The 72089-nt window shown below is 46.1% G+C and overlaps 1 protein-coding gene across 1 annotated transcript; it reads right to left on the reverse strand.

The window, feature by feature from the left end:
• Positions 1-9586: 9586 nt before the first annotated feature.
• On the reverse strand, positions 9587-40548 carry NDUFA4L2 (NDUFA4 mitochondrial complex associated like 2). Its single transcript, XM_081900785.1, has 4 exons — positions 40324-40548; positions 26527-26615; positions 10103-10163; positions 9587-9883 (listed from the first exon to the last, which is right to left on the reverse strand). Exons 1-4 carry the CDS (start codon positions 40423-40425, stop codon positions 9827-9829), a joined length of 309 nt encoding a protein of 102 aa, XP_081756911.1. The 5' UTR covers positions 40426-40548; the 3' UTR covers positions 9587-9826.
• Positions 40549-72089: the final 31541 nt, after the last annotated feature.

Consider the following 72089-nt stretch of genomic DNA (forward strand, 5'->3'; position numbering starts at 1 on the left):
CATGAATCTACTAAACTAGATTTTATTTGGATGAAGGATGGTGAACACAAGCTTCTCTAAGTCTGGCAGAGGTGTCTCTGTGAACAACCCAGAAGATGAATGGGGAAGCTTGCAGCAGCCCTTCAGGTGTTATTGAACTGCAGCTCCCAACATCCCTCGCCAGCTTGGGCTGATGGGAATTGCAGTCCAACAACATCTGGAGGGCCTGTGCTAGATGGAAGGGCAGTTGCTGCTGCTTGCCTCCCTGGGGAAGTAGCAATCTCTGGCCATCTATTGTCCTTGGGGCACAGTTTGTGTGCGCATGCAAGTCCACAAATGCAGTAGTCATGACATGTGGTGAGAGGGAGAGATTCTTTTCTATTGTGTTCTGGAAAAGCATGTTTCTGGGCTGAGGCTTGCTGCATTCCTGAACTTGACTCTTTCCTGGTCCTGCGCACTGGGATCTTTGGTGGCATAAGGTCACCAGTAGGGACCATGAGTGTGTGTGTGTGTGTGTGTGTGTTTTGCTACCCAAAAGTAAACAGTTTTCAAAAGAATTAATCTCAAGCCACAGCTTCCAGCATCTGCGTCTTGCTCACTGTGTGTGTGTGTGTGTGTGTGTGTGTGTGAGAGAGAGAGAGAGAGAGAGAGAGAGAGAGAGAGAGAGAGAGAGAAACGTTTGCCCTTTTTGGTGGGGGGAGGAGGAATCTGCATATAAAATTTGGAACACAACACAAATCGCATGACTGGGAGCATCTCTCGGCAGCATTGTTCTCGTTTCCTGCCCAACCCCACTCCCCCAATTTTCTCCTCATCTTTTAGATTAATGGTCAAAGCGGCAAATAATCCCCCTGAGACAGTCTTCTCTCCCTTTCTTTCTCCTACATGCTTGGGAATTCCTCCTGCTTATTACTAAATCAACCTACTGCATTTGTTTCTAGTTTTATGGAGGGAGTCTATAATTCACCAGAAGGCTTCAAGTTATGGGGAACTGTTCTCTCTTCGCTTCCTCCAGCCAATGGCAGCTTGTCCTGATGATTAATTGCTCTCACTGGTGACAATTGGTGCCTTATTTCTCATTTGAATGGATCCTGCTTTAACTTCCATTTGTTCTTGTTCAGTTTCCCTCTGCCACTGCTTGCTTTTGATCACATAGTTTGGTTTTAAGCTTATTTTTGTGTGGTGCTTCCCAACATGCAATGCTGCACACATGTAAACACAGGAGAATGGTGGGTGTACTATGGTTGGCTGTAGTGACATTCCTGGTCGGTGAAAGCATGTTACTGTAGATAAACACATTCGCTGTCTTTCACGTGGGGAGGAGCACACTGTACCAGCAAAATTAAGCAGACATGCAGATTTCCCCTAAGATAAGAGGCCCTCAAGAATCAGGCCTAGAGGGGGTGTGGGTGTGGGTGTGTTTGAAATCCAACATCCGACAAATGTGTGTATCTTATGCAAAAGAGCAACATGCACCCATTACACTGCCAAATTCATTCTACCTAAAGAATTTCCTAATGTTCAATTCCCATGAGGACCCCAGGGCTGCAGAAGGGGCCAGTTGCAGGGCCTCCACCACCCCTGGCTATTCCTAGACTCACGGTGCTACAGTACCCAGATGGGCACAGGATGCAGAGCCCTCATCGACTCAGGTTCCTCGGCACATTTTCCAGATGTAGAGTTTCCTGGGCAGAAATTCAACAGTTTAAGCCTTTACTTACATTGAAATATTATTATGGGGAAATGTTCACTGTGATTGTGCTTTCTCTAATTTGGCATTTCGCCACACACCCATGAGAGCCATTTTGTGACTGCTGCCCCCACGACACTCTCAAACAGTGCCAGATTACCAAAAAGGCCACCAGCCTATGGGCCCCCTGCCTTTTAGGGGCTCCATGACAATGGATCACGTCAAGCTTTCTTTGTTCAATGTCATCCCACTAGAGCGAGAGCATGAGAAACCTCCAGGTACATGAGAAAGAGCATGAGAAACCTCCAGGTGTCATGAGTTCCACTGACTCCAGATCCTAGTAGAATATTAATGAGTATTAGGAGAGAATTTGCAAGAGCTTCTCTCCCCCCCCCCCATGCAATTTCGACTGACTAGGGACCTCCACAGGGTTTAATCTAGCACTGCTCTCAAAATATGCCTCTTGGTCCAAAAAGGTTGGTGGCTTCTGCAATGAAGAGATAAAGGGCAATTGCATGAAGGTGCTTAACGCTGCCACATTTTATGTCTTGAGGTGGTATATTTATGCTGCTGGCACTGTTAATCTTAAGCTCAAACATTGATTTTTCATGTAACCTGTTTCAGAGGCTTCTCAAATGCACACCTGATGCTCAAGCACTGCAAGGAGCTGAGGTTATTAGGGAGATGCCAAAATATTACAAGGGGCTCTGCTCTGACATAATACCTCATGGCTTCGAAAAGCTTGTTCTTAAATCAGGTTGCAGAGATGGTAAAGTTTTTGCAGTATTGATCCAGGAAATGTAGCCTTTAATGATGTTTATCTTAATTGGCAATATAACATTGTTTAGGAGGCAGACCCCAGCAAAAAAATGTACATATTCTGCCCCTTGAGTGAAATCGACTGCATGAAAAATGAACAGGGAGGCAAGATTTCAGATTCAAATGAAGAGGTAGAACAGCATGGACATCTACAGCAATAATGTAGAATTGTGGCTCGTAAGGTTGCTAGGTTGCAGCCTGGAGAACAGACTTCTTTTTTTAATGGTCTTGGAGAAAGAGGATTCAGCTGCAGCTTCTTGCTTCGCTGACTGAGCTCTTTGCCTTCCTTTCTCACCCATGTGCTTTGGGGAACAGCCTTCTTAAATCAGTCAGGACTAGAGAATCTTGAGACTGAGCCCCATTTTGCTGCTGTTAAAGCATCCTTTCTCAGACTTCTAAGAGGCACACTGAGGCACACCGTTCTCTTGGAATTAAAACAGAAGGTGCACTTAAACCAGGACTGGTGGGACTGGCAGCAAACTATTGCAGTGTGAAGTGCTTCTGTTTAGGTTGCCAGCCAGGCACACCATCTTTCAGGATACTCCATTCCATTTCCCTTCCTCAAACACCAGTTCCACGACCACTAATATGCTCAGTCCTCATTGGACGGTTTTTCAGGTCCCCACCTTTAGGCACTAACTTGAGAGTTTTTGTACTTCTGCAAGCTTACAAATACCTTCCTCTTATGTGTGTGGATGGGGCTACTTTCACTGCGTAAGGACCGGCATTCTGAGGAGTTCTTCCTCCAAAGAATCCCAGGGACTGTGCTTCACCCTTCACTGGCTATAATTCTCAGCACCCTTAACAAACTGTAGTTCTTACGATTATTTGGGGGAAGCCATGTGCCTTAAATGTGCAGTTTCCTCTGAGGGCAGATACTTTTGCTGCCTCTCTGCATTTAGTGCAATTAGCTCACTCCAGATGTGAAAGCACAGCAGAATGACCGAGTCCTAATAGTAACAGCTGCCTTATACAAATATAAGCCATAAGTTCATCAAGCTCAGTACTGTCTGCACTGACTGGCAGCAGCACCCCAGGATTTGAGTCAGGAGCCCCTCTCAGTCCTACCTGGGGATGCCAGGGATTGAACCTGAGACCTTCTGGATGCAAAGCAGATGCTCTGCCCCTGAGCTGTGGCCCTTTCCCTGTTAAAGGTGGTCTGTCCATTTGACCTCTGTATGTGAAGTGCGGAGGGGTTCCATCCTGTCTTTGGTCTCAGGCAGCAAAATGTCTAGGATCCTCACTGACCTTAGGGCTCTCCACACTTGCATGAAATTAGGCCAAGGGGCTTCTTGAGATGCAGGTGCTCCACAAATCCAAATTAATGGTGTAACACTGGAAAATGTTGATCATTTTTCCTACCTAGGCAGTTATCTTTCCACAAGGACCGACATTGATGCCAAAATCCAGCATTGCCTGATCTCTGCGAGTGCAGCTTTCTCCTGCATGAAGAGCAGAGTGATTGTGGACCGGGACATTTGCAGGGAAACCAAAATGCTTGTTTACAAAGCTATTATACTACCAAGCTTACTGTATGCTTGTGAAACATGGACCACTTATAAATGCCATCTCCAACTCCATGAAAGATTCCATCAACTGTTTCTTAAAACAAAAATTGCATTATCACTTGGGAAGACAGGCAAACTAATGTCAGTGTACTGGTAGAAGCAAAGATCACATTTCAAAGTAATGATTCTTCAACATCAGCTTAATTGGACTAGTCATGTTGTTCAGATACAGTACCTGATTATCGTATTCCAAAGCAACTACTTTACTCCAAACTTAAAAATGGTTAGCATAATGCTGGTGGACAACAAAAGACATTTAAAGATGCTCTCAAGGCAAATGTACTATAAACACTGGCATGTGGTAAACACTGGCCTGCGAGTGCTCCAATTAGAGAATAGCCTCTACCAAAGGTGTCATGGACTTTGAAGAAGCACAGACTCAGGACAAAAGGGAGAAATGAGCTAAGAGGAAGACACATTTGGCAACCCTTACAGTGAACAACTCTTGCCTGGAAACCTATGTCCCCACCGTGGAAGGATGTGTGGATCCAGAATTGGCCTCCACAGTCACCTATGGACACACTATTAAGACCATATTCATGGGAGATAAACTTACACCGAAGAAGAAGAAAGAAGAAGCAGCCAACTTCTGGGCTACATTGAGTCAGCATAATCTGCTCAGCATCATGGTCCTGTCACCTGAGTGGCAGATCTGAAATGGAAACCTGAAGTGCAGACTATGTGACACCCTTGTCTTCCACCACCCAGCCCTCCATTGCTATGGTTGCCTCAGCCATACCTGGAACTGTTAGGGCGGTGCAATCAAACAATTCTCTAGGGAAAAATTGTGCCCCTTTGGCGGGGTGGGGAAGGGGAAGGGGAAGGGGAGAGACAAAGCTAGGCTTGGCCAGGCCAGTGTGTGGGGATGGTTAAGTTTCCCACTCGCTCCCTTCTTTCTCTGCTTGGCCTGAAGCCTGGATGCTTTTCAGAGCGTTTCTGACGCTGCCATCGCTTAAACCAGCAACAAACTCTATTAGCTGCTACTGCAAATTGGATTTGTTCAATGCGATTGGATTTTGCCTCAGGCCTATGTGGCTTTGTTTGGGTGCGGGGAGTGGTGGAGAGTGGGGAGGAGAGGAGAGGAGGGCGGAGGGCGGCGGCAGCCACTAATAATAGTGACTGTTGCATTTGTCTCCACAGTTCAAGCAGAACAGTAATCTGCTCCTAGAGGGCTGGATGAAACAATAGATTTGGGGAGCAGGAGGAAACCACAGGTGACTGCAGAGGCATCAGACAGTGGTGCTTCCTACTCTCTTCCCAAGCATCCTTTTTAGAGCTTTCACAATGTGGAGCATGGATGAAAGCAACTGGTGTGTTTTTTTTAATAAAGAGAACCTGGTAATGCTTATCAGTTCTGCTGAGGACCAAAACAGAAATAATGCAGAAGATCTGTGGTTGCATCGCCTGACATTCTCGCTCCCTGCCCCCACTTTAAAACAGCTGGAGTGGCGGTGGAGCCCTTTCCTCTCTGCAATGTTTTCCTGGTAAAAATTGCCCTTTTCCAAAACGTTTTAGGCTCCCTCAAGCTCCTGCTCTGACTAAAAGCAGAGCCCCATTCCCCCCAACTGCTTTAAAGGAAGAGCAAACTGTGGTCACATCTGAAGCATTTTAATCCCACTTTAACATTCATGGTCCCCCCCCCCCCCCGAATCCTGGAATGTATAGTTTGTGGGATAATCAGCCTCATATAACCAATATGCTTAAGTCTAATTAATGCACAAAAGGGTTAAGACCATTGAGTAAGCTGTCCTGCCAGGCTTAGCTCACCTTGGGAGGGATTAGGTAATCAAGCGTTTGATCTCTCCCAGTCTACCTGAGGAGCTCAATGTATGAGGTCTGAGCTGCTTGCTCCAAGCTCAGCCCACATGGCCCTAACAAGCCACTATTGAGTTCCTATATCAATAATTTAGGAACTATCACCATTGTATAACTAAGCCAAGTTTTACTGCCTGTGCAACTTTATCTGAAAGCACATGGATCTGATCTTTGTAGAGTTTGTAAGTGAACCATTTTTAACATACCATAACATGGGGTAAGAGGGAAGTTTTGGAACTCATGCAGACATATTTTAAAGGTCTAACAGCCTATATTTCCATTCTTTGCTTTGTTGCGTGTTTTGTGATCTTAAATCTCTCCTGGGGTTCTCTCACCAAAGAGTACTTGTCTCAAACCTGTATCCTGGCATCCAGGAATTCTCCTTTCTATATAATATTTTTTCCCTGCACCAACAGTTTGTTAATGGTGCTGAGAGTTGTTAGGGGACCCCTCTCAGAGATGCAATTCCCTGCACCTTTAAAAAAAACCACAGTTCTGATTATTCTTTGGGGTAAGCCATGATTGTTAATGGTGGCATAACAGTACTTTAAATGTATGGTGGGTGTGGACCTGTGAGAGAACTCATCATGGCTTTCCTGTGACATGTCTGTTTTGGCTCCTTAGCTACAGGTGGCATCTGTTACGTGTCTTCAAAAAGCCCCATTAGCATCTGCAGTGCTTCCAGTAGCTGCCTGCACAGTAGCACGTCCTGTTCTCAGATCTGGTCTGTATTTGTTTGTTTTTTCTTGGAGGCAAACCAAAGAACACAGAAGGGAGGCAGGCAGCACTTTTTGCAGAGAGTTAAACAGCTGCTTCAAAAAAGAGGATTTCTCCTTTTGGTCTGTATGCTCACATCCCACTTTGGTAAGCAGGTTGTGCAGGTTCTTATATTTGTTTCAAAAATCCAGAACCCCAGTTTAACTGGAGACGTCAGTGGCCCAAAGCAAATATGTATGTGTATGTGATGTGCCTGTGTCTGTGTTTGTGGTGAACATATACCACAGAAAAGTAAAGTAGCTTTCAGATGTCCTGTTTACCAATCATTTGTCCTGTTTGCAGGGAAAGTATAGATGGCACCAGCTATTTATTGAGCCTTCATTCCAATTTCTTTGTGGGGAGGTTGTTGATGGTGTTGCCCCAAGTGACATTCCACACCTCCCAGTGCATTTTACTGACACTTTGCTTGTTGCAAAAAGTCCAGTCTTTGGGGGCAGTTGGTTTGTTGTGCAAAGACTTCCAACTCAGCCTTAATTTCATAACCTGAATTTTCTGCTATGTGACTGAATCCCATTTTAAAATAGCAACAGTCTGTAAGTGCCCTAAGGGGTGCTTCCAGATGGGTGTTTTATGATCAATGTTGCTCATGCATGCTTAGTTTGGTTTGGTTTCCCCCCACATCCACACAATGTCATTGGCATCAAGATTATCTGGAATTTCCCCCAGATAGTAAGTTCTTGCCACCTATTTGCAATATCTCAATAAAACATAGGTAATATTGAGGCCTCATCTGGAAGCACTCCAAACCTCTTTCGAAACACTTTCAACTCTCTTTAAGAATGCATTTCTTCACTCCAAGCTCAGTTGCTTCTAGAGGTCAGAATCACCTTTATTTTGCACTCATGTGATGTTTGTGCTTCTTCGTTCACACGAGTGGTTCAGAACAAGTGCCAGACTGCTTGCATTTGCCATATAAAATCCGTATTCAAATTCCTGCTCAGTTAAAGGGCTACTTGGATGGTCTTTGGCAAGTCCCTCTCAGGCTAACCCAGCTGGTACAAGACTGAAGCTGCTCTCTGGGCGTCTTTGAATGAGGGTGGTCTACAAATAAAAAAGCTTTCTTTGGCTTTCTGGATTTTGGCTGGAGAGGCAGCATCTGCCAAAAACAATACTCACCCATCACTGCACAAATTATTATCGCTCAAATGCTTAATTCTTACACATGCATACATAAGCAACCTCCAAAGGCATCTACTTACCATTCAGGTATGTAGTTCTGCATTCATGTATGTGTAATCAAGACTGCTGTTCATATGCATATGGGGCAGTATTCAGTGCACTCATTCCACTAGTGCAAGGCTTTATGCTTATGCAACTGTACATTCCGCCCTGCACCCCCCCCCCCAAATCTGCTCCAGAGGGTTGGGGAAACCCCAGTTCCATTGGACAAGTGTACATAACAGATTATTTAGCACTGCATTGGCTAATACCCATAGCATATATTTGCGTTGTGTACACTGTGTTCATATACACACAGAGAAACATGAGAGAGAAGAGAGGAAATGTTGGGGCTTAATTTGGCTGAATACAAAAACTGGGACTTATTTCTGCTTAACCCACATGTGTAGAAATGGGTTGTGGTTACTTGGTAAATGAAATGCACTCTAGAGATGCTCTACAGTTTTTGTGACTACTTTGCATATTCCAGGGCTGTATGTCTTGGCACAGAAAACAGATTTTTGGCCCTGGCGCAAATAAAATAAAAGCCTGGTTTTCATATATGCCTAGTTACATGGATGCTAGGTGTATGATAGTATGCTTAGTATACTTATATTTATATAACATTGTGTACCCAAATAACTACATGTGAAAAAAGAAGAATAAATTAACACATGCATGCATATGTTAGTGAAGACCATACTTGGAGGGTCAGTACAGCCCAGGTGGTCAGGAAGGCCCAACAGAGACTTCATTTCCTTAGGGTCTTGCGAAAGAACAATGTTAGATACCAACTGATGATTTCCTTCTATCAGTCCACAACAGAAAGTGCTCTCTCATACTGTATTATGGTGTGGTTTGCTGGTTTGACAGCCATGGACAGAAAGTCCCTACAGAGGGTGGTGAAGACAGCACACGATATCATGGGCTGTCCCCTGAGTCAGCTAGATGTCATCGCAGGAGACCGTTGCCTCAGAAGAGCGAGGAACATTCTCAGGGATGACTCACACCCTGGCCAGCACCTTTTTAATCTCCTGCTCTTGGGCAGGAGATATAGCAGCCTAATAAGCCACACTAACAGGTTAAAGAACAGTTTCTACCTGTGGGCCGTGAGGCTGCTGAATGGAAGACAGCAACATTGCATCTGTCGTTTGGGGTTGGTGGTCGTACGACAGCACACAGAGTGTAACAAGGACTGAGAGATTGTGGGGGGGGGGAGGGGGAGCTCGTTTAATCTCACTGTAAACAAGTGGTATAATGACAATAAAGTATTTCTATATGTTCTATATATGCTATGCCAATACCTATATAATTATCCTTTGATACGTAGGTAGAGCAGTCCAGATCACCACAGTAACTAACTCCACCAACTGCTGATGAATCCCATGAAAATGTCCTATAACATTTACAACTTGTGTTGCACCATTCCTAATGAGCCTTCTCCCACCAAGCCTGTTCCTCCAAACCAGGAGTTGCCTGTCTTATGGAGGGCACCTCCCCAAAGGCCTTGGTAAGCATGATCGACTCTGGGGTCTATTATTTGGTGCTGTCCTTTCTCTGTGGGAATAATACAGTTGAGCGTGGGAGACAGGAAATGCAGCAAATTAGGTTCAGCAGGGGCATTCACAGGAAGGGGCTGGGAAACACTGAACCAAGAAGCCTCTTAGGACCCAAAGGGAACACACTTTGTTCCATTCCTTCTCATTTTCTCCCTCCACCTCTTTTAATAAAAGAGCTGTTTGTTATCCAAGGCGTTTCCTAGAGAAAGAATGGGCTAATATTTTGCTTTGCTTCTGCTGAATGGGCTGTAGATATTTTATTGGCCATCTGTAGTGTGGCACCAGCGAATCAATACATAGGTAGGCAGGAAGCAGTAGCATGTGTGCAATTTTAAGGCATGTGCACAATTTAAGTGAAAGATGATTAAAGACTCAATGTGAGAGCGGAAGATGTGGCTGTGCAGAGCAGCAAGTGGTTCTTCCCTGGACATGGCAGGAGCTGGAAGATGGCCGTGGCACCTTCAGAAGTCTGGGCGATCTTTCTTCAGGGTTTTGTAGTCCGTGGAGACAGCCATGAACTATGGAAGAAGGTGTTGCTGATGATTGATGGTTTGCTCTCCTTGCCCCATTGGAATTACTATGGCGTGATGTGTCATCCCTCAATGCCCACTCCCCAGTCTTTCCAGGGTTCTGACTCTTCCCACTCCACCCGACATTTGACATGGTCCAATTGGACATTTTCTTCATTCTCTTGTTTTTTTAGCTGGGGTGATCAAAACATGTAACCTCCCACATACCTTGTACTGTTCATTAGGACTCAGTTTGTTCCACGGTTCTGGATTATTCTTCCTATCCCAACTGAAAGGGGGAAAAGGAAAGGAAAGCCACATATAATAAGTTTTACACATCTGGATAGTGCCATTGAGTATAACCCTCCCACCCGGAGGCAGGTTTGATTTCTTCATCTTTTCTCCTCAAAGTATTTTATTACGAAGGATTCATCCAGTCACATTCACATCATTTAAAGCACAGGGCTTCCCACTGCAGAATCCTGGGATCCATAAAAGGTAAAGGTAAAGGTACCCCTGCCCGTACGGGCCAGTCTTGACAGACTCTGGGGTTGTGCGCCCATCTCACTTAAGAGGCCAGGGGCCAGCGCTGTCCGGAGACACTTCCAGGTCACGTGGCCAGCGTGACATCGCTGCTCTGGCGAGCCAGAGCCGCACACGGAAACGCCGTTTACCTTCCCGCTGGTAAGCGGTCCCTATTTATCTACTTGCACCCGGAGGTGCTTTCGAACTGCTAGGTTGGCAGGCGCTGGGACCGAGCAGCGGGAGCGCACCCCGCAGCAGGGATTCGAACCGCCGACCTTTCGATCAGCAAGTCCTAGGCGCTGAGGCTTTAACCCACAGCGCCACCTGTGTCGCCCTTAACAAACGATGATTCCCCAGTGGTTCATTGTGCTTCAAATGTGTTTGTCTCTGACCACTGCTCTTCTGAGGCTTCAAAACTCTTATTGGCCCAAGCACTGGTATTCCTAAGCTACGAATAACACAAGAGGGCAGAAAACCAGGCAGGGTCCTCTCTTACTTTGATGGGTTTCTTGGCAGTGGTAGCCAATGTAGGATTGCTCTGAGGCATCATGGAAAATTAAAATGGAGCTCAGTAGACTTGGCTGCCTGATGTAGAAGGCCCAGGGCAACTGCAAACACTGATGGGTCCTGCTGTGGGACACGAGCTGAGCAGCTGCCCCAGGATGCCACATGCTGGTGTTGGTCCAGAAATTACATTACAGCCTGGCTCCAACTACCTAACACCATGGTGCTTTTCTGTGAAGGGAGTCTCTTCTCTTTTTTGAATTACTGTATTACTTGTGAGGTGTATGGAAGTGAAAGCTGGACCATAAAAAAAGCTGATCGCCGAAGAATGGATGCTTTTGAATTATGGTGCTGGAGAAGACTCTTGAGAATCCCTTGGACTGCAAGAAGATCAAACGTCTCCATTCTTAAGGAAATCAGCCCTGAGTGCTCACTGGAAGGACAGATCGTGAAGCTGAGGCTCCAATACTTTGGCCACCTCATGAGAAGAAAAGACTCCCTGGAAAAGACCCTGATGTTGGGAAAGATGGAGGGCACAAGGAGAAGGGGACAACAGAGGACGAGATGGGTGGACAGTGTTCTCGAAGCTACCAGCATGAGTTTGACCAAACTGTGGGAGGCAGTGGAAGACAGAAGTGCCTGGCGTGCTCTGGTCCATGGGGTCACGAAGAGTCGGACACGACTAAACGACTAAACAACAACAACAACATTACTTGTGAATTGGTTGGAAGGTTCCAAGTCCCATGTGTAAAAGACATGAGATCAGTGGCGGGGAGTGAAAGATCTTCCTTATGAATTCACCTCACATGTGGTGATGGTGGCAGAAGTAGCACATGAGGCCAGAAGCATTTGATCTTGTCTGCTGCTTCTGGCATTGTTGATGCTGCTCATATACTTCTAAACTTATCAACATGCTAATGCCTGACCACTGCTCTTGCTGCTCCTCATCCTGTTTCTGCTGTTTCCCAATACAGTGGTACCTCAGGTTACAAACACTTTGGGTTACAGACTCCGCTAACCCGGAAGTAGTACCTCGGGTTAAGAACTTTACGGGAGGCCCTATTAGCTAAAGTAGTACCTCAGGTTAAGAACGGTTCAGGTTAAGAACAGACGTCTGGAATGAATTAAGTTTGTAACCAGAGGTACCACTATATAAGGTGAGCAAGGAGGGTGAGGTCAATCTGCAGCCGGCATCCTTGGAGGACTGGGGCATGGCAGGTCTCTTTTAGCCACCATGAATGGGTTTGTGAATGCTCCTCTTCCAGCATGGCTGCAAGGAGGCAATTGGAAGTGTTTGCTCCAATTTTTAACTAATCACAGGATTGTCCCTGAACCTGAACAAACTATGGTTAGTCTGAAAAATGATTTATGAATTGAAACAAGCCAACATCAAGCCTATGTTTTCAATAAACCATAGTTTAGCCATAGTTTAAGGTTCACACATAATGCTAAACTGTGGTTAACTGAAAATAGAAACAAGCACTTTCATTCTCCTCTCCTGTGGTGAATGAAGGGCACACATGTTCAGAGGTGCTTCTATATACCCTATGGCATACAACTGAACCCTGACATGAAATCTGGATTCTGGAGCTAACCATGAGTCCTGATTTTCAAATTTAGCCTGATATGTAAGCTTCTCAGGACTTGTCTTTAAATGTTGTCATGTACATTAAGAAAAAAGTGTCATGTAAATTAAGAAGAATAAAATGTCTATTGTTGTTCTTGCAAAGGACTAACAAATATCATGAAAATGTGGCCCAGATACAGTTTGAAACCAGGTCCTCCAAGGCCCACACTGACATCTGCACAACCATTTTCTCTTTCCATTGAGTGATAGAGACCAAGGCTATGGTTCTAGCTCCCTGGATTGGGGGTTGGTTTTCAAACATCTGATTTGGTTGTGGCTGCTTTTATCGAGATGTGTACCCTCATATAAATAATGTGTACACACATGAGGGTCCCTCCTCTGAATACACATCTTCCTGCTGCCTTCTGTAGGGGGTGAAGCACCCCCCTTTCCCTCCCCCTCCCCACAATCACAGACTCTTCAGGGTGTTTGGGTGTTTAGCTGCTGACTCTGGTTCCTTAGCAAGTAATGCAACGTGCTAACAAGATGATGGTTGTAAGCCACAAACTGCCAGGTCTTGTTACAATCCTCTTCTGTCGACTGCACTAACCATATAATCAATGTGGAGAGAGAGATTTTTGTTTCGTTTTTTGTTCAGAATTGCCTTTTGAGGCATCAAAGTATTAGAAGTGAACAAGAAACCATTTGAAAATCTTAGTTCAACAACAAGGTGGGGGGTGGGGCGGCTTCTGCAAGGTCAGGCTAAGACATATAGCTGCCTCCCTCCCCCCCCAGCACGTAAAGCTAGCTAAAGAAGAAAATCCCACAAGTGCCTCTCCATGGCCCCAAGAAATGAGAATGAGGCCGCCATTATTCTTTTGCCCTGATAGGGGCTCAGATCAATGATTAACCATTTCCTGCTATGTCATTATGCTAGGGTAGCCACGCGAGTGACCTACGTTACAGAGAACCATCCTCTCTTTTGAAGGGTTATCAGAAGATGGTCTGCTCTTTGAAGGTGTCCTCTCTCTGAGGACTGCCCAGTCCTGGTCTAGTTTAAATAAAAGGAACTTTTAAGAAGAGAAAAAATGAGCCCCGAAGTTGCCCATCAACAATCAGGAGCTCCTGGTCAGCCGACTGAGCAGTCACACAAGTCACCTGGTGTCATCTCAACCACAGTGATAAATGCATTCCCCTTCTCTTTAAATGACATTTATTATTTCCAAATTTGTGCCCAAACATATAAAGGACCACATGCAAATCTCATGCACGTTGGTGTCTTCTATTTGTGCCCAAGAGTAATTTGACAGTGGAACAGCCTACAGTACCAAGGTAATGCATAAAGAATTGTTGGGGCAGCAGTACTGCTTTAGCAATAGCGAGCTCCATATGTTCTAGAGCTAAAACACAATTCTGCATAAATGTGAAATCTAATCTATTTTTTTGGGTGAGGGTACAGAACCATTAAGATGTAAACCGGCAATGAACCTTACTGCCTGAACCGTGGGTGTGAAGTGAGTTCGTTGCATCAGTGATTGTCTCCACAAAAGGCTTGACAATGCTGCACAGAGTGGAGCATGCAGAGGAGCGAGTGGGGCGCCCCGTGAGACTGAAAAGAAACGCACAAAGATTCAACAGAACCAAGGAGATAAGGAACTACACAACCTTTAGAAGACATCTGAAAGCAGCCCTGTATAGGGAAGTTTTTTTTAATGTTTAATGTTTGATTATGTTTCTGTGTGTGTTGGAAGCTGCCCAGAGTATCTGGGGAAACCCAGTCACATGGGTGGGGTATAAAACAACAACAACAACAACAACAACAACAACAACAACAACAACAACAATAATAGATGTCCCAATTTTCATTGGAGAAATGTTGGAGGGTAGGGTTAAATTGACCAAGGGTCTGAATCAGTAAAAGCCAGTTTAACATGTTCACATGGGCTGACTCTCTGTGAAAGGCAGGAATGGGGAACCTCCAGTTCTTGCCAAACTCCAACCTTCATCAGCCCCAGCCAGCCTGGCCAATACTCCCTGGGGGGGGGGCACAGATTTCACCGTCCCTGGTCATAAGGTGCCGCACTTATCCACTGAGCTTTCTGACATGGTTCGGAAAGTAGAATAATTTAGAGCCAGCACTGACAGATCCTGCAGATTGTGAGGCAGTAAAAAGAAGAAGAAAGTGGGGGGGGGGGCGGGGAGCAGAATAGGTGGATGCGAAGCATCATATGATGGAGTGATGGGGAGATTTTGTGGGGTTTTTTTGAAACATTAGACTGAATGAGTCAATAGAGAATACACTGTTGAGAAGAATCACACAATAACTAAAATAGAGAGAGCTAAATGAAGCCCAGGAGAAGATTTCTAGTGTAGTTGTGCGAATTTATCCCATCACAATGAAAAAGTTAATGAAAAAACATGATGCTGAGTATTTCTGAGTTATTCTTTGCCCAGTGCACAAGGATGTAACTTTGCGTCCGTTGGTAGCACCAGATCACACTTCCACTCACCTTTTGAATGGTTTCATGAACTTTGTGGGTGGCTGGGGAGTAGTCTGGGATACCTGAAAGACATCTGCCTAACCTGAGGGCAGAGGCAGCCCTAGACTATCATGGTAGATCAAGTCAACTATTCCCCAATCCCAGTATGTCACCCCTGGAACTGACCAACAACAGTGTCTTCAGACAAAAATATACAAGTCTTAGTCGTGTGCATTCATTTCAGTGGTTTTACTCTGAGAATGACTTAATTGCACTCAGTCCTATCCATATTCAGCTGCATGTGCATCAGGTCTATAAAGTGGCAGGGATCTAACTTGTCTGCATGCCCATAGAATACCTTCAGTCTATGGCGGTTAAGGGTGGAGTCAACAGATACAAAGAGGCTGAAAGGCAAGGTGGGCCACTCAGAGTGATCCTGGTCCCTCGCCATACTCTATGCTTGGATCCAAGTGTGAAAACCCTTACCTCATGGAGTAACTTGCAACTGCTTGAATGAATGTTCATATGCTACAGTCTGCTAGCAGGACGTAGTGGAATTGAATGGTAGGATGTGAAGAGGGAAATTATATTTGAAAAGCTAGACTGGTATGCTAGCATGGAGTGTGCCAACTTTGGTTTAAGTTAAAGATGGCACCCTGGGCTGGTCTCAAGGCTGACCAAGGTGGGCAGGCACCGTGCATCAACGGGGAGCTAAGACAGATTCTGGAAAACTGAGGGAGCTGGGTACAACTTGGCTAAATGAGGATTTCTTGGCTTTTGGAGGCCAGGATGGGTTACCTGACAAAATGTGGTTTTACTAGTGGTCATTGTGGTCAGGCCAGTAAAATGCTGGCAGACTGGCAAGCCTCATTTCTAGATTTTGGTTTCTCATTCATGCAGGGGGACCAGAGAATAAATATGGTAAAATAAAATATATTAAGGTGCTTAGATATTATGGTAACAGAGGCTGTTGTAAGCTGCGTAAGGTATAGACTTGAAGAATGGCATTTTAATGCATATTTACCTGTCAGGCAATGGCCACAGATCGGGTGAAGTGCCCGGGGGAAATAACCTGCATCTTTCCATTTAAATGAATATCCAGGACAACGGCTGACATGATATTGAGGCCTGACAGGAGATGGAAAGCTGACTGTCAGCTGCAGGCCCGTCCTCTTATAATGGGGCAGCGTTAACTCTTTTCAGGTCATCACTGAGCCTAACTCACCATTTAAAATATAATACAATCTTAAAGCAGAGGGAAGATTGTGGGGTGGGGTTTACTTCATTTGAAGCTATAGATGGCAAAACAAAAAAAATTCTTTCCAGTAGCAGACCAACACGGCTATCTATCTGTATATAGATGGCAAAGTAATCCCTGCTTTGGAAGGAACCTGATAGGATGGGAAGACATTTTAAAGAAAATAAACTTGGCTTCAGGAACATGGAGCTGCTGTTGTTATTGTTGTTATAGTGATGACGATGATGATGGTGATGATGATGATTAATCAGCTCCCCCTTCCTCCAAGAAGGTCAGAGGAAAATGCAAAAAGATAAGACAGGGTGTGCCTGCAGCTCACAGTGCAAAATATGCAAAACAAAAGGAAAAAGGAATGGGCAGGGAGGGAGAAAAGGAAACTTTATCTCATATTACCCTTGTCACTGCCCAATGAGGTGAGGCTGAACAGAGAAATAGTGGCTTGTCCAACACTCTGCCCAATACCCAGCACAGGCCCCCTGTATTGATTTATTTTCATTTCTTCTTACTTTGAGTAACAGCAGTCACCTCTAGGTGATCAGCTGTTGCAGGAATAGAGTTGTACACCCCTACACTCTGTTGGCTGCAACCAGGGCTCTGCCATTCTCTTTTCTGTCCTTAAAACATAGCTGGCTTTTTAAGGTTACAGAGGAGATGGGAACCATATGCAGATCACAGAACCACAGACTCACATAATTGTAGATTTGGAAGTGATCCAAAGGGCAGGGGCAGAGGAAGGGGGTGCAGTGGGGGCGGGCTGCCCCGGGTGTCACCACTAAGGGCTGTGACAAAATGCCGGGCGGCACTCACTACAGGGCCTGCAGCATGCCCGAGCCATGCGTCTCTCCAAACAGTCCACCCGCTGCCTGCCCCTCAGCTGTAGGGCAGCTGCTGAGTGGGAGGAGGCAGGCAGACTCCTCAGAGGCCCCGTGGAGCGTCATGCCCCAGCTGGTCCTGCCCCTCGGGCAGCTGGCCCTGGGCAGAGGGCATGAACACTGCCCCAGGCGCCCGATCGGCTTGCTCCACCACTGGCTAAGGGACATCTAGTCCAACCCCTTGCAAATGCAGGAATCTCTACCAAAACATTCCTGACAGATGGCCATCCAAATTCTGTTCAAAAACTTCCAATGAAGGATAGTCCACCACCTCACACTGGAGTCTGTTCCACTGCTGAACAGCTCTTACTGGCAGAAAGTTTTTCCGAATGTTTAGTCAGAATTTCCTTTCTTGTAACTTGAAGCCATTGGTTCGGGTCCTGCCCTCCACAGAAGGAGAAAACAAGCTTGTCCCATCCTCCACATGACAATCCATGATATATTTGAAGATGGCTATCATATCTCTTCTCAGTCTCCTCTCTTCCAGTTGACTCCATCAACTGTTCCTCATAAGACTTGGTTTTCAGACCCTTTATTATCCTGGGGCGGATCTACACTCATGGTTTATAACATTAAGAAAGAGTTAAGGCATGGCTTTCAAAACGTAAGGGTCACATTACATTTTGCTAAGAATGCTAAGAATGTGTTATTAAAATGTGACACCAGAGGGCATTGCAAAGCAACCAGGAACCAGGCAGTAAGAGGAACTGTTATGGAGGAAGAACGTTAAGGTAATGAACTTTTTTAAAACAACAACAACAACAACAGTATGCCCTGGGACGTTTTAGAACAATATAGCTAGTATTGTTTTAATGATGTTAAAAAGGTCAGTGTAGATCCAGCCCTGGTCACACTCCTCTGCACACATTCCGACTTGTTAATATCCTTCTTAAATTGTGGCGCCTAGATATGGACACATTATTCCAGGTTTGGTCTGACCGAAGGCAGAATTTCTGCTAGAAGATTTAGAGCTACATATAGTCAAAACATGTGGGTATTGGATTTGGGACTGTATTAGTAAGCCCCTCCATGACCCACATGGATTCAGTTGTATGCATACAGACTCCATGTAAGATGGCCAGTTATTTAACAGAACATGGTAGGTCGGGGGGGGGGGGCTGTTACCACAACCAAACTCCCTCCATGTGCTTTCACTGTACTCAATTTGAATGCCTTGCCTAGTGCTACAAAGGACTCAGCATGTTGTCTGTGTAAAACAGGGCAGTACTCCTCTCATTTTCCCTTCTGGCCTTAGATTCACTCATTATTGGACTAGAAGGGGAAATAGGGCACTGTGGGTTAAACTACAGAGCCTAGGGCTTCCCAATCAGAAGGCTGGTGGTTCGAATCCCCACGATGGGGTGAGCTCCCGTTGCTCAGTCCCTGCTCCTGCCAACCTAGCAGTTCGAAAACACGTCAAAGTGCAAGTAGATAAATAGGTACCACTCCGGCGGGAAGGTAAACGGCGTTTCTGTGCGCTACTCTGGTTCGCCAGAAGCGGCTTAGTCCTGCTGGCCACATGACCCAGAAGCTGTACGCTGGCTCCCTCGGCCAACAAAGCGAGATGAGCGCCGCAACCCCAGAGTCGGCCACGACTGGGCCTAATGGTCAGGGGTCCCTTTACCTTTACCTTTACTCAGGATTTAAGCTTAAGGGCCACAAAGTCTAAGGCTAGAAAGAGACAAGGAGAGCCCGGTCTACAGCTGCTATAGTACTGCCTTGTTTGACACAAGGCTATGCTATAAAGGCTGTGTATTTCAGTCCCTGCTGTTGGTTCTAGACAGGATGAGGGTGGGACAATCAGGAACATAATGGGTGGACAGCATTGAGGTGGGTGATGGCTACAACGTGAGCAATGATTTGCAGGCAAGTTGTGAGATCCTCGCGCACTAATATCTTGGGATATTGTGGAGTATCCCAACTTGCCTGGGTATAGCTGGAGTAGGTGACTGCAAATCATGACATACTCAGTGGGTAATTCAAATTCTGAATGTGAAAATTTACCTCAGTATTTTAGAACACAAGACACTTTGGCATTTCCTGACTGCTTTGATTTTGGCAGGTATCAAATATGAAATTTCATCAAGCTGTTAACTGTCAAACACTAATACTACCACATGACATCTGTCAAATACAGGCAAATATCCATATGTCAGCTATAATCAAATACGGTCAAATATTATTTATCACATTTTTATCCCAACCTTCCTCCAAGGAACTCATGGTGGTGTACATTATTCTCCCCACTGCCTCATCCTTGTGATAACATTATGATGAAATTCTGAGAGAATACATGGCCCATGGCCATGCAGAGAGCATCATGGCTGAGCGGGCTTTTGAACCCTCATCTCCCTGATTCTAATTTGACATTCTAACCATTACATGATGTTGGCACCAAATAAAGAAATACTATTAAAATGCTGTTGCATGCCAACTGTCAAATATAAAATGCCATTGTGAAATGGCTCTCAAAAATTGTCCGGTACTAAACACTCAGATCAAATACAACCAGGTGTTGTATGTAGATATAAAATATTCAGAAGAAGTCCAGTAAATATTTGAATATTCAGAACACTGTGACTATTTTGCATACCAATTCTCTGATGAGATATTTTCAAGCAAATTGGTTTCAGCTCCTACTACTTGTCTTCTAACTTCCAGTCAAAATCCGCCCCCCCCCACCGCCCAGCAGTCCTTACTCTGAAGCAGTCATAGCTACCTCACACGGGGTGTTAAGGAGAACAAGGACAAGATCTCCATGTGTGAAGCTGAAGAGATGGAATTAAGCCTTCAAAATTAACACTAAAAAAACTTGAGAGACTCCTGTGAACTCCTGTAGCTATGACAACTGGCTGCTGGGGAGACTGCCAGGCATGGAGCCATATTAGAACTCCAGCTGCTTGTAGCTGTGGATCCAAAAGGAGGAAATGAACCGAGCACGTGGGGCCCCTGGAGAAGCCACATTTGCCCTCCGCCACACAGGCACACGCGTGCCTCTCTCCAGGATATTCGGTAATCTATACGGCTGGTCTCACATGTATAGATATTTAGGTATCTGCCTGTCAGTGAACAAGAAACGAATATCCTGCCATCCCATCTCAGTCTACCAGATTCTTTAAAGTCTTTCTCTTTCATTCTGTGCACCCAAACACAAATCCTTTTATGCTAGGGATTTCCAGCCTTTAAAAATAACAAAGCCACCCCATCCTAAAGTTGCACCTTGTACTCTGAGCTGCGGATAAATGAATCTGTCAATTTAGGTTTCTCTCAATTTCCCATTTTTTCCAAGCTTCAATTCAGTCTGCCTATTTCCACAGCAGATTTTTTCTCTTTAAACCCCACAAAAATTAACCTTTTTTGTACAACTTTCTCCTAATATGCACATTTTTAATGAAATTTTGCCCAATACATACATTTTCCTTCATAATTGCTCTATAGTTTACTTATTTTCACACTTGCCCCGATGCACAAATATTTGTATTTTTTTTTTGCATTAAAGATCCCAAATTTTGTAGAAGCACAAAGAAGAATTGCAAGGTATAGTTGTGCTTCAGTTCACATATTGGTTCAGGAAGTATGAATTAGGCAGGTGCAAACTGAAATGTGAATCAAATGAATTTCTCCACATACCCCCCCCCCCCCGCTGTCCCACCTCTGAGCTCCTCTGTGGAGTCTCCTCAGTTATTAATGGTATGAGTTCACAGACCACCTTAGGTCATTCTTTGCCTCTGGTTTGCTTTGTCCATCTAGCTAAGATCCATGTGTGCCTCCTTCTTGTTATTTCTTCCATTGCTGGTTGTCTTATCCATGTATTTTCAAATTAAGTTATGCTGTTGTGCTTCAGAAGAGGCAGGCAATTAGAATTTCATCACTAGAGTGACCTGATGCCAAGCAGAGCAGGGCTCTCTCTTGTATTCCTAATAGATATACAGCAGCAAAGGAAATTTCAACAGGTCCAGCTTGGCTCACCTGTGCAGCGCTGGGAGATGAAAAGCTGACCCATACCAAATTCCATCTTCTAAACAACTATTAAAAGTATAAGTAGGAGCTCTCTTCTCTTTTGCATCTGGCTACCCTAAATTTCACTAAACCTGACCACAGAATTTACATCCCTCCAGCTTTCCTGTTCATTCCATTGGGATGGGAGAGAAATTCTATTCAGTTTGCATTTAAAAGTGAACTTTCTGAAACAATATGCAGACCAAAACACAGCCATCTTTTGAAATTCACACTGTTCCATATTCTGCTGTGTGGTTCTCCAACCAAGTAATGTGCACAAAAATGCATATATTCATGAAAATAACATAGAAAAATGCATTATATTATGGGAAATTGGTTTGCAAAAATGTGTATATTAGGCAAGACTGCATACGAAAATGAATATTTTAAGAGACGTTCACACTAAAATGCTGATGAATTTTCATGATGAGGTTTTTAAAAAACAAAAGTTGATGTGGAAAATTTGAGATCTGAATGTAAGGTTGGAAAAACCTTTTCATAAACCGTGCTGAGGTTTCATTACAATCAAGCAGTATATAAACATTGTGAAATAAATGATATAATATAATAAATAAAAATGAGACACTGAGAGAAACGGAAATAGACAGATTCGGTCACCGCTTCATTCCATTGTGTCCTTCCTCAGCCCTGTCCCAGAAAACACTGCTGTCAATACACAATAATAAGAGCAGCCTACCACCACAGACAAACAAACCAACAAGCCAACAAGCCAACATCCTTCTCCAGAATGGCCCGGTGCATTTGGCAGCAATGCAGCTTGATCTGCAGCATATGAAACATTCCATGGCAAGGAGCTAAAGATGGTCACCTACTAATGTCTGTGGTGAGATGTATTTAACACTGTGTCCCCCTACCAGTCCCTACCTTGGGATGTGGGTGGCACTGAGCCTCTTGGGCTTGCCAATCAGAAGGTCAGCGGTTCGAATCCTTCCGATCGAATACATAGCAGCAGGTTATACCGAGCAAGTGTCAGTCAATTTGGGACAGGAACATCCTTAGCTAGTCTACTCTCTTCTGGTACTTTTAAGGATTTAATATGGGAAAGTATGGTATTGGCTCTAACTCCAGTGTGCCCAACTCTCCTAGCAAGAGGAATACATGCTGGTCATTTCTGCACTACCGTCTCCAATCATCATGGAAGTCCTGGAGGTAGAGGTAGAGGTAGAGGTAGAGGTAGGGCCAGGGCTAGGGCTTAGAGCCAAGGCCAGGACCAGGACCAGGACCAGGACCAGGACCCAGGCAAGGTTAGGGCTTAGAACCAGGGCTAGGGCTAGAGCCAGGGTTAGGGTCAAGGCTTAGAACCAGGTCTAGGGCCAGGACTTAGAGCCAGAGGAATATTTAGCATCTTCCTGAATGACAATCCCCAGGATTCTTTGCAGGAAGTCATTTCTTTAAGAAGGTATCAAACTGCCATAGCAATATTAGTTGATTCAGCTGCAACTGACAAACACAGATATCCCTCTGGTGTAAAACTGATGCAAGTTTGTAGTTTAGACATGCCTATGAGCTGCTGAAGACACACTGTGGTTCAAAAGAAAAAAAAGATAACAGACAATGGTTTGACTGTAAGGAGAAAAGGATTGGTGGACCAGGGCTTGAGATCTTTCAGATCTTGGAGATAGGACTATGAGATTTCAAGAGACACCAGCTAAGCTGGTGGGGTGGGGTGAATCTGTCTTTGTCATTTCATCTCCTAAGGGTGATTGTTGTTGAAACATTAAGTATCTCAGAGCTGTTTTTCATTTTAGCTTTGAGGTATTTGTGAACAAGCAGCTCATGATGTGGGTTGGGACGGGGAGAGGTTAAGCCCAAAAAACAGTCCTGGAGATCAAGGCCAGGAAAGTTCCCATGAGAAACTCTTTCCCACACACTCATGAACTCCTTCCTGCTCCTTTAACACTTTGGCCCTAGACAGGAAGCAGGAGACCAAACTTTCCATGTGGGAATCAGGCACTGATGATAAAAGAAGGCACTTGCATTGACAATGGCAGAGAAAGCAAATCTGGATGTTTTTACCTCATCCCACATCCGTGCTTGGGGTTGTTTCCAATGTTAGTCCTACTCAGATTAGATCCATTTGAATTAATGGACCCAAGACATTTATGGTTCATTAATTTCAATGGTAGCAACCCTTGGGTTTTATTTTTTCCTTCATTGCTTTAGCCAGAACCAGCAGTTAGTAGTGACAGACCTTTGCTGGGAGGACTCAGAAACTGTTAAGGGGATTAGCCCCAGTTTCCACTACACAGAGAGGGTAGGGGGCATGAGAAAGAGAGAGAGAGAGAGAGAGAGAGAGAGAGAGAGAGAGAGAGAGAGAGAGAGAGAGAGGTGCTACAATTCCCTGACCACCCTAGCACAGGGGATTTGGGTTCAGATCTACACAGATAATAAATAGAAATTGATGACATGAGTGGTGGAAATAACCGCCTTTGCCTTGGAAGTCCCTCCCCCTATTTCCTGGCTTTTGAAGCTGACTGTGGTTATACAGTGGAAAGGGAAAGCACACTGTACATTCTCTAGGACATGGTCTTCTCTTGTCTAGGGGCGCAATGGGACTAGGAGGGCCCATGGAGGGCCCTACAAAAATCCAGAGCTGGCTTTGCCAATGCCTGTTAAGAGGCTGGTGAACATCCCCAGACGTCTGTTCAAGTGTTGTGTGCACAGCTCAATCCCAGGCACAGGGGCTCTAGAGCTGATAATTGCTTTGCTAAGTGCCCTGGGCAGATGGTGTCAAATTGAATCAATGATAGTTTTAGCAGAAGCAAACAGATATTATAAAAGCATTAGGCATCTTCAAAGGGTGACTCACGGTGCACTTGCCAGAGGCTCAGCGGCCTGGTGTTTGGCAGGCAGGCACAGGCAACTGAGAGAGAGGGATGAATAGCCATTTCCCCCTTTGCTGTTCCTTCCTCCATTTTTTTCCAGGGCAGTTTTGCACAGGTGCAAACTGCAAATCCATCCATTAGTTCCACCTTGGCTATTTGCCAGTATGCTATTGGGGAACTACAGGGTCCCAATAGCAGAATGGAACAACCAGTTATTGGGACTGTGCAAGGGCTTGCAGTGGTGTCAGGGCAGGTCAGTCACACCCACTGTATAGACTCTGCCCCGCTGCAATGTGGAAAGCAGTGCTGGAATGATGGGGTTGGGAGATGTAGGTCTATAGTTCACACATGTACGTGGCTTGATTACCTGTTTGCTGTACACTTGATGGCTGCTTCATCTTGTGGGAATGTTCAGGGGTGCAGGAGAGGATATATTGACTGATTATATCCTTATCCAACTTGTGTTAACAAGTTCCCAAAATATCAGCAGAGTAAAACATTCCCCTTTATCTTAACTTTGCAACGGCAGCGTTTGCTCAGGCTTGCTTAAGCCTCCCCGAGTGGCTGGGGAAACCCAGCCAGATGGGTGGAGTAGAAATAAATTATTATTATTATTATTATTATTATTATTATTATTATTATTATTATTATTATTCAGAGGCACCTTTTGCTTTCAAAATTAAGCACTGGCTAGACCTTCTTGACATAATTTTGAGAACATGGATCTGTTTCTTTAAAAACTATTGAAACATATGGTGATACCCTCAGCTAAACATTATGCTAGAATTACTTGGTCACTTCCATCTATGTCTACTGACATCACTCTTTCACGATCGCCAAAGAGTCTTCCAGGTGATCGTAAGAGGTGCTTTGGCGATAGTTAAAGGCTGGTGCCAAAGCACCTCTGGGAGGCTGTGCCTGCAGCCACAAGCGAGGGAGAAAGGGGGTGGGTGGGTGGGCAGGCAAGTGATGACAGGGGAAGGGGGTGAGGGGCATGGATGTGTAGCAGCACCTATTTTTCTTGGGGGGGGGGACCACTGGCTGCACCTGTAGAGAGGGCACTACCCTTCCATTTCTTCTGAAAAATAAGTCCCCCTGGTCTGGGGGGAAAAAAGTGGGAAGAAGCGCAGGGAGAATTCAGGATGACTATGATTGAATGATGGGGTGCCACTAGGGGCGCATTGGAAGATGGCCGACAATAACATCTCTCCAACCCACACGAGGTAATTAAGAGGCTGTGATGGGAGTAAGCAGCCTCCCGCCCGCCCCAAGCGAGTGGGGGGGGGACTGCCCTTGCCTGCTGTGCCCTATACCACCCCCGAACTCGAGGGGGTGGGGGCACTAGGCAGAAAGCCCTTGTGTGGACCTTGGCTCTCCTGGACGCTGTCTCTGATTCGCACCTCTAGCTGCAGCAACTTCAAAAGAAACAATTAGGAGGAAGCTAATGCACATATTTCAAGGAAGAATGGGGAGTAAAGACTGCTAATTGAAGAGATCTCTGAGAAAGAAGATGGGTCGGATAAACAGGAATATATCATGAGAAGACACACCAAGGCTCGGTATGTCGGCAACGGGACTGGATTGGGGGGGGGGGACTTTCCTTTCTTTTCTCTATGTGATTAACCAAGAATCCCCCCCCACACACACAAGTCAGAAATGCCGCTTAAATGATCTAAGCTGATGATTTAAGACTGTGTGGAGTTAATTTTCTAACCAAAAGCATGTTTTAAGGAGATCGTGGAAAGTATAAGAGCTTTGGGATGATGCAGTAAAAAACAGCGTCACCATTTTGGCAAGTTCTGTCGAAAGACTTATGTCTGGGAGGAGGAATGGATCTGCTTTCATATTGCGGGTGAGCCTCCTCAGAGGACTAAAAGAAGGTGACAGATTTGCGAAGATTAATGATGGAAAGAGTGCTTTTATTTATGGAAGTGATGATATATGGAAACCATCTCGATATGGTGATTGGATGAACGGAAAAATTCACACAGGATTATAACTGGTCTTTACTTGCTTAAGGAGATTATCAGAAGAGATCACAAAGAAAAAAGATAAATATATGAATAAGATGAGACGTGGGAACAGCAAGATAGGACTGGATAGAAATATGAACATTATTTGGACAGATTTGTGGATATTAACGCAGCAGTAAGAAGATGATTGGAATCCCCTTCAGAACTTGAAATATGGGTACCCCCAACAAAAAATTAAAATTCAGCTTTGTAATTTGGAATTTATGTGATGTGATTTGATTTGATTGGTCGGTTAATAAATATATATTTTTTAAAAAAAGACTATGATTGAATGATGGTATTGTGTGGATGCCCCACCATAAATGAGTGAACAACGCATTACAAATCCACACAGGTCTATTAATAGCACCAGGCCTATTACTATCTGTATTTTATTTATGTTTTGCAACTATCAGTGAATGATCTGGAAATGTTATTATATTTTATTCTGTAAACTTTGCGAATGTGAGTCGTTTTGAGCATGGTTTAGCATAGGAAAGTGGCATACGAATAAACTGATGCCTGCGACTATGCTGCGACTAACTCATTCTCTTTGCAACCGAGTAGTGAACTCCCTCCAGAAACGTACCTGACGTCCGGGCTGTAGATGGCCAGCCTCAAAAGGTAGAGGGCAGCGCTGCCCAGTCCGAGTCCAATGAAGCCAATGAGGGGGATGAGCTGGAGAGAGAGAGATGAAAACTACGTAAATAAAATGAATATTTATCAGGGGGACTGGGGAGTTAAAGGGAGCCCTGACACATCAGGAGATTTACAGGGAAAATATGGCACAGCAATCGTATAGCCAAGCTCTAGTACACAGTGTAGCTGTCAGTTTGAGTGACTGAATTAAAAGAGGGGGAGAAAAATAGACATATCTGGGGGAGGAATTGGATCTGGGGATGAGAAATTGCCTGCCACTCCCCATAGCTCCCGGGATGGGGGAGAGCAAGGCCTCTTAACACTGGATATTGGATCATATTGGTGGGTGAGTGGGGAAGTCTAGGGGCAGAAGAAGGAAGCATGTATTTTCTCCCTCTGCCTGCTGAGCCCTGAGGGAGATGGTTATGAGGGGCGTTTTGTCACCAGCGATGTAACTGATGGAGCTGTGGTTGCTATTTGTGGGAGATGAGAAGATGAGCACCTTTGTCTGGTAAATGAAAGCCATTATTTATTGTGAAACACTTAGTATCTTCACTTTTGCACTACTCCATCCAACTCAGATTGATTTTTATCAATCCGCTTACCCATTCTTGACCTCTCTTGTTCACACTGAGTTTTCTTCCTCACACCCCAATCCAATCTTCCTTCCTTCCTTCCTTCCTTCCTTCCTTCCTTCCTTCCTTCCTTCCTTCCTTCCTTCCTTCCTTCCTTCCTTCCTTCCTCAATGTCATTGAGGAATGCTTAATGGATTAATGCTTATTTCTGGTACCGGCATTCCTACAGGAATGTCTCCTTCCACACAGTCCTGCCATCCATTCAGGACAAGGAAGTGGGCAGCCCTTTAGCATATCCTCCCACTGTCTTAAGTGTCACTGTTGTGAAAGTGTGGTGAAGGGCCTTGCCCACTGTGGCACCCAAGACATGGAGCATGCTGTCAGGTGAGATCCAACTGGCTTCCTCTTTACAGGACCAGATTATGGAATGAGGTTTAATTAACACAGAATCTAGGGATATGGCCTTCTGGAAAGGAATAATCATTCTAACAATTTAATAATAATAATAATAATAATAATAATAATAATAATAATAATAATAATTTATACCCCGCCCTCCCCGGCCAGAGCTGGGCTCAGGGCGGCTAACATCAGTAAAATTACAATAAAAACATAATGGGGGGGACCAATTTTAAATACAGGTTAAAATGCAATTTAAAATTTCAGCTTTCTTTCAACTTTTTTAATATATAAAAAGTTCCTAGTCCATATGGTTACAACAGTCTGAAAGTACATGGGCAATACATGATTAAATCTTAAATGCTGATATAGAGGACATGGTAGAGAAAGTTTTCTACTGGTCAGGAGGCATAGCTGCATCCTTGCTTTCCCCCATGTACAGTGGTACCTCAGGTTAAGTACTTAATTCGTTCCGGAGGTCCGTTCTTAACCTGAAACTGTTCTTAACCTGAAGCACCACTTTAGCTAATGGGGCCTCCCGCTGCGGCCGCAACGCCAGAGCATGATTTCTGTTCTCATCCTGAAGCAAAGTTCTTAACCCGAGGTACTATTTCTGGGTTAGCGGAGTCTGTAACCTGAAGCGTATGTAACCTGAAGTGTATGTAACCCAAGGTACCACTGTATTTTGTAAAGAAATCTTTTCTCTTTGCTTGCCTTGAATATCTAGTCAGGGTCACAACTGGACCACCAACTGAAGCTGAAGGAGAGCACTTCATGACACCAGATCTACTTGTGCCTTGAGTGACCATAGTGGATCCAGAAGAACCCCCAAACTGAGCACCAGCCCCTTTAGAGGGAATGCAACCCTATCTAAAACAGGTTGACCCGACTAGTGCAGTCAAAAGAACCAGATGGAGCTTCAGTTTAACCAGCATTTATCCAGTCCATCACTGAGTCTGGACCATCCACTGTCACAGCTGCAGAGGCAAAGGATAAATAGAGAGGTGTTTCATCTGCATATTGATGACAATGCCGTTCAAATTCCCGGATGATCCTACTCAGTGGTTTCATGTAGGTGTTAAACAGCATGAGGTATAAGGCTGACCTTTGACACCCCACATTGGAGGGTCCATAGGGTGGAGCATCACCTTCTGGAGATGTCCATCCCAAATACTCCCAGCTAAGTATTCTCAACCAATCAAGCTGGGCATTACTGGTTGCTGGTGGTGGTTTGGAATGGGGCATAAGGCTCGACACAGATGACTGCTGCTGCTTTTAAGAGTGTTGAAAGTGATATGATAGAGTATGGTTGCTTTTCATGTTGTGTATCCCATCCCAACTTTTGCCTCTGGTAAACAGGTTTTGCAGATTTGGGTAGTGTCACAAAAGCTTGCAAAACTGGTTTGATCAGAGACTACTGTGGAACATACAGGAAGGGGAACAATCCTATTTCCACTATCTGATGCAAATATTGCTTGCTTTCCAGCCAAACGTGATGTCCAGTGCTGAATACTCTGCCTGCCAATAGTTTGATTCTGAGGCTGTTTTCTACAGCAACACTTCTCTCCAAATCCCTACAACACACGTGCACACTCACATACACAAAATGTTTACGTTTGCTTGCCTCTTGGGCTCCAGCTACCATCCCTATTTAACGAAGCTGCCCTGAACGCCAACAGCTTTTGTATCCAATTCCAAGGTAATTTCCTTCCTAGCCTGCTATATGAATCCCCAGGAGGCTGAAGGTGCAAAGCCTCAATCCAAACAGATACAGCAGCCGCTTGACCTTTCCCAAATTGCACTGGCCCCTCATGCCCAGCTAGATGTTTGGAGCATAATGAACCTCTGTGTCTCCCCCCCCCCTGCCCTCTAGGAAACAAATAGCCAGGAGTTTATAATCCTAACTATTGCCATAGAAGCAAATCAAAACATTGCCTACCCCAGAACACAGAGTGGAATCTGGGAAGTAGAGGGGCAAGGCATTCACATAAATATGAGTTTTCTGATTGATTACGGGCTGTGATCTTTGACAGGGCTAGGAATCCAGGTACTGAAAGCTCTATCTGTTGGGGTATATATCCCAAAGATATTTTGTTCTAAGATCCCCCCAAAAAATGTCACTTCACATAATTTTCTCTGAGGGTTGATGTAACACAAGGGGAAAGAAAGGGTTGGGAATAAGGATTCATAGGTTTTATTCCCATCATGGAATATTTTATTCCAGTCCAGAAGGGGCCATGGCTCAGCAGTAGAGTACCTGCCTTGCATGCAGAAGGTCCCAGGTTCAATCCCTAGCACCTCCAGGTAGGACTTGGAAAGATCCATTCCTGAAGGAGCATTCCTGAGCAGCCACTGCCATGAGCTTGATGGGCCAATGGTCTGACTTGGTATAAGGCAGGGCAGCTTCCTGGGTTCCTATCCATTTTTAATCTCCCATTGGGAGACTTGTTGGCATCCTTCTGGAATCTAGAATAATTTGGCCACCATGAACTCCACAACTTTGCTTGTGACCAGGCAGCGTCCCATTCATTTCCCCATTTTCTTTTAACATCTCAGCATGCTCAGTCTGAGGCACGGCTACCCTCCCCACCTCACACCCTTTGGCGCATCCAACTTTCAGCAGACGCCAGGTGCGATTCAGGAGGTTAGAGTTGTCGAGAAATAATGATTTTCCTTTTTTCACATTGTGTGCCGGCCCCATGCCAGGTGGACCTGGCAGTGGCTTCTAGCTGAAACACACCGGATAATAAAGAATGACGCCACAGTCCCAGGGACTTCTGGCACCTCTGCAGAGAGTCAGGGATTACAGACGTATTTCACCATCTGCTGCTGGCGTCTTCTGGGTTATTAATTCTGGGGGAACATCTGAGGATGGGCAACTCACTGGGGATAAACGTATGAATTTGGCTGCCACTGGGAAGAAAGCTGCTGTGGCTCTATGGCAGTGGGCATGTGAGCCATGCAGAGGATAGAAGAATGTTGCACTGCTGGTAGGTTTTCCAAACGGCTTTCCTGTTCTCCAGGATTTCAGAGGATGCAAGTTGTTCGACCTCAACCCACCCCATTCAAAAGCCTTTTGAAGTGTGAGTTCCAGAAAGTATCTCAGAAAATGTTGTGTAAACAAAGCATGAGGGCCGCTTAATATTTAAATTTAGCCATGAAGGCTCTCAGATTGTCCTCTTCTGTGTTTTCTAAAGGCTTAGCAAAGGGTGCTAGTTTTTAAGGGATCCAACAAGATAGGAAGTTGGCGGAAGTAGCAGCCACAGTGAGACTGCTCCCCATATTAGTTCAGAGAAAAGGTGAGGAATAGGCTTGTATAACATTATGCATGGCATGGAGAAAGAGGACAGGGAAAGGTTTTTCTGCCTTTCTCAGGACATCAGAACTCGGGGGCATCTAGTGAAGTGGAATGTTGGGATATTCAGGGCAGGCAAAATGAAAGGAATTCCTTCCCACAATCACAGAGCTAAACTAGTGAATTTGCTCACACATGAGGTGGTGGTGGGCACCAACTTAGCTGCCTTAAAAATAGGATTAAACAAACTCATGGAGGAGAAGGCTACCCATGGCTACTAGCCAGTCAGAGGCAGCATACGTCTCCATCCCAGAGGGGAGAGTACTGTTGCGTCCAGGTCCTGCTTGCAGGCTTCCCACGGGAATCTGGTTGTCCACTGTGAAAACAGGATGGGCCAGATGGGCCACTGGCCAGATCCAGCAACAATCTACAAATGTTATTATGTGATGCACTAGTCTAATTTAAAAAATAAACTTAAATAGATAGATTGATAGATGATAGATAGATGTCAAGGCCGTGGATAAGCAGGGCTGCTTTACTTCAATGTGAGGTAGGCCATACATCACAAAAATTCCTGACATGTCCTGGTGTCCGGGTGGAAAAATGGCATCGTGGGGGAAATGGCGTCAGGAGCAAAATGTCAGGGAAAACCCAGATGTATGGCAACGCGATGGAAAACCACTGTATTTGGGGGGATGCGTGTGGTGCTGTGGTCTAAACCACTGAGCTTCTTGGGCTTGCTGATCAGAAGGTTGGCGGTTCAAATCCCCACAACGGGGTGCGCTCCCGTTGCTCGGTCCCTGCTCCTGCCAACCTAGCAGTTCAAAAGCACCTCAAAGTGCAAGTAGATAAATAGGTACTGCTCCAGCAGGAAGGTAAATGGCGTTTCCGTGTGCTGCTCTGGTTTGCCAGAAGCGGCTTAGTCATGCTGGCCACATGAGCCAGAAAAACTGTCTGTGGACAAACACGGGCTCCCTCGGCCTGTAAAGCAAGATGAGCACCGCAACCCCAGAGTTGTCTGCAACTGGACTTAACTGTCAGGGGTCCTTTACCTTTTTATTTTTACCCACAAAAACTCAACAGCTTTGCGGGTGTCGGGAGTGTTACCTCTTGAAATATGCAGCCCTAGGTACATAGGTCTCCTTAAGGAGCTATAGGAAATACCTAGGGAAGATCTTGCTTTCTGTGACAGGCCCTTGTTGCACACTAACGCCACAGGGGCAGGAAGAAGGGAGAGAGCTGGTTCCTAGATGGCTATGCTTCCATGCTATGGCTGTCTCAGGCGAGCCCTGCCCACCTCTCAGAGCGTGCCGCTGGCCCTGGCTGGCTGGTGAGAGGCACATCCCAGCGGAGGTGGCCTGGAGTGAAATCCTACTGTGGACAGGCTGGGGTAGGCTGCCCAATGGATAGAACGTTGCCCTATGCTGCACTGAACCAGTGATGTGCTGTCATCAGTAAAGTTGTGGCCGTGCATAGCCCACTCTCCTGTCTCTGGCTCGTCATTGCTCCCAGACTCCTACATTCTTGTGAGGATGTGACCTGAGTACTTGTGCAGGTTTCTTCCTGACTCCTCTTTTTGCATGTTTTCAGATGTATGTGTCCCCGCCCCCCGCCAACTTGATGGAATTACCTAATTCAAATTACGAAAAAGAAAATGAAAGGGAATGAAGAAAGGAAAGGTAGAGAGGTGGGTGGGAAGAGCAAGTACAATTTACTATGGCACTAAGACTTGTGTTTTAGTGACAGAACATCTGCTGTGCGCACAAGAGGCCTCAGGATCCATCCCTGGGATCTCCAGTTAGGGCTGGAAAAGACTCCTTCTCTGAAGCCCTGGAGAGCCAATGCCAGGCATTGCATACCTGCCAAGTGTCCCATTTTTACACATGAGGTCATGGTGGCCATTTTGGGTGCTGTAATCTTGCTTGCTCTCATGGTGCGCTCTTGCCCCCCCCCCCCAAGCATTGGGGAGAACTGTGGCCTTGTGCAGCAGTCAAAAATGTGTGTTTCGGGGCACCGCATGAGATTACGCCCCCAAAAAGTGCTTTGAAGGGGCAAGAACACCGCGCGCTACTCATCTGGGAGTGTGTCCTGGGACTCGACTATACAGCTGCAAATAAAACATTTTAAGTGTGTTGTAAAGTGCAATATCTCCTGCCAACCTAGCAGTTCGAAAGCACATCAAAGTGCAAGTAGATAAATACGTACCACTCCGGCAGGAAGGTAAATGGCGTTTCCGTGCTCTGCTCTAATTTGCCAGAAGCAGCTTAGTCATGCTGGCCACATGACCCAGAAAAACTGTCTGTGGACAAACGCCAGCTCTCTCGGCCAGTAAAGCGATATGAGCGTCATAACCTCAGAGTCAGTCACGACTGGACCTAATGGTCAGGGGTCCCTTTACCTTTAAAGTGCAATATATGACACTAGATGGCGACAATGAGCTATGGCAAATTCAATATATTTTTCAAAACGTTTTTTGAAAAAGCTTTTTCAGAGCGTTTTTTATATGCATGTAGATTCCGCCCTGGTATCAGTCAGAAAAAGTTGGGTAGTATGTCATTGCAGACAGTGCTGAGGGTGGAGGATTTATGGTTTGTCTTGTCATAAGGCAACTTCCTGTGTTCTTATTTTGCTGAGAACTCTAGTCTAGAGACATGGTGGTGCCCTCCATTTATTACTGGACTTCAACTCCCAACAGCCCCCACATTGTCTGGCCTTGTCTCTTCCCTTGCCCTAGGAGTAGGAGACAGCAAAATGGTGAAAGAAGAGCAAAGGATGCCAGTCATGGAAAGAGAGTGCAGGAGTGTGGCTGCCATGTAGGAATTACTGGATTTGGGACTTTTCTCCTGGCTTTGGGCGTACAGATCGAGTACAGTGGTACCTCGGTTAAGTACTTAATTCATTCCGGAGGTCCGTTCTTGACCTGAAACTGTTCTTAACCTGAAGCACCACTTTAGCTAATAGGGCCTCCTGTTGCTGCTGCCGCGCTGCCACCGCACGATTTCTGTTCTCATCCTGAAACAAAGTTCGTAACCTGAGGTACTATTTCTGGGTTAGCAGAGTCTGTAACCTGAAGCGTATGTAACCACTGTAAATCAATGAAAATAACTGAGGTTCTGCCCCCCCTAACATTAAGCCTGCCCCCTATTATCAATCCTGGCTATGCCCATGCTCCTGATCCAGATTTTTCTTCTTCTACTTGCACAAGACAACTATAGGACCAAGTCTCTGCTACTCTGAGAAAGAGAACTTCATAAAATCCCATCACCACCAGGCAACACAGCTTCTGCTTCTCATCAGCCTTGCTTTGTGACAACGGCATGTTTCTGCTCTGTTTCTGTACCACCAGCAGAGTTCTGGGGTTGCAAGCCTTTTCCTTCCTTCCTTCCTTCCTTCCTTCCTTCCTTCCTTCCTTCCTGCCTGCCTGCTCAGTTGGCGGTAGATGTGGAGTTGGCATTAATCATAGGCTGAGGCAGTTGGGCTCCCTGGGAAGTGCAGCCACACAGCAGCAGGAGAAGCTGTTGCAAGGTGAAAATGCTGATCCACATGGATGGTGCAAAGAACAGCTGATGGTGGATAATGGATGGTGTGTCAGGGCTGCACCAATCCCCCTACTTCTTTCAACCTATCAGAGGCAGGCAGAGCTTGGCGCTCACAGTTAACCCTTTGCACCCTCTCCAACTGCTGCTATTTCCCAGGGACACTCCCGGTTTTCTAGCATCTGTCTCTGGTAAATCATTGTCTCCTTTTCTCTCCTTTTTGCCTCTGTGGGACGAATTTGGGAATGCCCTTTTTAAAACGTTGATAGTGGGTGCAGATGTGCACTAGAGTTTGCTTGCTTCCTCACTCCCCCATAATTGCTTACCCAAATAGGAAATCTTGGTGAATACAGTGGTACCTCGGGTTACAGATGCTTCAGGTTACAGACTCTGCTAACCCAGAAATAGTACCTCAGGTTAAGAACTTTGCTTCAGGATGAGAACAGAAATTGTGCAGCGGCGGCGGCGGTGTGGCGGCAGCAGCAGCGGGAGGCCCCATTAGCTAAAGTGGTGCTTCAGGTTAAGAACAGTTTCAGGTTAAGAACGGATCTCCAGAATGAATTAAGTTATTAACCTGAGGTACCACTGCATTTAGGGACGCAGGTGGCGCTGTGGGTAAAACCTCAGCGCCTAGGACTTGCCGATCGCATGGTCGGCGGTTCGAATCCCCGCGGCGGGGTGCACTTCCGTCGTTCGGTCCCAGCTCCTGCCCACCTGGCAGTTTGAAAGCACCCTTAAGTGCAAGTAGATAAATAGGTACCGCTTTCTAGCGGGAAGGTAAACGGCGTTTCCGTGTGTTGCTCTGGTGCCGGTTCGCCAGAGCAGCTTTGTCACGCTGGCCATGTGACCCAGAAGTGTCTGCGGACAGCGCTGGCCCCCGGCCTCTTAAGCGAGATGGGTGCGCAACCCTAGAGTCTATCAAGACTGGCCCGTACGGGCAGGGGTACCTTTACCTTTACCTTTACCACTGTATCTGAGTTGCAACAAGGTGACTTCAGGGTGTGTGTAAATACTGAGGGGACAATTTCAGAAGAAAAATTCTTCCAAAGGCTCCTCTGGACGACCTGTTTGTTCAGCAGCCATCCTGATTTACTGGCACAAAGCTTTTAAAAACATGCAATAGATTAGACTATGCGTTAGCACCCAGTGCTTGTTCCACACAGAGCAGACCATTGAAATGAATAGATAAGATAACTTAAGGTGTTTTTTTTTCATTTTCCGTGGGTCTTCTCTGAGTAGGATATGACTGTATGTTCAGTCTGTATTTAGCATTTGTTCTGATTTGTTTGCAGGGAGCTTTGACGACAACGAGCATTTGCCCTGCATTCATCCTGATTCCCTTGCAGGGTGTTCATTAGGGTTATAACCAGCAGCAGAGGGGTAGGCAGCGGGTGGATCATTTGGGGCAGCGCAGAGCCTGCGGGCAATCAAGCCACCGCGTCACTAGGAGAGATGCTTGGCTCGGCTGCGCTACAGGCCCCGCAGTGAGTGCATTTTGTCACACCCCTCAGTGGTGACACCTGGGGCGGTCCACACCCACTGCACCCCCTTCCTCTGCCCCTGGTTATAACTTTTTGACTTAATAAATAAATTCCTGTATAATAAAGGAATGATCTTTTGCTTAAAAACACTAAGAAAGGGACTAATTATTCTCAGTTGTGTAAAAAGTCACCCTGAAATAAAAAGTTGGAATCATCATATATCTAACGTTACTACTCAATGAAAATGACTTCAAGAACCTGTCAAAAATATTGAAACCTTACAAAAAACGCATTATGGGTATTGGAGAATCACTGGAAGCCGGAGCCATCCGTACTCCAGATACCAAGAAGTAATCAGTGCGCAGAACACACAATCAAAGTGATGTGGAAACTTTATGGTGCTTGCAGCAGAAACAGAGACAAACTGCAACCTCGACTTATTCTAAGCAATAAGAAGTGATGTACAATGTACAAAACATTGTACAAGTATTAGAAAAATTGCAAGCTCTATTATTCCTGTATTTTAATACATAATTAACATTATTATGTAATAATTACATAATACATTATACTGTTATATACGGTATACAAAAATCAATTTATTGATTTTGGGGTGACCTTTTTTCAAAAGATTTGGAAATTACAGTTAATTCCTTTGTTTTTAGGCAAAAATTCATCTAACTAAGATACAGGAACATGAGGTTGTAAAAAAAAGTTATAACCCTATTGTTCATACACATCTTCCTATTAATCATTCATTCATCTCACACTTTTCAATGCATTTTGTTGTCATTTCCCTACCTGCAAAAAGTCTATTATTATTATTATTAGATTTGTTGCACCAGGGTGAAAGAGCCCCTTAATCTGCTTCAATTGCACAAGCCTAAAAATTTCCCAGTATGGACCTGAAGCTCTCCTGCAAAATAGTGACAGTTTGGAGGTACCCCAGATACTGGAGGTTTGGGTGGGTGGGTGTTATAGTGACAGCGTTTCTTTTTTCTTCTATCTCCCCCCATCTTTTATTTTCTTTTAGCACTTCTCAGCAGATGTTAACTGCAACCTGCTGTTAGCACTGTTGTGGGAACTGGTGGATTCTGAGAGATAAACGGACCCTCCAGGATGCTGCTTGCTGAGAGAGGAGTGGGGTGGGGTTGTTCCGAGAGTTAGATTGTCTCTAGGAGGTTGGTTAGATTGTCCATTTGCCAATGCTTGAATAAAATTCCTCGGATGAGACCAAGTGCAGATCTATAGCAAGCAAAAACCAGTAACCATTAAGAGAAAATCTGGTTTTAAGTGTTTATGTATCCTTCCCTGTATGGAATGGGAAAGCTGTGCTCCTTTATTCTCCCCTCCTGTGTGTGTGTGTGTGTGTGTGTGTGTGTGTGTAGCCAGCTCAGGCAAGTCCATTTCACCCCTCCCCCATTTTTAGCCTGTGAGAGGGGAAATTGTATTTATATCAAGGCCTCATGGGCATATATAATTTATCAGGGTTTATTCATATTTGTAAACAAAATCCCTGTCATGAATTTTTGATGGAAAGCGAGACAATGGCTTTGGGAGATGGGATAAAGGGGGGGTGGGTTGGGGTGGGTTGTAGGTTTTCCATTCTGTCACTGAAATTTCTGAAGTGGGGGGAACAGTTAGATCACAACATATGAGGGGAAAGATGGGGGCGGGGAACCACCTTAAGCTGGCTTTCGAATTTGATGGGGGGGGGCGAATTGGAACCTGCTGTGTGTTGATTTATTCTTAGAGTGTTGAAAAACCCCTTAGAGACATCCGATATAACAAGGTAAATAACAACACATCAAATCTCCCCTCTTGCCAATTGCGCGCCAGCCGTCCACGGACATCTAGGGTTAGGGAACAAACTACCAAGAATTAAATATGCATAAGCTTGCCTCTATGGGTGGAGGGAGAGAAACGCTCAAAAGCCTGGGCTAGCAAGTAAATAAATTAATATTTTGGGGAGACAGAAAGAAAGATGCCTTTGAATCCCATGAAATTATTACCTGCCCTATACAGTCAAAGCACAATTATGTCACTTTAAACAGTCATGCCCCCACCCTCAAAAGAATCAGGGGATTGTTATATGGTGGGTAGGGCTGCCATATGTCTGGATTTACCTGGGGGGGGGGCGCGAGATTTGTTCTGGATCTTAGGTAAGTCAATTGAAAAAATTGAGGTTTTCAAGCTCAACAACTTTTGGGGGGTTCTGGATTTTACTTTTGAAATATGGCAACCCTAATGGTAGGCGGTGGCATAAAGTCCAGAGTTTAAAATAGGGATAGGGAATCTAGGGGCCCTTCTGACAGGGCCGGCCCACCCATGAGGCAAGGTGATCCAGACAGGGCAGCAGACAGCGCCATAGCTAGCCACTCGGGTGCCTGGGGGCGGAGCGAGTCGCCCATGGTGGCGGGGCAAGCTGCCCATGAGGGTGGGGTGAGCCAAGGCAGGGCACGCTGCGTGGAGCCTCTCCACAGCCACCCCCTCAATTGCAGGGTGGCTGAGGCGGTGGGCAGACGCAAGCCCTGCGCTGCTTGAAAAAGCAGCACGGAGCTTGCAGGCAGTCCACCTGCCGCCTCCCCCTCCGGAGAGAGGTGTGGCTCAGGCCTGCTGCAGGCCCCACGGTGTGGTGCCCAGTGCCCCTCGCCTCACCTAGCTATGCCTCTGGATTAGGCAGATTCATGGAGGCAAGGGCTGTCGAAGGCTACTAGCCATAAAGGCTGTGCTCTGCCTGAAAAGTTGGAGCCAGCAATGCTTCTGGTTTCTGGAAACCACTCGAGGGGAGAGGGCTCCTGCAGCAGCGTAGGAAGGGCCGTGCGGTGGGTGCAGGAATTATTTATTCAAAAACACATATTTCTGCCACTTTGTCACCCCCCTCAGTGATGACACCCGAGGCAGCCTGCACCCACCGCACCCTCCCTCCTACACCACTGGCAGCAGATCCTGATGTAGATCTTTATTTCCCCCTTGTTCCTGGTGTAGATCTTCACTCAACCCTTATTCCCAGTTGGGGAAGTGGGGGTGCCATTTTGTGGTCCTCCTGCACCAGCCCTGCCTTCAGATATTTTGAGGCGACGGTTCTCATCATCCCTGACCGCTGGCTATTCTGGCTGGGGCTGTTGGGAATTCAGCCCCACTATGACTATATAGCAGAGGCACCAGCTTCTCAAGATGATTGAACAAAAAAAATCTGAAGAAAAAAGGCCCCCTCAAAAAACCCCACCATGGTGGGTCTGCAAGTGCTTCAGCCCCTAGGAGCCAGTGCCTATGGTCTACAATTACCTAACTGCATCACTAGGGCTTTGTAGGAATCTGGCTAGCAGAGGAAGCAGGTATATTTTCTCCTGAGTGGGCTTAGAAGGAAGCAGCTAGGGATGAGATGCTCCTCTTGAATGCAAAGACTTAGGGTTAGAGTCTTTATAGTGTCTTTATAGGGTTAGAGGTTATAGGATAAGGCTCAAACGTAGCTGGGGGTAGAGGGACGCGGAAGCTGCTATCTACCAAGTCAGAGCCTTGTGTCCATCCAGCAAATCACTGTTAACACTGAGGGCTCATCCACAGTTACCTTTGCTTTGTATTTCTAGTTATAGCTCAAGGCTTTCTAGGTCCAGGTCCAAGGCTTCGTTGGTTGGTTGGTTTTTGTTCTGATGCTTTCCCCATGAGAACCTGCTCTTTACCATTGTGGAAAACCCGAATTGCCTTTGGCTCTGATTCAGCGGTAAAGAGCGGGTTTTCCAGGGGAAAGCTGCGGGGCAAAAAGAAAAAGGAAAGTGCTCCGACACGGGTGGGAAAGTGCAGATCTTTGCCTAGGAAGTCCAGGGCAAAAGGCAAGTGTTGCAGAGCCCTGAAGAGCAGGGATTCTGCAGGGTTTCAGGCCAGGCGTCTTCCCTGCCCTGCCTGGAGATGTTGGGGATCGAACCCGGGATCTTGCGCGCATTCAGTGCTCTCCTGCTGCGCTGCTGCCATTCCCCATAGGAAGGCAGGAGTGGGAGCCTGACAGAGAAGGGGAGCGTGGAAGAAAGAAACCTGGAACACCTCGCTCCTTGGGACAGGGGAAATGGAGATGGCTGGTTCCCACGTTTCATTTTCATTTAAAAACAAACAAAAGCAGGTTCCTGTGCCTCCCGGGGGTGGGGAAGGCAAAGAAGCAAGCAAGCAAGGAAGCGGGCTGGTGCAGCTTCTCTCTCCCCCAACCGTAGAGACAAAGTGATAAGAGAAAAGCTGGATCTCTTTATTAGGGGGAAGCTGCACCTGGCGACTTTCTGCCTGCAGCGGAGGGGAAGGCGGCGATGCTCAGCAGTACTTTCTGTGCCGGGGGCGGCGAGAGAAGGAGATAAAGGTTTAGGGTTGTCGTGGGTGCTGAGGGTTTGGGGCTACTGTGCAAGTGGGCGGGGGAGTGGGGTTGGGGGTCACTAATCTTAGGCTAAGGGGTCAAGCGGGAAAGAGGTGACTCACTCCTGGATGTCTCTTGAGCTGCCGGGAGAATCTGCCCCGCAGCGGGGCGCCCTTCGCTCCGGGGCCGGGCCGGGCAGTTGCGCTGGCTTCCTCGCCTCCCATCTCCTCGGCTCCGGTGGCTCCACAGCAGCCCAGCGCGTCCCAGCAGCGTCTGCGCCCGCCTCCGGGACCCGCAGGGAGGGCGGGCGGGCGAGGGAGGCGCCGGGACCACGGGAGGGCAGTGGGGGGACCTCAGGCAAAACAAGAGCGGGAGGGAGAGGAAAGTTTCTTTTCTTCAGCTGGTGGAGGCGGGGGTCTACTTGTGAGGCCAGAGTGTCTGCACGAGACCCTTAATATCAGGTCCTGGGTTCGAGTCCCCTGTTGGGCAAAAGACTCCTGCATTGCAGAGGTAGACAGTCCTATGATTCATTGGGCTGATCAGTTCCCCAAGGAGAAACTCCCGTGGCGTGGAACTTGGTGAGGGGAGGAAGTGGGGTCACCTGCTGCTTTTCTGCGGGCCAAGAAGCAGTTGAGAGGCGCAAGAGGCGCCCTGAGTGGGTGGGGCGAAAGATGCTCTTCGCGGGAGCTGGAGGCAAGTCCCCGTCCTGTGGGGCAGGTAGCTTAGAAGGTAGAACATGAGACTCTCAATCTCAGGGTTGTGGGCCCAAAAGTCCTCCTTGCAGGGGGTTGGACTAGATTACCCTTGTGGTGCCTTCCAATTATATGCTACTTCTAGGGAAACTTGCTTAGACTAGTGAAACCTGGGTAGACTTTTTGCAAAGTTAGAGGAGACAAAAGTTACTGCTTCTTGGTGTGAGCTGGTGGTGTTTCTTCCCTTCCATTCACCTTTTTCTCATTCTCGTTTTTCTTTTCTTTTCTTCCCCTCCCTTCATTAAATCAGGGTGGGGAGGGGAAGTAATGTTAGACACAACTATATGGCAAGGGGGGGGGAGGGAGAGGCTGGGGAAAGTGTGTGCAGAGTAGGGACCCACTGTGAGAGAAGTTAAACAAAAACCCCTCACCCTTTTTTGCAATATACTTGGGAGCCCCCAGCTTCTTTGGGCCCCTGCCAGTGTTCCACTTTGCTGGCTGTTAGCACCAAGACTGCCAAATGGCCCAAGGTTTGGGGGAGAATAGCTTGCCATGTACCTATGCTAAGTACTCCAGGAGCTGAGTATTCCTGAGATACTGGGCCAAGCAACCTTTGGGAACCTCAAGTGGCCTTCCTCTGTCAATATTCTGGTTTCACCTCAGATCGTATAAATCTTTCACCTTCTACTAAAAGTGGCCTTCCTCTCTCTCACTAGGCTCTGGGTTCTCCAAGTGCACAAAGATGCCTCCAGCTGCAAGGCTAGAAAGAGGCTGGAGGCTTGGAGCTCACATGAATCACCCACAAGGTTCATCCTGGGCCTAAAAGACTTAACATGTGAATTGATCCTACAGAGGCACAGAGCTGTTTCTGTGCATCTGGAAGATGCTATCACTGTGTGTGTTGGGGACCACAGCCTGTCAAAATCTATCCAAGCTGCCTACATGGTTCTCAAAATGTCATTGTCTTGAAATTAATTTCCTTGTTTGCTTCCCCCTCCTGAAGGGGAAAAAAGATATAGAAAGACAAAGCACTTTCCTGGGAGATGGACATACATCTCTCCACCATAGAGCCGAGCTACATGTTACACTGATCACACAGCTTGCATGTAGCTTGGCTCGCTGCCTTGTCTGTGCTGTGCACAGCCTTCAAGAAATGTACAATTTTTGTGACTGCGTCTTCTCCGTACCCCTTGCAGGGCTGAGCCAGGAATATTTGCCAAGGCCGACAAAATGCACGTCTCTCCACCATATGCCAGCCTGCAATCAATTTATTTTTCATACAAACAAAACGCAGGTATGTTTGCTGCTGGGTCCCTACACTTCACACCAGGCGAGGGTGACATTTATAACTGATGGGGCCATCAACCTGCATTGCTTTTACACACACACACACACACACACACACACACACACACACACACACAGTGTTTCCCCTCGCTTTCCACCTGGCTTCTTGAATGGAAACAAAACTTTCCTTCATTAGCAGCAGGCTTGCTGTTGCTAGTAGAGACTGCAGAATCCAGTAGTCAGAGCAGGCAGGGGGCAACTAGGGCAGTTTGCATTCCAACCTTTGGCAAGGGATGGGATGTGGGCTATAAAATGTAATGAGATGAGATGGGAAAGCAGGATGCTCAGCCTTATTTCCTGCTCTTGTAAAAACTAGTGCAGCCTTCTTCCAGCTGGTGCCCTTCGGATGATGCTGGACTCCCAACACCCATCAGCTCTAACAAAAACATATTGCTAGAGTGGTAGTGTGTTTTATGTTGGGTTTAGGGGGAGCAAAGAAATGGACAGTGTGATACCTGGTAATTTCTCCCTAGTTGGCTCAGTCAGAGTGGAAATCTGATTGTTAGAACATAGAGATCCATATTTTCTGCTCCCAGATCTGGATATGTAGTGAAATATTTTGACCAGAGTAGGGTGGGGCAGATTGAGTCAGCTCTAGGTTTGAGGGCAAAGTGTCAGTGGGACCCAGTATCAGTGGGCCCTGGTGGACTTAGCAGGCTGTGGTGGCACTACTCCCAAGCAGTGCTAGACAACTGGGTCTAGCCACCCTTTAAATTTCCCACAATGCCCCGGAGTGATGCCAAGACAGGAGCATTGTGGGAAATTAAAAGGGTGGCTTGTAGGGCTGGGCCTGATGCTAGTCTTGGGGCAGGATCACGATTTGCTGGCTTCTGCTTCAAGCTGTCAGAAAACATGGTGAGCAACAACTCCTATGGGGGTGGCTTTGACTTTAGGCAGAGCGAGGTGATCCACCTCAGGAAGAAGATTTTGGGGCATCCAATTGTCAGTTCTTCTGTTTATTTTTATGACCACATGGAACTCCGTTTAGATAAGGCAGCCCCCAAAATATCACGGGCCATCTCTGAACTCCTGGATTCTGTTGTTAGCTCTAGGATGGGAGCAAAGGACAAAGTCAGAAATGATCACAGCCTGACAGGTGAAGTGGCCAGACTGTTCAATTTAGACATGAAAGATGCCTCACATCACATCCCCTTTTCATTCACGAAGCGCACCAGATGTCCTTGAGCAACGCGTTGCCACTCAGCCTAACTTAGCTTGTGGATGTGTTGGAAAGCTAAATCACGAAGCACTTTCTAATGTGTAGTGAAAGTGCCATGATCTTTCTATATTGTATTGAGCTTGTGGTGGTGAAGCCTCTGACACTGATTGACTGAGCTAGTGTGATGGCACAGGATGCTCAGGGAATAGCTTGCAATTCAGCTTCTGTGAGGAAAGGAAAAGCTGTCAGTTTGGCTGAGTTGCTGTTGTTGTTTTAAATTGCACAAGGGATAACAGGACAGGAAAGAAATCTAGGATATAGCAGAATAAAGGGGCATGGAGCTTAGAGTCAGGGAAGCTGAAGGAAGGCTACGGAACAAGCAATGGACAGAAAAGTGGAACCTATAGAATGAGCAGAGAGAATGAGGCTTGAGGAGAAGGGCAGAGGACACATGGAAGTGAGGGCAAGATAGAGATGGGAGGGTTGTTGTTGTTGTTTAGTCGTTTAGTCGTGTCCGACTCTTCGTGACCCCATGGACCAGAGCACGCCAGGCACTATATGCCTGTTGTCTTTGTCCATGGAGTTTTCTTGGCAGGGATACTGGAGTGGCTTGCCGTTTCCTGCTCCAGGTGGATCACGTTTGGTCAAAACTCTCCACTATGACCTGTCCATCTTGGGTGGCCCTGCACAGCATACCTCATAGCTTCTCTGAGTTATTCAAGCCCCTTCGCCACGGCAAGGCAGTGATCCATGAAGGGGGATGGGAGGGTAGGAGAGAGAAAGAGAAAGCGCTTTGAAGAAACTCCACAGTACTTAATATTTGATGACATATCTATAAAAGCCATTTCCCAACACCAACATTCTGTTCCACCCTATTCGCCCAATGTTTGTTATACTTCAAAATGACCAGAAAACTGGACCAGGACTCTGCAGAGAAGAGTAGGCTTAATGTTCAGTGAATTTTATACAGGGCAAAGTAGATGGGATCTTACCAAGAGGATGTAGTTAAATAGGGGGCAAAGCCACCTTCTTTCCCCAAACAATGAGATGCTGGATGCAGACACAACAGGTTTAGCCCCGAGACTTCCCTGTGTTCCTGAGGGCACCCTGTTACATTCTTACTGCATAAATGAATGGTTGTTTTTTTACCCCTGTTGACAAAAATCAAAGGACACAATGGGTAGCCCAGCCCTGCTGCAGCAAACCTGGTTTTTGTACTATATGAGCCTTCATTCTGTTAGCATTTGCACACTCTAACCATAATGCTGCCATTTTGCTGCTACTGATGATGATGATTAGTATCAAACAAAATAGGCTATATCTGTCAATAATGGAATGTACTGATAAAAAGGTGGAGAAAATTCAGTTATGTGCATTTCCAGGTTCTCGTATCAGCCATATGTAATTGTGTATTCAGGGCTGGTTCACACATGCACATGTACCACTTTTGAGGTCCAATGAGATGTGGTTGGATTCCCATTAGCCCCAGCCATAATTGTCAATGGTCAGGGAGGGAGGATGGGAGTCATAATCCAGCAACACCCACAGGGCCACAGAGTCTTCCCTCCTCAACCCAAATCCTCTTCTCTTGCACCCACAGCTGCATCAGAGTTACTTTCCTGTGCCACAAGGAAGTTCCCTGCACTGGCAGAGGAAGAGGAGTGTGGGGGGAGCGCCACGCCCCCAGGATGTGCGCCTGCCCCACCCCGCCTGCTCTCCACCCCCCTGTGCCAGAGCATGAAGCTCCGCCACTGGTTCCCTGTATATTTGGACTAGGCTGATCACCTGGCTTTTTCCCAGCCAATTGCCACCCCTCCAAAAGGATGGTCAGATGGTAATGAGTTATGTAATGAGCCCAACCCGTATTCTTGGGCATTATCACATATACCATAGCCGTATGGGACTACAGCAGGAGAAAGCTGTTCCTAAGCCCCTGTGAAACACTTCCCCCTCCAAAACCCAAGTTCACAGTGGTCTAAGGTGGTAATGTGAACACCCGCTAGTAGTTACAGGGACATCATCTTGAATTACTATTTAGACAACGGTGATCTGTTTTCATCTTCTGGATAAAAGCCGAATGAATATGTGAACAACTTCCACAAAAAAAAGTATTGGCTGTGTGGTGTGTTGCTAGTTGGAAGATAAGAGACTTCTGTCTGGGTGCTTGATCTAGCAGGAGTGATTCTCACCTGCAAGCCACTGCTTGACTGCTGCAGTCAGATTGCGCTGAATTTGCATGTGTGAATCCACCCCAAATCTTTCCCCTGTTGCTTTTTTGGTCTTTGCATCTGTGGCCCAAGGTCACTATTGTCATCCATCCATCCAGATGAATAGAAGGCAGCAGAGGTAAGGAAAGTTACTTCCTTCTTAGGTCACTATCCTCTTCCCCTTCTGTTTGTCTCACCAGCATTTGATCTCTTTTCTTCTCCCCTCCCCTTCCCCTTCTTTTTTGATAAATGACATAATACGCAAATTACATTTAGCCATGCAAATTTTCCTGGCAGTAACAGATGTTGCTGTGCATATGGAAAACAGCTATTTGTATCCATTTACTCTTAACAAAAGATTTGTAGATTGACAGAATGTGTGCCTGAAAGGAGGGCTGTTAAACTATTATATGAGCAAGGAACAGAGGCCTGGTTTGGCTTGAAACGGAGCTTTAATTAGTTTTTTTAATATTCCGTGTAGCGGTTGGATAATATCTCCTAATGGGTATTTAGAATGAGATGAGAGAGATGGGGGGGCAGGTAGAAGGCACAGATAACAGAGCAGGAGCATGTGCTGTGCCTGTTCCCATCGTGGGGGCACATCACAGATCATCTGTTAGATGCACATCACTAGTGGACATGTGCTAGCCAAGGACACTGTGCCAGGCAAGGTCATATTTGGTTCATGCCTAAATTTTGAGTGACGACTTTGTTTCCCTGTCAAAAACCCTAGACTTGGACCCTTCTTTTCCGTTTCTCCTTGTGTCCCTCAAAAACACCCCTCCCAAAAAAACCTCCCTCTGATTTCTCTGTAGTTCTCATGATAGAGTTGGGAGGGGGAGGTTGGTTTACTTGAGGCTGGGAAGGGCTTGATCAGGTCTAGCTGGGGTGGTAAACCTTTCTGCGGGCTATACTACCCTCAGACTGCCTGGGTTATATATATTCTATATACATAGAAATGTAGCATGTCCAGGAGAAGGCTAGGCTAGATCCTGCCTCTCAGATATCTATTTTTCTATTTGGAGAGGGCAGGGAGGGTTGTATGGTGGAGCATTTAATCATGTGGACCCCATTTATAGCCTGAAGTGGTACACCCCAGATACAGGTTTACCATCTCATTGAAGGCTTACACAGCAGTTACATGTAATATCTCCCTCCCCCATTTTTTAAAAAAAGATTATGGAGATGCTTCTGTGGTAGGTTGCAAATGGGATTGGAACAGCCATGGAGAGGATTTCCCCTTATGAAAACTGCCCTCCCAAAGCTGCTACTTATCTTCTCTCCCCCGGTGGTGAAGAGATACCGAAGAAGGACTGGGGGGTGGGAAGAGTCATGTTGGGTGAAATACCAGTCCCACCCTCTGCTTTGCCATTGCCATAGTCTCCAACAGCCCTGAAAATGTCAGGACTGCCAAAAAAAAAACCTTAAGCCATCATGGCTTCTCACTATGTCATGCAGAGTCCCTAATTCTGCAAGTGGGGAAAGGGAGCGGGGCAGGGGGAGGGCAGGGGGAGAAGGAGGAGGCATGGCCCCTCATGGTGGTGTAGTGGGACTCACAGGGAGGGGAGGGGCAGGGGCACCAGGTGCTCCCACTGTGTTCTTGGGGGGGAGGGGCGAGGCAGCAGCACTGATGTATTTTCATCTGAGGAATGTTGGATGGTATGCACCTCCTACATGCAGGAAAACATGTGCCTGCACCTCCCTGAGGTACTCAGATCTGCTTGGTCCTGGAGAAGCAGGCCTCCCCTTGGAGGGAGAGGGGAGAAATGTTTAACTCTGGAGATAAGAGATGCTCTGACAGGGAGTGATTTCATGTATATTGCATGTGGAACCAATATGAGGGCCTCCCAGATGTTGGTGGACTCCAACTCCCATCATCCCTGAGCATGAGCCATGCCTTCTGGGGAGTCTAGGAGTTCAAACTCAACAGCATCTGTAGGGCATCATGTTGGCTAACCATTGGCTATGTTTGAGATGTTTCATGGGACGAGGTCCTCTCTCTGCTCCTTTCAGCACACCTGACTTCCTTCCCTGCACCGCAAACTGAATGTGCGGCTGCTAATGCCACTCTGCTCAACCAAAAGCCCATCTCCTCTCTTCCCCTCTGGAGAGGAAGAAGATTGTTGTACTAAAAATAAAGCTTTGGATACACATACTGGCAAATTCAGGTTGTGCATTTATCCTTGATTGGAAGGTTTTGTGCAATAAACCTTCTTCTCCCAAAAGCCTGGACTTCTTGCAATAAGGAAAGTACGGTAATGGGTAAATGCACTGAAAGGCATAGGATAATGTTTGTGTGACACATCATCATCTAACCTCCCTGCAGACATCTGAATGTTCATTACATAGCTGGTGGCGTGCAATCTTTCTGCAAACCGATCGAGTTGGATGCTCTGCAAACAGGTTGTGCCCCCAGACATATAGATACTCCTGAGGAATTAATGGTGTGGGGAGTCAGTAGCACTGAAGACCCACCCTCTCTCAGTGACGCTTCCTCTAGCTAGTATGCTACTTTCTCTGCTGTGAACTGCCCTGAGATCTTTGGATGGTGAAGGGTGGTATACAAATTTAAGAATTTTAAAAAATAATAAATCTCTGAGCTGCATGTTGGAAGGTGTGTGAGTGTATGTGGGGTGGGACAATTGCAAGGGGAAAGGGAGGCAAGTTTTTAGCCTTTTCCACTTGCAGTTGTGACTTCCCTAATGACCACATTGAAAAGGGCATCTCTCAGAAGAAAAGCCTGTTTCCTGGGACAGAGGTGGGGAGGCAACTGGGAAAACTGAAAGTCTAGCTGGAAAGGATTGGTGGTCACCTGCCAGTGCCTTGAATTTCTACCCCACAGCTGTGCTAACGATAAGAATAATAACCATAAAGCCTTTGCATGGTCCCTCCATGGAGGCAGGTGGCATTCTGCGGCAGGGTCTTCTCTGTTGTGGCTCCAGCTTTGGAATACTTTCTGAGGGAAGCTCCCCTGGTACCAGCTCTGCTTTTTTTGTAGCGCCAGGTTACAAAACCTTTCTATTGGTCAAGGCTTTTTGGTGTGCTTCATCCCCAGATGAAAGTTGAGATTCCCAAATTCAGTCATTATGCTTTGTTCATACATACAGGATTGTGGATGACCGATCACTCTACCACTATCATGTTTTCTATGCATGGCAGTTCTCTGGTGCACATGAAATGCCAAATGCCATGTTGAAAGAAGAGAGAACGTGGTCGAGGTTAGAATGTGTCCACCCCCCATGCTTCTCCTCATGCTTCACTATGGTTCCTCCTCAGCCATTTAAATCATGGACTCCCTCATCTTTCTTTCCATTATGATTCAAATCTCTTTATTAAATCTGACCCCAGTGTTGGCTCACTTTTGCCAGTGGTGTCCATTCCAACCCACTGTCCCTTCTTAACTAAAAATGAGAGCCGCTGCAAGTCACACCCTCCAGCCTGAGAGCTGGTTGGTCATCTATTGCTATGGGAAAGGCACTCTGTACATGCTCAAATGCAGTCTCTTCCTTGTTGAATCACATATCCCAAAGATGAATGATGGTACAAACAGGTCCTGAAGCAAAGCCCTGGATGACACTGGGTCCAAAATGAACTATGTCCACGTGTCTCCCATGCCCAGTTATTCAGTTCCTCTGCTTCCTGAATTCTGGACTGATTCATACCTGCATGTAGCACCATTCAATTTCTCTGTGCCTTTAGTGTCCACTGTGCAGATGAATGTGTGGACTGACTCCATTTTTTAAAAAGCATTAGGTGAGGAAGTTGGCTCTTACTCAATCCATTGGTCTATTTAGCTCAGGACTGTCTGCGCTAAGGGGAAGCAGACTGGAGATACAAGGGACTGAGCCAGGGACCTTCTGCATGTAGAGCAGGTGCTTCACCACTGAGCTATGGTCCTTCCCTACTGTCTGTGGTGTTAGATCTGTGATGGGCTATTCACACATGAAAGTAATTTCCGGATGTTGCAGCTGTCGTCTGGCAGCCAGTATGCATGTGGGAAACAGCTCTGTCATTTCACTATGGTCCCTGCCTCTCCTTTCCCTTCCCTTCCCTGCAGACCCTGAATATCTCAGCCTGCAACTCCCCCCTTCCACCATTATTCCAGCTCTGCCCACATTTCACCCCCATCTGTATTTATAGCCCCCAGCAACCCGCCCCCCATCCTTCCGTCTTCCCGCAGCCTTTCCCCCTGCATGCGCTGCTATGCTGATGCGCCTCCAACCTGACCTCATTTCTTCCAGCAAGTCTAAAAAGGACAAAGGGGAGAACTTCTTGGATGTGCATGGAAATAAATAAACAAAAACTTGAATCCGAGCCAGCAGCGCCGTGTAGAGCCCTTTGTTGATATAATTAGAGTTTTGAAATAGAATTGATCAAGTGCCACTCCCAAAGACAAATTGCATCCTTTCTTCCCCCGACGCAGCTCCCGCGCTGCAGAGACTGGGCTTTAGCAATCATCGGAGTGCAGAGCAATCTTTCCTTTTACTTGAAAAAACATGATGGGCAATATATCGGGGGTGGGGATGAGGTGCATATATCTTTGCTCTGGCGGGTGTACTTGCCAACTGCGGGGGCTCGTATAACTTCCCCAGGTGCTGTGGAGCTCTTCCTAATTGATTGGCTGAAAATATATACACCTTTGGGGGATAGAGTGGAGTCCTTGGGAAGGGGAGCATTAATATCCCCCTTGTTTTGTGTATGTGCATGTGTAAAAAGCAAAGCTTGTGCAAAGCAGGGCGTGGGGCTCCCCCCACTCCCAGTGCATTTATTCGGTTCTGGAATGAGTTTTGATTTCTTCTTCTTGCTTATTTGGTTTTATTTATTATAACATGTATAACTTTTCATCCAAGGTGCTCAGGTTGGCATACTTTGTTCCCCTCCCTTCCCATTTTCTTCTCACAACAACCCTGTGAGGTAGGTTAGGCTGAGAGAAAGAGAGCAGCTCAAGGTCACCCTGTGAGCATGGTGGCCGAGTGGGGATTGGAACCTTGGTCTCACAGGCCCTGGTTTGATGCACCACCCACTGTGCCACACTGGTTATATGGTATAGGGGATTTCCTTCCTAGGAGTAAAGGTTAGTTAACCAGTCTGCTTAGCAGTTCACCCATAAATCTGTTCTGTCAAGCTATGATTTTGTTCTGTCAAGCTATGATTTAAATTTTGTGTTTAAATATACATTTCTACATTTCTCAAAATATTTAAATAACAAAACCCAAAACTTATTCTGATGCAGTTTTTGAGCAGATAGCTGCACTGGAATATGCATTTTCAAGAATGTGTTTTTCGGCAGAGAAGTGCATCAGAACTGTAAAAATGTTGCCAGAGAACTAAATTCTGGGTCAATTAGTATCAGATTTTTTTGGGGGGGGGAACCCTCCCAAATTCCTCCTTTGGCGACATTTGCACAGAGGCTAACACTACTATTTCTTGTGAAGGGGAGTAAGAATCTCTAAGGAAATTCCTCAACACTTCCCTCCAGGGGCCATTGTAGGATCAGCAAGGGGCTGCACACACTGCATGGCTTTTTAGCCAGAGGGCATCCCTGAGCTGAATGCATCTGTCTTGGCGGAGAGGCACCCTACCTGCCAGGGCTGCAACTGTGCTCTTGTACAGCTTCCATTCATTTCAACACGGCTTATGCAAAAGTACTATCCAGATAACGGTGTGCATTACTTCCCTTTCTTCCAAGGTGCACCAAACCTGCCATATGACAGAATTCCTGCATCTTGCCTCTTGGTAGGGATGGTTCTGCTGTTTAAATCATCTTCATCATCAACAACAACACCACACATACACAAAAGCCAGTAGACATGTATATGTTTATTACAATGATTCCAGAAGTTATGATAACTGTGGTATGCACCCCCCCTCCCCAAATTAAAACTGAAGAAGCACTTTATTTGTCCCTTGTAGGGAGTGGGATATTTTGCAGCCTCTATGAGTAACATTTTAACGATTCTCAGTTGCTTTAAGAATCACCATTCTGGGCACAGTAATAAACGCCAACTCCAACTCCTTGAAAGATTCCATCAATGGTGTCTGCGAAAAATTTTACACATCACTTGGGAAGACAGGCGAACTAATGTCAGTGTACTGGAAGAAGCAAAGATCACAAGTGTCAAAGCAATGATTCTTCAACTTCAACTTCGTTGGACTGGTCATGTGGTTTGGGTGCCTGATTATTGTCTTCCAAAGCAACTACTCGATTCCCAGCTCAAGAATGGAAAGCAAAATACTGGTCAACATCAAAAGAGGTTTAAAGAGTCTCTCAAGGCAAATATATATATATATATGTGTGTGTGTCTGTGTGTGTAACATAAGCACCGATAACTGGGGAACACCAGCCTGCGAGCACTCCAACTGGAGAAGAGCCATTACCAGGGGTGTCATGGACTTTGAAGAAGCCTGAGCTCCAGCCAAGGAGGAGAAACGAGCTAGGAGGAAGGCATGTTTGACAAACCCTCACTGTGATCAACTCCCACCCGGAAACCTATGTTCCCACTGTGGAAGGATGTGTGGATCCAGAGTTTGCTCCACAGTCACTTACGGACTCACTGTTAAGACCGTGTTCATGGAAGACAAACTTACCCGGCTATGATTGATTGCCAAAGAAGTAAGAGACATAGGGAACTGCCTTATGCAGAGTTTGACCACTGGACCATTTAGCCTAGTGTTATCTGTCCTAACTGGCAAGGACTCTCCAGTGCTTCTGACGGCAGCCTTTCTCAGCCCTGTGCGGACATGCTGCAGATCAGACCTGGGGCTTTCCACATGCAAAGCATGAGCCAAGAAATGAGTTATCCAGCCTCAGTGGAGGCTGATGGGAAGCAAGCAAGACAAGAACAATGAATCACACAGAGACACAGCAGGCAGCATCCAGAGCGGATTAGTGTACTGAGATCACAAGAGCCTATAACGACTTAATGAGTTCATTTCTCATGGCACACTAACAGTTCTCCCAGATCTGGAAACAACTCTTCCATGATAACAAACTTGATTCATAAACTATTGGGGAACCATAACCAAGAGTACTGCACAGATGTTTCTTTTGATTTTCATCCATCTAATCAATTCGTTTATGAGACCCATTTGTGCTCGGCCTGCCTCCTATCAGCCATCTGTATGTTTATTTTGCTCAGGACCCTCCCAAAATGGCAGTCGCACACTGTACAATCTGCTTGCTCCAAGTGGAACCTTTGATAAGGTTTGCTATTTCCCCGCCACAATAGTTTGCAATAATTTCCCATGCTGTTGTGCAGGAGAATTATTTTCTTGGGGGTGGAGGGGAGAGGTAACCTTTTTATACAAGCATCTCTGCCCTTAAACATTTTACTTAGACACAAGCCACACACCCATAATCATATACGGTACCAGACCCCCCCATTTGTCCACCCTTCCAAACTACTTGGCTGGGAATCAATCCCTGTACACGAGAGCCTGGCAAAATCCACGCATTCACCATATCAGATAAGTTTTCCCTGCCATTCCAGGTGAGCTTTGATATGAAAGGTGATGTCAGTGATTGAGGCAAGTCTTTGGTTAGAGCTGGGCTTCATCCTGGTGTGGGGCAGTAGCATTGATGGAGATATTGAAACTGTCCCTGTAAATTGTGAGAAGCTCAGACAATTTGTTCCAGAGAGGGGATCAAGGGAAGAAAGAGGACTGTGTAGTTTAGGGATAAAAGGAGTGGCTGAATATCAGCATACTTTCATCTAGGTGCTTCAACGGGTGATTTATAATGGAAAGCGGTACCTGGGTGGGATATAATTGCTGTATCATTAAACTAGGTCAGGGGTTGAGAACCAATGGCCCCCCACAAGCTCCCATGAGTCCCAGCCAGTACAGCCAGTGTAGGATTTAGGGTAGTGTGGGTGGTTCCCCTGCTCAGGGCACTGAGCCAAGGGGGCGCAGCAATAGTAGTAGCAAAACCTAGATTTATATGGGTTCCAACCCAGAGTTAGGTCCATTGAGAACATCCATAAAAAACAATGGTACCAAAAGGAATTATTGTGAGAATAAAAAATATTTTCAGGGGTGGGCGAATATTGTCCTCAAGGCTTCATAGTACCAAAGCCCACCTCTGATGGCTGACAATGAAGGGTGATGGGAGTTGTAGCCTAGCAACCTCCACTGGGCTACAGGTTCTTCCTCCTTGAACTAGGGGTAGGATTGTATCAGAAGTAGACAGGCATCTTATAAAGGCAAGGAGGGAGTACAACTTGTGCAAGCTTTCCCGCCTTTTTGAATGGGAAGGGTTGGAAGTACCGTGTTTACTCGAGTCTAATGCGCCATCAAATCTAATGTGCACCTCAATTTTCAGAACCTTGAAACCAAAAGAAGTATTTGCTGGCAAATGTAAATGTGCCATCGAATCTAATGCACACCTTAATTTTCGCAACAAAAAAGGTGAGCATTAGATTTTAGTAAATACGGTATATACACACAGTTCACAGGATTGCCAGATCCCTTGAGGATGCAGTTTGTAGGATGGAGAGCCACTCCTTTGAGGGCTTCAAAGCACATAATGGTTTCTTCCCTGTTCATTGATTTTTCTAGCCCGGACATGCATGAGCTCTGCTTGAGTAAACTTTTTTACTTAAGGTCACATTCACAGGAGCACATGGTGCAGATTAACTACCCCTTATAATCTTTAACTGCCCTGTTGAAATTAGAGTTGGGTTGTTAGAAGAGTATATTCCACACACTCCCTCTCAAAGCACGGGTGAAACAGAGATTCTAATATCCATTTGTGTGTTTGTGAATAAGAGTTTGGAGGTTATCAGAATGATTGAGTGCAACTTTATTGCATTAGCCACAGGCTAAAGCAATTTGCCAAGTTTTTTTAAAAAAATACTGAAGATAAACATAAAAAGTAAAATAGAACATCCATATGAAATCCACAGATCTTATGCCCAAATAGTAAGTAATCATATATAACTAAATAGTCCACTAAAATAAACTTAATGAACCCTAGACAGAAAAACACATAAGGGGCACAATCCAAGCAAACTTTAATAGCACATTCCATTTCATGTTTACTCAGAGGTAAACCCTAGTATTCATAAACCTGCAGTCTTTTTGCTATGTTGTGCTTTGATAATTTTAGGCTGCCCAGGACCTCCAAACATTCTGCTCAGGCTTGTGTTTCAGAGAGGTCACTTCGGTGATGTGGTCCAAACGAAAGCAGGGCAATATGTTTGGCACCAGCTTGGCTGCAGGAGTTGCCGGAAGGAGGCGTACAAGACTACAATTTCTATAGAATGGAAAGCCATCTCATCATAGTGGGGAAGATTGTGATCAGGTGACCGTGTACTTGCTCAGTCTGCTGTCCAGGTGCTAACTAACCATTTGAGGCAACTTCAAGGCTCCTGTTCTCCCTTCTTAGGGTTCTTTTATCTTTAAACCAGATTTGGACCAGGCACCCATTCAAACAGAAGACTGCCAATAGCTATAGGGCTCTGCATTCTATGCAAGGCAAGTGGGAGAAAAAGCCACAAACTTGCCACTAAGGAGCTCTGAAACATGTGAAGAGGGGTTCAACCTGTGCAAGGGGGCAACTTTAGTAGAAAGAACCCTTAGACCAGGCGTAAGGGGTTGTTATGGCATGCACAGAAGAACAGGTGTGCCACACAGTGGTAGCAGTGAAGCACAGGTGCAGCAACTTGGTATAGCTTCTGGTACACCAGGGCCAGCAGGAGAAGACAGATTTTCCAAGCTGCTGCATCTCAATCCGGACCATCGTGACTATTTATTAATTTGCAGCTCAATACAAATCCCATGTTAACTTGAATGAACTCAATATTTCTTTCTTCCACATACCAGGCAGCTGGGAGCCATTCATGCAATGTCTTTTCTTCGGGGGTGGGGGGTGGGGTGGTGATTGACTTTGATTCCCATTTGATGCAAGGTCACCTATTGACTCCAGTAATTTTGATTTCATTTTTTTTAAAAAAAACTAATCAAAATTGAGTTTGATGCTAGTAATGTATCCTTTTTGAAAACACACACACGAGAACAACGTGAAATTGAGTTGAATCCAGCAAAGCTTTCCAAAGGGCATGAATGCTAATGGAAGAAGGACCTGCATACCTGTTGGCTAACTGAATGAAGGCCAGGGCGCTATGCTGAAATATATTTTACAGACACCCAACTTCGTACGTTGTTATTGGAAGGTATGCTAATAGGAAATCTGCACGCTGACAAAGGAATAAGGATGGGGTGCAGCATAGTTTCTGAAGCTGGGAGAACTTAAATCAGGGGGAACCAACATGATGCCCTCTAGATGTTCATGGAATCATAGAATCTTAGAGTTGGAAGGGACCAACCCTCTGCAATGCAAGAATCTCAACTAACGCATCCTTGACAGACGGCCATCCAACCTCTGCTTAAAAACCTTCAAGGAAGGAGAGTCCACAACCTCCCAAGGTAGCCCGTTACACTGTCACACAGCTCTTAACATCAGAAAGTTTTTCCTGATGTTGCTGGACTACAGCTCCTTGACCACTGATCATGTTGGCTGGGACTGATGGGAACTGGAGTCCAACATATCTGCAGAGTCACCACGATGACCACCAGCTCTTCCCATATTCACATTCCCAAATACTCAGATCAACGTCTGAGGTTCTGTTGTGCAGTACTGGGGGGGGGGCGGTACTTGGAGCAGGGCCTTTTTTAGTTGTGGCACCAGTGCCGTGGAGTGCCTTCCAAGGTGGGCTCAACTCCTGGCTCTTTTGTGCCTTGCTGTTTGACAGCCAATGAAATCATGGTTGTTTCTGAAGGCCTTTGGGGATGATGCTGGCTCATAATGCTGGTTTTATTGCTACCTTAGCTTCTAGTCTGGTTATTTTTTTGTTTGTTTTTTTAAATACTGGCTGGTTCCCTCTATGTCCACAGCTGTACCCACCCTCAGTCCAAAGCTGCTCTTTCCACTTCTACTGTTCACCACTTATTTGCTGCCACCTGCTGCGAGAAGGAAATACATTGCTGCCCTTCACCTCTGCTTCATGGCTCAACTATCAGCAACAGGTACCCACCTTGCTGGTCCTGGTTGTGCTGCTCCTTCTTCCCAAAGAGCTGATATTCTCTCTCTCTCTCTCTCTCTCTCTCTCTCTCTCTCTCTCTCTCTCTCTCTCTCTCTCTCTCTGGCTGCTCCAGTCCTAGGCATGGAGATAGGAGCAGAGGAAGACAGCAAGCGAGGGAAGGAAGGGGCTTTATGGTGGATGAGCCCGTGCAGAATAAATTATTCAAATCAATACCATATATGCAAAATTGCTTATTTTGCATAAATGCCTTCAATTTGTATGCTGCATTCTGAGCTCAATATTTGATGTTCAGAAAGTGGATTTTCTTTTTCTTTGGCTGTTTCTTTTTTCTTTTTAATTCTGCTTTTGCACTGAGAGCAGTGAGGCACAAGGTGGGAAAGTGTCTGTAAGTGGTGGGCACTCAAGGCAAGATGGTTAAAAGAAAGTGACTGGAGGTCAGGGAAGAGGGGCTACCTAATCACACAGCACACAGGATCTGCCTCCTTAAAACACCAAAGAAGCTGCTTACAGGCCCTGCTTGACCAGTCTGATACCGCCCTCTGCACCAGTGAGAGTTATTTTTGTGCCAAACACTGTATTTCCTACATGCAAAGTAACAGGCATCCGCATACCCTCCAACATTTCTCTGATTAAAATAGGGATGTCCTATTCCATAATAATAATATTATTAATAATAATTTTGCTATTTATGCCCCACCCACCTGACTGGGTTGCCCCAGCCACACTGGGTGGCTTCCAACCTATATAAAAGCATAATAAAACATTAAACATTAAAAACAACAACTTCCCTTCACAGGGCTGCCTTCAGATGGATCAGGGGTCAGCTCCATACCCTTCAACATTTCTCTGGTGAAAACAGGAATGTTCTAAGGAAAAGCGGGACATTCCAGGATCAAATCAGAAACCAGGAAAGCTTCTATAAATCTGGGACTGTCCCTGGAAATTAGGGACATTTGGAGGATCTGCATTAGAAACCTGCAGTTGCAGACAGCAGTGCTTCTTGGATACCAGTTGCTGGAAGTCGCAGGAGGGAAAAGTGCTCTTGTGCTCAAATCCTGCTTGGTCATTATGAGAACAGGATGCTATAGTAGATGGGCCATTGGCCTGATCCATCGGGCTCTTCTTATGTTTTTGAACCCCTTAATCCAGGCATGGCCAAACTTGGCCCTCCAGAAGTTTTGGGACTACAATTCCCATCATCCCTGACCACTGGTCCTGTTAGCTAGGGATGGTGGGAGTTGTAGTCCCAAAACATCTGGAGGGCCAAGTCTGGCCATGCCTGCAATCAGTAAGGCGTATAGAGGACCATATTTGCTGTGTGGGATGAGAAGGTGGTGCAGTTGCTCACTATCAATCAAGGTACACTTGCACAAAAACGATGGCACAATACTGATAACAAAAGACTGGAGGCTTTAGTTGGGAATAGGATAGAAACCAAGGGGCCTCTGCATATTCCATGCCCCCTCCTGCAGAGCTATAGCCTAAAAGAAAGGAGTAATTATTCTGCAGTGCAAGTCATGGCCTTAAGTGCTCTCCAGCACGAGTAAATATTTGAATTTGATTTGTGCACCTGAAAGGGCTATGCATTCCCCTACTAAATGCAACGCTAACCATAAGCTTGTACAGTCAGATCAATATCTCCTGGTAACAATAAAGCTGCAGCTCTGTCTCACAGTCGGACCAATTATATAGAGTAGGCTGCTCAGGTTTCACAGCAATCAGGATCCGTCCCATCACACTAATCTTCCCCAGGAACTCACTGGGTTATCTCTAGTCATCCAATGCCCCAGGGTCTTTCTATCTTGGCAGGGACTGCCACGCAGCAGAGATTTACTGCCTCTGCAGTCGGGAGGCCAGAGGCATCAGGTCCTGAGGCCTTCGTGATTTTCTTTACCGACTGTGGTTCCTGTATTTAACTCTGGCTGCTTTCCCGTTCTGAGAACCACTGGCAGAAACCCACAAGATTCACGTAAACACAAGAATTTGCATGCACAGACAGGAATGTCAACAAGATTTTCTGGGCCGCTGTATATGGATTCCCTCCCCAGCAATCTATTGACAAGAACTGGTGCTCATTCCAAATATAAAATGGAGAGGGGACAAAAACATACGCAACCTTGAGCTCCTGAGTGGGAAAGCAAGTTACAAATCTACGCCACCCAGCGCATAGTTAAACTAGGGCATCTAGTCCCACGAATGGCTTTAAAAGAGTATTAGACAAATTCATGGCTCCTAGCCACAGGGGCTATGCTCTGTCACCATGGTCAGAGGCAATAATGCTTATTATTGTTATTGTTATTACCATCATTTAATTATTTATTTAAATGTGTATACAGTGGTACCTCTGGTTACGTACTTAATTCGTTCCGGAGGTCCGTTCTTAACCTGAAACTGTTCTTAACCTGAAGCACCACTTTAGCTAATGGGGCCTCCCATTGCTGCTGCGCCACCGGAACACAATTTCTGTTCTCATCCTGAAGCAAATACTTAACCCAAGGTAATATTTCTGGGTTAGCAGAGTCTGTAACCTGAAGCGTATGCAACCTGAGGTACCACTGTACTGCCCTTCATCTGCAGATTTTAGGGCAGTTTACAACATAAAAATGCAATATAAAGCACCGAATACATAATAAAAACAAGAACAAAAAATAGATCAATAACTCCCTCCCCCTTCTAGCAATACAAGTTGCTAGGAACTGTAAGAGGCTTCTCATAGGTATCTGGTTGGCCACTGTGGGTGGAATTCAAAATGGTGCTATGTCAGTGCACACACTGCAGCTTTCCAGGTGGAACAGTCCCTCCTCTTCTGCCCACGTGCTATTTCGGCGGTTCTCCTGACACCCCCTTGCCAGGGGCATTAGGTATATGGGGCGCAAGGGGCTTTAGGTCCCCATATTTTGGGGCAGGTGGCTTTAAACCACCCCAATATTGAGGGGAGTGCCCCCGCTGCCAAATGCCCTCCATGCATCCCAGCCCCTAGTCCAGGAGCCCAGGAGCCAGGCGGGGGCAGGGACAAGCAAGTGTGAAGATTGCCCTCTGCACATCCTGCCCCCACCAGGCGTCACATGAGATGTCATGTGGCTGTGTCCCTTCAAAGGGGCAAGTCGGTGCCCCTGCCCCTCGCAGCCAATTTTGGATGTGCCAAGAAGGTGCAGAAGCTCTCACTCAGGGCATTGGTTCTTCACACACAACTGTCTTTCCTCCATCCAGGTAACTAAGAGGCATCATCAGAGTGCAAGGACACATTCCAGCCAGGCAAAACCATTCACACAAGGTGCAAAGTGGGGATGGTGAGGAATGTGGCCTGGAAAGAGTCAGGGTCCTCCCCCCAGTTGGAACTCATAGGAACTCAGTTCTGGCACCCTCAGGTGGACACCATTGCCATTCTAAGAGAACAAGGGAGGCGTTCATGGTGAGTTCTGGCACCTCTTTTTCTAGAAAAATAGCACTGGGAAGAGGAAAGTGGATGGTCAGGCTGTGTGCCCTGGGGAAGTCCTCATATGTGAGTGAGCCCTGGTGGTAGTAAGCATGGCATACATGCTCAGACCAGAGCCAAATGGCTTGGCACTGCCATTATTTCTCACAATGCCCTGAGGCAACAGCATGTTGGCTCCCAGACCAAACCAAGTGGCACTGATTGGAACACTGGATTCATTTTTTAAAAGGGGGGCCTAGGTAGAGCTGTGTGATCCAAACAGCTCCCTCAGAAGTTTTTGTTCTGATTTTGAACCTACCCTGTGGGCTCATCCAGACTTCCATTTGTAGGCACAGGTCCGTGCTTTCCAGGCATGGATCCAAGCCGTTGCTTCCTCCGGGAAAACCAGCTGTTTACCACTGAATTGGAGCAAGTCTCCATCTGTGGAACATCCAATCAATCTTTGCTCCAATTTTGAGTAGGAAGTGGGTTTTCCTGGCAGGACTGAAAAAAGCCAACAGCAACTGCTTGGACCTGTGCTTGGAAACCATGGACTTATGAAGTCTGGGTGAGCTCTGTGTCTGCTTTACCCTCATCAACACTCCAGAAACCTGGGAAAGAGAAAGGAATGTCAAGGACTGAATGAGAAAATAAATAGCATTGGGCTAGTATTAGAGCTGTGAACCAATTGAACAGGGGTTTTTTGGTTGGCAATTCTCTTGCCTTTTGACCCATTAATTCAGTTAAGTTTGAATAATCTTGCATGTTACTTCAGCCTTGGTGTGTTTAAGTTACCTCACATTCCCTTCAATATCTCCACATGACATCTGTATTCAGTATAAGCACCTTTCTGAGATTCTGAGGGAAGTATGAGATAACTTAATAAGCAAAAGCTACTGCTCAATATTAAAAAGAAAGGGCATCTTTCATATTTGCTTCTTTTCCCCATATTTCCCGACAACAGTAACAAAGCAGCAAAAAATATTGAAAACAGCTTTAAAACAAACTAACAGGTATGCTCTTAATTTGCAGTTCTTCTAATTAAAATTGCCTATCCCCACTCCTTAAATCTTTAGTTGACTAATCTACCGATCAGACCTGTACAATGAGCCTAACGCTGTGTTGGACTTTGGGGTTGACAGGTCAAAACTGAAGGTACTTTTAAGTCTCCCAAGACAGCAGGAAACAAGGTAACTCCTCCTACCAGTTTTCTCCCTAGTCATGATGGTCACTTTGCTCTGTGAAAAGGCTTGGGGCCCTCATCAATTGCAGCAGGGATGGGGAAACTGGATCCACACAGCTGGTCCAATCCCCCCATCCCACACCACTCCAGTGGCCAGCTTTGACAGGAAGTATGAATTAGGTAAACTCACTTTGAAGTGCAAATTAAATTAAACTTATTCCCCATTCCCAGTGAGTGACAATGCTTACATGGCCAAAATGGCATCACCCACCCAGAAGAGGGAAGTATCTTTTTTTAAAAAAAAAAAATATTTTTATTAGTTTTTACACATATTAATGACAATACAAGACAAACACAAACATCAAAAAACAAACAACAAAAATTGACTTCCCCATGCCTTCCCTTCGCCACATCCTTGTTTTACCATTTTTCGAGCAACTCATCAATCAGTCTTTAGTTAAGTCCCTTTTGAATTTCCTTAAAGTTTAAGATTTACAGCTGTAGTTCTTTGTTTCCTACCCCTTAACATCTTATCAGTCCACAATTTTACAGTAATTTTTAAGATATGTTTTAAATTTCCCCCAGTCCTCTTCCACTGTCTCTTTCCTCTGGTCCAGTTAGGATTGAGCATGCTCAATGGGCATGGAATGCTGATTGGCTACTGGGGGTGGAACAGACAACCAGGAGGGCAGAACAAAATGGCGTATCCTGGAAAAAAGCATGGCTGGCTATGCAGATGACCTGGCATGATTGACTGGAGGGGGAAAAGGATTGGGATGACAACACTGTGTCTGATGTCGGGGCAGGACCCAATAGTGCACTGGGAGACATCTCCAATCCATGGACTGGTTGGACGTAGAGGAATGGTGGAAAGAACCCGCTGTGGAACAACCAAGGGAAGAAGTCTCAGAGCCCAGGGAGTGGTGGTGGGACAACTGTGAGTGGTCACAAGGAGAAGAGGTGGTGTTGGAAGCTGAAGAGGTGACAGGGCTTAGTGAGCTGAGAGAGCCTGTGGCAGAGAGAAGCTTAGAATCAGAAGCTGAAAGAGGAGAGTGGGATGAGGGAGGTTTACAGGCAGAGATGAGTCTGACTGGTGAAAAGTCACAGGTATTTCCCACTCCTGCTGCGACAAGCTTCCCTCCCGCTGATTTTCCAGAACCAGGAGAGGCATGAAACGGGAGGAGCAAAGACAGGTATGCAGGTGCAGTCTTTGATTGCTTGGGGAAAGCCCTAGGGAGGAGGATACATAGACATCTGTGGGAAGGCATGAACCTTCAGTCTTGGCAACTGCTTCATGGGGGGCAAGACCTGCCAGGCTCATTAGGCCTGATATTCTGCCAGGTCCGGGTGGATTGTGTTTTTGCCAATGAAGAGTTAACTCCAACCTGTGATTTACTGCCAACTTGTTTTGACATGCTGGATCTCTCAGCAGTAGCCAGTCCTAGGTATGCCCCTGGACACACTGTTGGATGTGCTGGTGTAAGCAGATCCAGCCCATGTGCAGGAGTGCCCGCTTGCTTGCCCAGCCCCAACACCTAGGATGTGAACCATGTGAATGACTCCAGTTCTTCAAAAGGGCAGCCCAAGGGGTGTGTCTTCACTTGGGCCTAGCCCTGTATCTTAGAGCTCTGCTTTTAAACTTCTGAAATGTGTAGCCTGTGACCTGATCTAGGTATAAACAGCACATAGACTTGTGGAATAAAGCCTTCAGAAGTCATGGGGTGGAGAGTCCAAGGACTGTGTTTGAGACTGGGAGCCAGGACAGGACAGGCTGCAATCCTGAAGAGGTGCACTGTCCACACTGCAACATTTCTTAACAGCTCCTACTTGTAATCAATAATTGGAAGAAAGGGTGGCAAATGAATAAAAGCATTCCTTGCTTAGCAGATGACAACACTGATCAGACTTGGATGACATGTCTACCTCCCATGAGAATGTACCTCGAGAGGGTTGAAAAGCAGGATAATATTCCAACCTGGCAGTGGCCTTGTTCTCCTAAAACAGCAAACTCATACAGGGATGGGGCAGAAAAGAGGAGATGAATAGAGGAGATGGACACTGTTCAGACTCAAAGAGACAGTGGCGTAGCGTGGGTTGTCAGCACCTGGGGCAAGGCAAGTAATTTGCGCCCCCTAACCCGTGGATTTGCGCCCCCTAACCCTAACCCCAGATGTTGCGCCCGGTGCGGCCAGCCCCCCTTCACCCCCCACGCTACGCCACTGCAAAGAGAGCATCCACCGGAAAAGGCTGCCTCAAGGCCCTCCCTGCTCCTGTTTCACACGTGAGCACCTGGAATTGCAGAGATGAAGAAACAGATCAGCAGATGCCAGATGCTGGCCAGTTCAGAAAAGGCAAAGGCTGACACAAGGCAAAAACCAGAAGTGCCTTTGAAAACTTCTCCACTGTCCTTGGGAATCTAGCTCAAGGTCACACACACACAGGTTTGCAGTACTTGGAGCCGAGCCCAGATCTTCTTGTCTTGTGGCCCAGTGCCCAAACGGCTGGCCCTCTCCAGTAACAAGGCAGCAGATCACACACGGCAGATGTTGGCTGTGATGCTTAATGTGCTCTCAGAAGATGCTTGGACAGCGGAGGGGGAAAGAGGGAAAGAGTTGGTGTTGGCGGTGGGCAATAGTGAGAGGAGACCACAGGAGGAACCAGAGTAGTTAACTCTGCAGCTCTGAAGTCCCTCTGCGCCCACAGAAGCTTTTATTTCCTGCGCGCTAACCCACAACCTCAGGCAGCTGTGCCCTCCATTGTTAATTATTATAATTAAGATCTGCTTTAATTTAGACCAGTCATTTCCCCCTCTTTGTTAATTACAGGCAGAGAGCCGAGCGCTGTTTTGGTTCCTCAGGAGGGAAATGCTTTCAAGAGCAACTTTTACAGTTCAACTTTGAAACGGCTGAGTAGAAAATACACACACACACACACACACACACACACACACACACACACACACAGACAAATGCCCTCCCCCTTCTCCCTAAATATGGAATGCAATAAATAACAGGCAAAATGGAATCTGCTTGAATTTCCTATTCTTTTATGGATTCCCTTCCTGGCTTCAAGTTATCTTTGAGATGTGATGGCTCAGCAGTTGTGGAGGGAGGTGAGAGACAACTTGAGAATTTTTCCCCAGAGATGAAAGAATTACTGTGCCTGACCTCAGCAACACACACACACACACACACACACAGTTGCAGCTGGAGGAAAATAGATTTGGGGTGGGTGTCATTTTGATATTGAACCAGTGAGGTGAAAAACAAAACTCCCCCTCAATAATAACCCCTGATCAATGGGATTTCAAATGTATGCCGTTTGGCAAGGGTCATTTGATTTTATTCTCATCATCAATAGTCTTCATTGCTTTGGGAGGGAGGCTCCCCCTCTCGAGTGAAAGTGTCTCTTCGACAAAATAAATAAATAAATGACAATGATAAAATGCCAGTGAGCCAACTGTAGGTTAACTGGATGTAAAAGGGGGCACAGATCCTACGTTCTTGGATTCAGTTCAGTGCAGATCCTGGGAGCTCGCGACCAGACCTCACAAACAGGGGCATTTAGCTGGGAAGTTTAAGGGGGAAGTCCAGAGTTCTGTCTCTTGGTGTGCATAGAACCAGAGACATGGAGGGCGAGGGAGCTGCTGCAGTGACCTGTAACACCTGTGCCATGTTTGTCACTCTGCCGGAGAGCAAGCAACAGCACACCTGTAGCAGGTGCAACCTGGTTAGGTCTTGCTGAAAGAGAAGGTGTAGCAACTTGAGGCCTGCTTAGCCACACCTCAAGCAACAGGACAACATGCAGAGTTACTTGATAGAGCTGAGTTGACTGAGATTGAGCACCAAGATAGATGGGATGCCCCCAGGGTGGAGAAGGATTGCCCATTGCAAGAGTCTAACCCCTGGAGAGATGTGATGCACAGAAGTAGGACAGTCACAAACCACACTTTGCTATTAGAGTTGCAAAATTGCTTCCGTACTCTCACCTTGGACACAGATTCTGGGCCAGAGGAGCTAGGACAGCAGTTGCCAACCTCAAAAGACACGAAGGTGGTTGTGAAAGATACAGTGCACAACATGATTCTTGTGACAGGAGGAGATAGATTTGGAGGAGTCTTTTTCCATTCTTGACCTAACTCCTTCAGATGCAGGGCTACTGACCATGGATGAGTATACGGATAATGTACTTGCTACCTTCCATGGAGATGACATTAGAGAAAGGGAATTGCAGCCTAGACGTGACAATCTGGGAGGAAGGAGTAGGAAGTACTCAAACCATAAGTTTCCGGCCTTTGTAACTTATTCCAACAATATCAAAATAAGCTACAATAAAGAAGAGGGGAAGACTCGAGAACAACAGAAGCAGACCTCAGAATACTCCAAGCAGCCTTTGGAAGGCACAGCCCATAGAATGATTCCAGCTACTCCACAGGGGAGGAGGAGATGAGTTGGGGTGATAGGGGACTCCCTACTGAGAACAGAGGAAACAGGATGTCACAGGAAGTATGCTGTCTTCACAATGTGACAGAGAAGTTGCCAAGTCTTCTAAAACCCACTGACCATTACCCCCGGGACCTCAAGGTGCATCTTGGGAAGTTGTCCCAGGTTGGAGGCTTTGTGGTGTGTCCAGCCAATGGTGCCATCGGGGTGGGACTCTGGGGCACAGATCCAGGGCCACACTCACTAGAAGGAGCAGGGAGGACCCCCTCCTCAAATGCATCAGGGATGGCTTACCCCTATTTCAGAGTCCATGAAGGTGATGCATCTTCTCACCTGGCTTTCCCCATAAGACTGTTCCAACCACAGAGTCTAAAATGATGCAACTGCAGTGCTTTGCCCAGAGCCTGTTGTCTGTTCCAAAATGGCACTGGAATGGGCAAGTGGGATTTTAAAAAACAAAACGAGAAGCATGACCACTCAAAAAACATTTCATTATTTCCGTTCCTCCCACCTCCCTGACACCACTTCTTATCTCCCATTACCAAATACCATTATATGGCTGTGAATGGAAAGAGCATTGCTCTTTCTCCACATGCCTGATCTGTACACAGCCGGGGGATGTTATTACTGCCACCAGCCACAGGCTAATAAATAAAAAAGAGGTGTCAAGGTAAAATATACCCTTCCCAGGGAAATGCTTTGTGGGGGAGGGGTGGGGTAGAGTTGGGAGTGGTGGAGAAAAATGACAGAGAAAATAATGGCATGAAACAAGCGCATGGACCCTCCTCTCCGCCATACACACGGGGGGGGGGGGAGGGAGAGACACACGCAAGTGATGGAGAGGTGTTGGGGCTGAGGCGATGTGAGCTGACTCCATGATGTTTCTGTCTCTCAGTCTGTGCAGAAAGGTTTTTCAGTTTGTGTTCCTAGTCTGGTGTCTCTGGTCCCTGGTATACTCCCTTTACATTGCTGTTTTGCAAGCCAAGAGGAGGATACTATCCAGGTTAAAATAAAAGCCTGGGCTTAAGAACAACCAGATATGCTTAGCTTCTATTCCATGCGGAGAGGGGAATACTTTGCCTATAAAAAGTGATTATCTATATATATTAATCTTATCCTGAAACACACACTTTATGATAATAGTCAGGGCTGGGAAACCACAAGCAATTCCTTGGCACTGGTGTCAGTTTTAAAGGAGCTCACCTCAACGTTTTATGTGCCCTGCAAGGCTGATGGCTAAATAAATATTTCAAATCCCAAGGCACCTGAGATATTTCCAACAGTGGTAATAGCAGAGTTTTAACCCTTACGCCCTGCATCCCTGTGGTACCAAAACATATAGGATATACCAGTGCTTGGAAAGTTCACTTTAAAAAGGAATTAGTTCCTGTTCACACCCTCCAAAAATGAACTAATTCTGTTCAAATTCAATTCACAATTCATTCACATGTTGCTCAGCATCCCCCCCCACCAGCCTTCAGAATTTTACAAACTGCTCTGCTATTGTAAAAAATACACTTGAGAGGAACAAAACAAACACACACATACAGTGTAATATGAACACTGGTGGAGGAAGAGGGGGCGGGGGGAGTGCACTGCCCCCGGCACCATGATCCCGGTGGGGTGCCATCGCAGTTGCCTCCCCCCCGTGCTGGGTGCCACGCCCCCAGGACACGCGCCACATCCCAGCGGGCAGCACATCACGCCAGCCTGCTCTCCACCCCCAGTGCTGGAGCATGAAGCTCTGCCACTGAATATGAACAGTTGTTTTATTTATTTTTGCCAACAATTATGATTGTATAAGCTTAAATAGCTGCATCACTTTTCAGACAAGTAAAAATGGTAAGTGAAGTGAAAAATGGGAAGTGAGAGCTGGACCATAAAGAAGGCTGATCACCGAAGAATTGATGCTTTTGAATTATGGTGCTGGAGGAGACTCTTGAGAGTCTCATGGACTGCAAGAAGATCAAACGTCTCCATTCTTAAGGAAATCAGCCCTGAGTGCTCACTGGAAGGACAGATCCTGAAGCTGAGGCTCCAATACTTTGGCCACCTCATGAGAAGAGAAGACTCCCTGGAAAAGACCCTGATGTTGGGAAAGATGGAGGGCACAAGGAGAAGGGGACGACAGAGAATGAATGGTTGGACAGCGTTCTTGAAGCTACCAACATGAGTTTGACCAAACTGCGGGAGGCAGTGGAAGACAGGAGTGGCTGGCGTGCTCTGGTCCATGGGGTCACGAAGAGGTGGACACAACTAAACGACTAAACAACAACAAAAATGGTAAATGCAATGGCCACAATCAAACACAGAGTTAAGAGTGATGAAACCTCCATGCAGTGCTTTTTAAAAAAAGAATATTTTTTTTAAAAAAATGTGCCAGTACTCACCATTAAGTTGTTACAGTAAATGTCACACTTTTAACTTTTGGAACAAAAGGTGCCAGAACTGCATATGCCCGGGGGGGGGGGGCACTGCCCCATCATATATAAATTATTGAATTCAATTAAAATTCAGCCAGAGCTCCAACACAAAAGGAACTCAATTCACGTTCAGTTATAGGAACCACTTTTAGATGCAATTCAAGGATTTTTGAATTAATTCTGTCAATTAGTTAATCTAGATTAGTTTATTCCGAGTCCTGGGAGATGCAACCTGGGGTGGTGGCTGTCCAGCTGCAGGTGTGCCTGAGGGAACAGATTATCTAGGCCCATTTCAGATCTGGTCTCAGGCCTGGTTTTGGCACTGAAACAGCCTTGGTTGCCCTGATTGATGGCCTTTATCATCAAGAGAGAGGAGAAATGCAAATCTGCTGCTTCTCTTTGATCTCTCAGCAGCTTTCGACCCCTTTGACCATGGTGTCCTTCTGGAATTATTCAAGGGATTTGGAGTTGGAGGCACTGTATCACAGTAGCTCTCTTTCTTCCTGCAGGGTCATTAGGAGAAAGTAGCACTAGGGGACTGAGCTAGTTTGGAGCTCTGTGGTTCCGCAGGGGCCCATTCCACCTCACATGGCATTTAACATCCATATGAAACAGCTGGGAGTGGACATTCAGGGATTTGGAAGAGAGTGTCTTCAGGATGTGAGTGACACACTATCTCTCCATTCCATCTGAATCAGGAGAGGCCTGGAAGCAGTGATGGGCTGGTTGGGGTCCAATTAACTGAGACTCAACCCTGATGAGGTGGGAGTGTTGTAGGTGACAGATCCCATGACTGGATATTAGGTAGACCATGTATAATGATGGGGTCTATCAGTTTTATGAGGCATGGACAATAAATACCGTATTTTTCCATGTATAAGACGAGCTTTTTTGACCCAAAAATGAGGTTCAAAATTTAGGCTCGTCTTATACACGGTTAGTACTGAGGGGGGACAATCAAATGGTTTTTTGGTGCGAGCCCGAGATTGTAAGTGGCGATTGGCCGCTTGATTGTTGGGGGTGGGGATGCCAAAAATTGCTCACCCGTTGGAACAAAGTGCGAGCCCGAGATTGTAAGCGGCAATTGTAAGCGACGCGAGTGGTTGTGTGCTGAGTTCTGGTGGGTGAGCGATTTTTGGCATTCCCCCCCAAATAATCCTCCCCAAAAGCTCAATCCCCCCCTATTTTCTAAATTTTGAGGCCCTGTCTTATAGACGGAAAAATATGGTAATCAGCGACCATGATGTGCTCCTGCACAGCCTTCATTCATGGATAGGTAGCCGTGTTGGTCTGCCATAGTCAAAACAAAAAAAATTACTTCCAGTAGCACCTTAAAGACCAACTAAGTTAGTTCTTGGTATGAGCTGTATCTGAAGAAGTGTGCATGCACACGAAAGCTCATACCAAGAACTAACTTAGTTGGTCTTTAAGGTGCTACTGGAAGGAATTTTTTTGTTTTAGCCTTCATTCATGTTGCCAGCTTTCGCCTGTGGGTTGTGCTTAGAGATGGAAGGATATACAATACTGACAATCATGCCTGGAATCCCAGAGAACCACTGCCAGTCAGTGTAGACAATACTGAACTAGATGGACCAATCGGTCTGACTCAGTCTAAGGCAGATTCCTATGGTCCTATATTGGGGAGAGGAATAAGCAATGTCTGCTTTGGATCTCTAGCCCTCCCACTGATCTAAACCTGCACTGCCAAGGGAGAACAAGGACAAGGGGGACAGGTCTGCATAAAAGGTGCCTGTACTCATTTCCATCTGTCATGCCCGCCCCCCAGCGTGTGCCCTGCCCTCCAAGCCAACCTGCCCTTGGCCAATTTGGCAGAGCTGATCTCTAGCATCCAGCTCTCGAGTGTCAGCAGGGGGAGGTGCTGGCCGTCCCGCAACACTCCCACACCCCGAGAAGGGGACAAGCAGACTTAGAAGCAATTTCTACCATTTAAATAGAAAGGGTTCTTGCTACAGGGGGGAAGTCTCTGCACCGGATGACCTGTGGCTCTCTGCTAGGGTTCGGGGACAAATTTAATTCAGTCCGTATTTAAAGTCAAACCTACCCAATTCTCACTTTTGGAAAGAATGTGTGAACTGAACAGCAGCCATCCTTTGAAATTAACACTTCTCTGGATTTTCCAATGCAGTTCTTTAGTCAAGTGATGGGTATATATTAAAAAAATGTACTGGGGCAAAGTGTGCCTAAAAATGCATATACTGTATTGGTGAAAATAGCCACCCAGATAATACATTACATTATGCAAAATTACATTAAAGCGTATCTATCTTGCTAGAAATTCACACTAAAATGCTGGTGAATTTTCATGAGGGCTCTGTGGAAAAAAAGTGGGGAGAATAGAACTTAAGACTGCGAAAATGAAAATGGTGAGAAACCTAAATTGACTGATTCCCTCACCCCCGGTGTCTTCTCCAAGTGCTCTCTTAGTGCTGATGAGCATCTTCAAAGCCCTGTTCCCTCCACTCCCTTATTAGGGATCTTTAAACCGGGCTTAGACTCGACTTCTTCAGATAGAGAACTGCCCTCTGTCAGCTCTTCCAGCAGAGAACTGTCCTCTGCAAAGCTGCACTTCCCCAAGGACCAAACCAGACATGGTGTGGGAGACCCAGAATCAGGGTTTCCTGTGAGTTTCTCCCCACCCCCTTTTCTTCTCTTTAATAATTAGCACTGCCACACAACTGCTTTGAAGATTGCAGAAGAGGCTCGTGGGGAAGGAGGACACACTCTTTCCCTCTGAAGCTGTTCTTGGCTCCGTGTGGGAAAACAAATAGGCACCCTGGGGTTGCGTACATGCTTCTGCCTAATAGCACCTCAGGGAAAGTGGGAAATTAAACATCCCCACAGTGGCTTCTCCCTTAACAGGAACACAGGAAACTGCCTTCTGATAGGTCAGACTATTTGTCCTTCTAGTCCAGCATAGCCTTTGTGCTCCTTTGGGAAGAAGGGTGGGGCATAAATTGATTTAATCATCAACATCATTTTACAGAGTCTCAGCCTAGCTCGGCTGACCTCATCCTGGGCTCAGACATTTTGTTCCCTGAGGTGCAGAAGAACCCCACCCCCAATTCAAGGCATATTGTACCCAAGGTCACTGAAGGCTTTTTTTGACAGTTGAAGCAAACAGTTCCACAACCACCTCTCCTTCCCCTCGCAAGGATAAAATACACCCGTAACAAATTGCTGCATGTTTCTCTATTTGTTTATTTTTCTAAACAGCAAAAATGGATGCTACACACTGTGCCTGCTCCTAACACTGAAAACCTCATTAAGGATGGGGAAAGAATTTGATTCAATTCATGTTTAAATGTGAATCTACCTACTTCACACTTTCCAAAACCATACGAGAATCGAAACGCAGCCATCCTTCAAGATCCACACTGCTCTGAATTTTGCAGGGTAGTTGTGCAGCCAAATGATGCACACAAAAAGAGAATTGTTCATGAAATAACAAACAAAATTTCATTAAATGAGGGGACATGCTTTCAAAAAATGTGTCTGCTGGGCAAAATTGCACAGCAAAACATGTATTAGGACAAATTTGCACTAAACTGCTGATGAATTTTCATGCGGACTTTTATAACTAACTAACTAGCTAAATGTAGAGAACCAAACCTAAGGTTGGAAAAATGAGAAACAGAAATTGATAGAATTGCCCATCCCTATGCCTCATTCTGCCTAATGATAGGGCTGGCCTCCGCTCCCCACCACTCCCTTGCCCCAGACACCTTTTGCCAACTAGCCCCACTGCCACGGCTGGCTGCTGAGTCTAGGAGTGCTGGCATTCTCTCCACGGAACCACTTCCAAGTGGCATGTTTTACAGCCTCTCCAAAAATATTATTCAAGATGAAGGAGAATCATAGCTCGTGCAGGCGCCAGACTGTCGCTGGGAATATATCATTCCGAATTGGGACTCCTCTCTCCGCACCGTGATGAAGTGCTTCATTAATGGGAGATGCGGC

The sequence above is a fragment of the Podarcis melisellensis genome (assembly GCF_964234715.1).
Source record: "Podarcis melisellensis genome assembly, chromosome: 2".
Taxonomy (NCBI): Eukaryota; Metazoa; Chordata; class Lepidosauria; order Squamata; family Lacertidae; genus Podarcis; species Podarcis melisellensis.

Coding starts and splice junctions, on each gene's coding strand:
- NDUFA4L2 (XM_081900785.1), bottom strand. CDS start 40,425: ATGGGAGGCGAGGAAGCCAGCGCAACTGCCCGGCCCGGCCCCGGAGCG. Junction 10,164..26,526: donor ATCTACAGCCCGGACGTCAG/GTACGTTTCTGG, acceptor TCCCCCTTTCAG/TTGGGATAGGAAGAATAATC. Junction 9,884..10,102: donor GTCCTAATGAACAGTACAAG/GTATGTGGGAGG, acceptor CTTCTTCCATAG/TTCATGGCTGTCTCCACGGA.